Source organism: Dermacentor albipictus, chromosome 9 (genome assembly GCF_038994185.2).
Source record: "Dermacentor albipictus isolate Rhodes 1998 colony chromosome 9, USDA_Dalb.pri_finalv2, whole genome shotgun sequence".
Taxonomy (NCBI): Eukaryota; Metazoa; Arthropoda; class Arachnida; order Ixodida; family Ixodidae; genus Dermacentor; species Dermacentor albipictus.
In genome coordinates, this window is record NC_091829.1 from 110703956 (window position 1) to 110776044 (window position 72089).

The 72089-nt window shown below is 45.2% G+C and overlaps 1 protein-coding gene and 1 long non-coding RNA gene across 2 annotated transcripts; one reads left to right on the forward strand and one right to left on the reverse strand.

The window, feature by feature from the left end:
- The first annotated feature begins 20283 nt into the window (after positions 1-20283).
- LOC135897505 (uncharacterized) lies at positions 20284-36646 on the forward strand. The gene is made up of 2 exons (XR_010563046.2): positions 20284-20590; positions 35478-36646. It is a non-coding gene; the product is annotated as an uncharacterized lncRNA (long non-coding RNA).
- A 13400-nt stretch (positions 36647-50046) lies between these two features.
- Positions 50047-64596, reverse strand: LOC135897502 (putative nuclease HARBI1). Its single transcript, XM_065426144.1, has 4 exons — positions 63981-64596; positions 63203-63338; positions 62741-63137; positions 50047-60658 (listed from the first exon to the last, which is right to left on the reverse strand). The coding sequence occupies exons 1-3, from the start codon at positions 64569-64571 to the stop codon at positions 62755-62757; spliced, it is 1110 nt and encodes a 369-aa protein (XP_065282216.1). The 5' UTR covers positions 64572-64596; the 3' UTR covers positions 50047-60658; positions 62741-62754.
- Positions 64597-72089: the final 7493 nt, after the last annotated feature.

Genomic DNA, 72089 nt, shown 5'->3' on the forward strand with positions numbered 1-72089 from the left:
AGTAGATAAAATGGAGAAAAAGTGGCAGGAGCGTTACATAGGCCGAACGGCATCACCTTGAATTGATAAAGACCGTCGGGTGTTACAAAGGCAGTCTTCTCGCGGTCGAGATCGTCCACGGCAATCTGCCAATAGCCGGAGCGAAGGTCAATAGAGGAGAAATAGCGAGCACCGTGGAGGCAGTCAAGGGCGTCATCAATCCGAGGCAGGGGATACACGTCCTTTTTGGTAACCCTGTTAAGGTGCCGATAATCCACGCAAAAGCGCCATGAGCCATCCTTCTTTTTTACCAGCACAACCGGTGACGCGCATGGACTACATGACGGTTCAATAATGTTCTTGGCAAGCATTTTGCGAACTTCGGTGTGAATCACTTGACGCTCAGCCGGTGATACTCGATACGGGCGGCGATGAATAGGAGGGGCATCTCCGGTATTAATGCGATGTTTAACAGCTGTTGTTTGGGCCAAAGGACGATCGTTAAAGTCAAAAATATTTTGGTAGGAAATCAGAACGCGGTAGAGCGCACGAGCGTGCTCGGACGGCATGTCGGGTGCAACCATTTTCTGTAAGTTGGCGATGGTACAAGTTGCCGACTGCGATGGTAAAGGAGGATCGGTTGAAATGTCGTCGACTGAAATCGATGCTACAGAGTGATCCTCGAATGAGCAAAGTTGGGCCAGAGACATCCCGCGTGGCAGCACTTGTGTCGTCAAGGCAAAATTGACCACTGGCAGGCAGACGCAATTCGCCGTAATAGATAAAATAGTATGAGGTAGTGTGATCCCGTGTGTAAGGAGGACGTCTTGCATTGGAGCCGCGATGTAGTGACCGTCGGGTACTGGGGGGGATGACACGAAGTCAACGTAAGTCAGTGCCGAAGGTGGCAAGCGAACGAAGTCGACGGAACTGAGGCGAGGAAGGTGTTGTTCAGCGGGATCCAGAACAGGCAGGTCGAGGCGGAGAGTACTGGCGGAGCAATCGATGAGAGCATAATGTGCGGAGAGGAAGTCGAGGCCGAGGATGATGTCGTGGGGACAGTGAGCGATGACTGTGAATAGCACGGTAGTGGAGCGATCGGCGAAGGAGACGCGGGCGGCACACATACCAATTACGGGGGCTGTTCCGCCATAGGCGACACGGACAACAGGCGTCGTGGCGGGCGTGATTATTTTCCTCAGCCGGTTACGAAGATCCGCGCTCATTACCGACAAATGCGCCCCAGTGTCTTTGAGAGCTGATACAAGAACACCGTCGACTTGCACGTCAAGAAGGTTCAGATGAGTGGGCAACGTCAGGAGAGGATTTGGCGGCGTAGGGAGCAATGCAGCGTCACCTCGAGGCGCTGCATCGTCTAGTTTTCCGGCTGGGAGCGGCGTCCGAAGGGAGTCGGCGAATAGGAACGACGGGGCTGGGGAGAGCGAGATTGTCGTCGTTGGGGCGAAGGCGAACGAGAATAGGGGCGGTTCGGCGCAGGAGAATCGGTGGCGGCATTATCTTAGCGGGCAGCATAGGGACGAGAAAGGCCACCTGGGGGGCGAGAGTAGGCAGTATATGTAGACTGGTTCAGGGAACTCCAGCGACTGCGGCAGTGCCGAGAAATGTGCCCAATTCGATGGCAGTGAAAACAAATTGGCTTGTCGTCTGCAGTGCGCCATTCAGAGGGGTTGCGGAAACGTGGTGGGTAAGAAGGTGCGGGACGGGGTGGAATCGAAGATGCCGGGTAGGGATCAGGGCGATGGGCCGAGCAGATGGTTTGAATACCCATGTTGGCGAATTCCTGGCGGACAACTGCCAGGATCAGGGAAACAGTGACTGCAGGTGCATTGGAGGGGCTGGAGTCGAACGCAGCCGGATAGGCGGCCTCGATCTCACGCCGGACAATCCTAGTAACATCGCCAGTGCTGTTGGGACGACGAGCGTTGGCACAGGAAGATGTCGCTGGGGTGTTGGGCAGACGGGCAAACTGATGGTCGATACGTCGGCTTTTAGCGAATTCCAGGCGGTGGCACTCTTTTAACGCGATAGCGTTAAGGAGCTGGTGTCGCAGAAAAGCCGGTGTCGTCGGCGTCGGGTGTCGGCGTCGGCGTCCGCGGCGTTGACCGTGAGCGATAAATCGCGGCAGGCACTTCATAAATAAAAAGCAACTTCCAAGATGGGCTGGGTGGGAATCGAACCAGGGTCTCCGGAGTGTGAGACGGAGACGCTACCACTCAGCCACGAGTTTGATGCTTCCAAGCGGTACAAACGCGCCTCTAGTGAATGCGGTGTTGCCTTCGAAACGAGCCGTGGAAAGTTATACTGCGGTGTATATCGGTAATTATGAGCATGTAACTTACAGAAGTCGCAACTACACGAGTAGCGAAGTGCGTTTCCGCTGCATTTCTTCTGCGCTTTCCGCACACGCAGAGCCATCTTGCGGCAAACACAGAAGACCCCCTCCTCTCCATGTAGGGCGCTGCCCCGACAGATGGCGCGCCACGCGCGCATTAGAGCTGTGCAAGGACCGGTGCGATGGGGATCGCGGCCCGGACTCTCTCTCCCCTGACAACGCTTCGCCTCACTTCCTCTGCAGTATCAAGCGTCCTTCCTTTCTTTAGATCACTATCTGTCTATCTCTCTGCCCGTGCCGATCACGACGTTTGGCTGGTGTGCATCATTTCCCCCTCCGAGATACCGAGTTCTCTGGTTCGTTGCGCTTGCTCAGGCGCACGTTTCGTTGCTGCGCCGAACGCCGCGTTGCTCGACCTTATGGCTCGACGCTCACCGCGTCCGATGCGGGGCGCCTCGTAAGTGATGGCTGCCCTGTAGCCCATTGTCTTACACCCCTTGGCGGGTCGACGGGAACGCTGTCGCGTTCCACTCTTGAAGGCGAAGCTTAAGCGTCCTCCAATTTTTTTTATAACTGCATCCACCGTCGCGACGTTGTTAAATACGAGCAAGTTGAAGGCGTCATCGGCAATGCCTTTGAGGATGTGGGAGACCTTGTCGGACTCAGTCATGTGTGCGTCAACTTTGCGGCATAGAGCCAAGACGTCCTGAATGTACGTGACGTAGGGCTCCGTTGACGTCTGCACACGACCGGAAAGCGCCTTCTGCGCGGCAAGTTGGTGACCGTAGGGGTTGCCGAACAAGTCTCGAAGCTTTTGCTTAAGCGAATCCCAACTGGTCAGCTCATCTTCGTGCGTCCGATGCCAAACTCGAGGTGTGCCACCGAGGTGAAAGACGACGTTGGCGATCATGATAGTAGGGTCCCACCGGTTATTGCGGCTGACGTGTTCGTAAAGGCTGATCCAGTCCTCGACGTCTTCCCCATCTTTTGCCGAGAATACGCCAGGATCACGGGGAGCGGAGAGGGTGATGTAGGTCGTCGAAGTGGCAGCAGGTGTCGGAGCCGGTGGAGTCGGGTTGGCGTCGCCGGGAGCCATGAACATGCCCAGGAATTCTGGACATTCTCCTTCGGAACTTCACAGCAACGCACAAGTGTAACTCAATGGGAAAATTTTTTTTCTAAATTTTAATTCAGAATATAGGGCGAGGGTCAAAAAGTTTCAAATGACTACAACAAGAGGGTAGTCCCTTCTAGCAACGTATGTATTTTGGCACTTAGTCGGAACATTGGTGGTACGTTAAAGCAGTTAAAGAAAGTCAGACAGGGGAGGTGAAGTCCAACGACAGGAGAAAATCGTTTTGCACCCTCCCGCCAGAGGGCAAATTGGCTTGAAAAAGCGCCAAATTTAAACCATAAAGCGATTTATTACAGTTGGCATTGAGAAGGTATTGTTAGAGGGAGTGTTATGCAGCCTGTTGGCGCGTGCAGGTTTTTGAGAATCAGCCAAGATGGTACAGAGTGGTTATGCATGTGCATGTCTTGAGCGGGCCTGGGTATGGTTCTATGCGCATGTGCGCTGTGTGCGTAAGTGTGCGGGCGTGTGCCGCCGTATTTGCGTTTGCATGCGCGCGAGTGCGTGTATGCGCGCGAGTGCGTGTCAGCGTTCGCGACGTGTTGTGAGCGTTCGTGGCGTATGTGCGTGCCTGCGTGTGTGTGCGCTTGTGCGCGCCCTTGTGGTGCATGCGTGGTTGTGTGTGAACGTGTACGCGTGCCAACGTGTGCTTTTCGAGTTTCAGCATGCAGAATTGCGAACAAATGTGTGCGTGTTTGTGTGCACATGGATATCTGTGCGTGTGTGTGTGTGTGTGTGTGTGTGTGTGTGTGTGTGTGTGTGTGTGTGTGTGTGTGTGTGTGTGTGTGTGTGTGTGTGTGTGTGTGTGTGTGTGTGTGTGTGGGCGAGGGAACGATATAGTGTGCGTGTGTGTGCGTGCTAGGGAGAGTGTGTGCGCGTGCTAGTGCCTCCGTATGTGCATATGCTTGCACGCGAGTGCGTGTATGGGTGTGTGAGCGTTCGCGGTGTATGTTCATGCCTGCATCTGCGTGTTAGTGCATGTGTGCGTGCGCTTGCATGGCGGCGTGTGAATGTGCACGTGTGCGACCGTGTGTATTCGTCTTTCAGCGTGCATGCCTGCGGAAAAAAGTGCGTGTTTGTGTGCGCATGGATATATGTGCGTGTGATGGAGAGAGCATGTGAGTGCTTGTGAGAAAGAAAGTGTGTGCTCGTGCGAGGGAGAGAGAGTGCGTGTGTGTGCTTGCGAGGGTGTTTGTGTGTTTTCGGGTGTGAGCGAACATTTTCCTGCTTACACCTACCCTTGGAAACAAACGCGATGTGCAGACCATTAAAGCCCGTGTTTAAATCCACGAGACAAGAACGAATGACACTGCATTTGTACCATTATCTCTATCTGAAAGCGAAATCGACAAAAAGAAAGCGCCTCCGATGTCAGTAATGCCGCCCTTGGCTGGCACGCCGCGAAAGAGGCTGCCAAGCAGTTCAACTTCGTTATCTTGCTTCTGTCGATGGCAGCGCAACGTCTTGAAGGCAATGACGGGCAATATCTGCACTATCATTCAATCGTGTATCGTTTCGGTGACCAAGCGAGCTTCCGGTAGCGCACGTTTGTTGCTATATTGACATTTCAACTTTAAACGGCTTGCCTTCGGAAAAAACAATGTGAATAAAAATCGACAGTCGTCCGGCCGCAATGAACATGCTCACGGAGCCGTGTTATTCATGACAATATCTCAAAAGGCTGGAAGCGGTCAGGTCGACGTAACTCTCGACCTTTTTCCGCGTCAGTTAGGCTTTCAGAGAGCGCTTAATTAAAAAATGTTCTTACTCTTACAGGATCATGTTCAATAAGCATATATTCGCTCAACTACACAACATCGAAGACAGGCTCCAAACTACTCATTCGCTTTAGCCACCCAATATCAATTATTTAAAAGATAATCGACATACATTCGTGAATTACGCACACAACTGCTCAACTTTCTCCGTATCCGGAGGTTACCATCTGAACACTCGAATAATAATAATAATGTCAGGAAGATTTACATTGATCTATTTCTTAAAATTTGGTGCCGTTAAAAAAGACCACCTGTATATTGATAGTGCATTAGGCATCCAATAAAGCAGGTGCGAATGCTCGGACAGGTTTTCTTGGCGCAATTCAAGTTGATGAACTTAGAACACATGCATCCAAGCATGCACCTCTGTCTTCACAATGTATTCTCCTACATTGTTCAAGAAACGCCTCAGCGCCATGGTACATCACAAAAGGTGTGCGGTAGCATTATTTGCTCTCCCTAATAGATTTCTGAGCGTTCGCGGCATCAGGCTTGCTTTTCTGGCGTCATGAGGAATCAGAACAGTGAATTAGGGTCTGACTTATCTTGCATGAGTAATTTACAAATCGCGCAACAGAAGGGTCCCGGAATGATGTGTCATGACGGCATTCTGCCACTAGCGAGAATGAATGTGATTTATACACGAGCGAATCGTTGTGGCTACGCAGCGACAAACCTAGGTCTTAAGTTTAGCATAGAGAAATCGGGAATTATGATGTTTAATGAAAAGACGAATAATTACACGGTGTCAATTCAACAGAAAGTCATAGGCATAGTCAAACAATGTATATGCATATTCTGCCATTGCATATTTGCTTGCTTACGAGGGTATGGCCCATTCTTAATTATGTCGTTCTTCTTTCGGGTATGAGCCATTGCAACGAGCCACTTTAGACTTACGCCCTAATCAACCAATATTTCGTCTGCCAATGTAGCCGTGCGGTTTGGGGCTGCTTCCACCACAGGCACTAGGTCGGAGCTCATGTTTCCACTGACTGCATACCTATATCAGCAGTAATTCTAGAAAAAATAGCGGTATTCTTTTCTTTATGTGTTAACAGTAGGCAGTTAAAATACATTCCGCAAAGCACTCATCCCAATACTTCAGTACTTTTTGTTCTAACACGCACGTGCGCGCTACTGTATTTGATACATAGTCAAGAGTTCGACGAAAGTTCGTTTGGTCAGGTAACATGATGATGAAGAAATTACGGCCACTGACCAAGTCAAGGTGAAAAAACACACAGAGACGTTTCGGGACCCGTACGGGTTCCTTGATCACACTAAAAGCGGGCAAGAGCCGAAAGTCGTTTTTATGCCAAAATGTGACGTAGGGAACGGGTGTAGTTAGCAGGAAGTTTTCCATCAGTCCTGTTGATATTGTTGTCAGTAGTTTGAATAAATAAAGATTCTAACAAGAGTCGCGTCATCGAATTCTTTTCCTTAGCTAATATAGCAGCGTTTTCCCAATCGATGCGGTGACTGCGATTATCGGCGTGTTCGGCAAGGGCGTTCGATACTTTTTTCTTGTTGGAGACGTCCCTTTGGTGCTCTTTTAATCTTCTCGTGAATTTTCCCGTTTCACCGATGTAGCTGCAACTGCAGTCTGCGCATGGTATCTTGTATATGACACCGGGATAATTCTTGCTTTCAAGCCGATCTTTTACGTTAACAAGCTGATTTGTCAGCTTGTTGGATGGCATGTGGGCTATTCTGAGATCGTATCTTGAGAATACGCGGCTAAGAGCTTCGCTGACGCCAGGAACATATGAGACGCCAGCGCGTTTCATGAGCGACTTGCCTTGAGACGGCTTTGGATGGAGGACGCGGGCTTCCATTTTGTCAATAAACTTCTTGGGGTACCCGTTCCTGGATAATTCGTGACGAATTTTCTTCAGTTCGTTCTGCATTTCGTGGTCACTTGAGCAGATGCGTGTGGCCCGCGTCACGAGAGATGAGACAACGGATTGCTTATGGCAAGCCGGGTGGCATGAATTGAAGTTTAAGTACTGGCCGGTATGAGTCGCCTTCCTGTGCACGGCAAATGAGAGCCTCGTTCCACTTCGCCGCACGAGGACGTCAAGGAAGGGAAGGCTGCTGTCGCACTCGTATTCTGTGGTAAATTGTATGGGTGCGTCTGCTGAGTTGAGAAGACGTAGGAGGCGTGAAGCGTCCGGCTTTCGCACAATGCAAAAACAGTCGTCTACGTAGCGGACGAAAACCTTCGACGCGGGAGCGAAGTCAATGAGGGCCTTCTGTTCAATGGCTTCCATGACCAAGTTAGCGGTAGTAACGGAAATGGAAGCACCCATAGCAGTTCCGTTGATCTGCCTGTAAAACTGTTTGTTGTAAGTGAAGTAGGTGTTGCTCAAACAGAAGTCTAAAAGCTCGCAAATGTCCTCTACTTCCAAAGGGGTGCGCTCAGCGAGCGTGTCGTCCGCCAGCAGGACATCGCTGCACGTAGGTACGGCCAGGTCAACAGGCACTGAAGTGAAGAGCGACTTCACGTCAAATGACACCATAATGTCGTCTTCATCCAGGGAGACGTCGCGCACTTTCTCCACGAAGGCTGAATAATTTGAAATGTGCGTCGCTGTCTTGCCGGTGAGCGGGCCCAGCACTTGGTGTAGGTAACCTGATAACCGGTGCAGCCGTGACCTTGTAAAGTCTACAATAGGCCGTAGTGGAACGCCTGGCTTGTGAACTTTCGGTAGTCCGTATATTGCAGGTGCGGACCCGTTAGTACACAAGAGGCGATGGTAGAGATGCTTTTGCTGCGGTGGAACAAATTTAAAAACCTTGGAGAGGAGCTCCCGTTTGTATTTGATACAATGTACCATAATAACTTTGCATTGATTTCTGCCAGGCGGCTGTTTTTATTCTTAATGACGCCATGAAACCGAGCCTGATGTCACCAACGCTCATATATGTAATCGGGAGCGCGCACAATGTTCTCGCACACCTTGTGTGATATACCGTAGCGCTGATGTGTTTCTTGTATGACGTAGGAGAGTCCGTAGTAAAAGCAGAAGTGTACTGTTGGGCGCATGTGCTTAAGTTGATGAACTTGAATTGCGCCAAGAAAACCCGTCGAAACATTTGCACCTGCTTTAACAGAAGCGTACTGCACCATGAATATCCAGGCAGTTAGTTTTTTAACGGCGCCAAACTTTAATAGAGCAATGCAAAGCTTGCTGACATTATTGCTATCATTCGAGTTTTGAAATTGGTAGCCTCTAGATACGGAGTAAGCTGAGCAGTTGTTTGCGTAATAAACGAAGGTACGATAATTAAATTGTCAATAATTGATCTTAGGCGGGTAACAGACATGAGTAGCTTGGAGCCAGTCCTCGCGACTACCTAGCTGAGCGGATAAATAATAAACATGCTTCTATTTTACAAATCTTTTACAGATAAACTCTGAAAACGTAACTGACGCTGAAAAAGACCGTCTTTAATGGGATCAATAGCATCGCTCCGTGAGTACGTTCCTTGCGGCCAGTCCGCTTTTGATGTAGTACATTAATTTTTTTCGAAATCAAGCAGTTTAAGCCTTTAATGTCAATACAACAGCGAAAGTGTGCCGCCGAAAGCTGGCTTGGTCGAAGAAGGGATGCACGACGGAATGATGGTGCAGACTTAGCGCGTCATCGCCGTCAAGAGGCAAGGAAGATAACGAACGCGAACCGCTAGTAGCTCCTCGCGGGACCGTGCCGATGGTGATGGTGCCATCGAGACAAAATACAGGGCGGCAATACTGACTGTACAGGCGCTTTCACAGCAAAGCTGTGTACCTCTGCCCCGAGATGCATTTGTCGTGTCAGGGAGCAAGAATTTTGGCCGATCCTGGAGGCTGCGAAGTATCGGGCTGTCATGCGGTGGAGGTGAAGCAGGCTTGAAGTGCTCCAACAACAACAACAACAACAACAACAACAACAACAACAACAACAATAATAATAATAATAATAATAATAATAATAATAATAATAATAATAATAATAATAATAATAATAATAATAAACAATAATAATAATAAAGATGCATTGTTTCACGTCGATGGGCATGCTGGAATCATTTGTGAACCGCACATGGTCTCACACGCAGAAGGCATTGCCGTATATGCATAGGAGGAACTGTATGTACAACCATACAACATGACTCGTAAGAGGAGAGAGGCACCGACTGTGGAGTTGTCTGTGCTGTACAAACGAAAAACGAAATTATGATGTCCACTGTCTATATATGTATATTCAGGCAAACCCAAGTGTGGTATTGAGAAGTTCATTACCACGCACTTTGCATTGGTTAGCCGCGATGACACTACCTTTGTGATCATCATTGAAGACTTCAATGTGGGCATGTGTTAGGCTGCTGAGCACAAGGTCGCGGGATCAAATCCCGGCCACGGCGGCCGCATTTCGATGGGGGCGAAATGCGAAAACACCCGTGTACTTAGATTTAGGTGCACGTTAAAGAACCCCAGGTGGTCGAAATTTCCGGAGTCCCCCACTACGGCGTGCCTCATAATCAGAAAGTGGTTTTGGCACGTAAAACCCCATAATTTAATTTTTTTTTCAATGTGGGCATTTAAAAACCAGAAAATAAATGGTTCACTGAGTTTGTGCATGAAGAATTTGGTTTAGAGTGCTACACCACTCGAAGTAACTTAATTAAGCAACAACGGTCTTGCATAAATTCTACTTTGGCCAAGATTCTGTCTAAGGTTGTAACCTTACCAACCCGTATATATCACAGTAATCGCAAGGCTATCGTCACTACCATTAGCAAGTGGTGAAAATAAATACAAGACCCCTTGTCTAATCCTGTGTGATGTGTTACAGCTTAGCTGGTCATCCATCTTCACAGAGTGGAATGGCTCCTAATATTTTTTTTCTTTTTGCGTCGCTTTCGCTTTGAGAAAGTGATAATATTATAAAGGCAGTGCCATTCGTTCTTGTCTTTGTGGATATAAATAAGATTCAAGTACACTCTATTTCCGCGCCATGTTTGCTTAGTGTCTGTGGTGTTGGGCTACTAAGCACGAGGTCGCGGGATCAAATCCCGGCCACGGCGGCCGCATTTCGGTGGGGGTGGGATGCGCAAACACCCGTGTAGTTAGATTCACGTGCATGTTAAAGAGCCCCAGGTGGTCGAAATTATCAGGAGTCTCCCACTACGGTGTGCCTCATAATCAGATTGTGATTTTGACAAGTAAAAACCCCATATTTGAATGTCATATTTCAATTGCATCCGAGAATAGGTGCAAGTAAGGAAATGCTAGCTTCTCACGCAAACCTATACACACAGATATTCACCCCCCCCCCTCTCTCCCTCAAGCATACAGGCGCACAGAAAACAAACACGTTAGCCTCCATGCAGGTTACCATGCGCCCACGCATGTACACACGAAGAAAAATGTGCGCACGCACGCACGCACGCATAAGGAAATGCACTCATACACAAATGCGCGTATGCTCGCAGATGCATAAACGCGCTCGTGCGCACGCGGACCAAAATACGGAGACACAAGCACGGGCGAACACACGCACTCAAGTACACGCGCATGCACACTCAAGAGGTGCACACGCATATAGACTCCTCCATCCCTGGTGCCGCTCAAGAAGCTACTGCGTGCAGAGTGAATCACACTTGTTCTGCAATTACAGTTCCAACGGCAGCTCTAATTAATCGCCTTACGGTTTAAATTTGGTGCTTCTTGAAGTCAACAGGGCTGACTGCGGAATACTGTACACTGACTGTGCGAATGCTGTGCAATACTGTGCGAATACTGTACACTGACTTCGGGAGTGTAGTTAGTGTAGGAAGTCGCCATTGTTTACTTGCCGTAGAATAGTTTAGCTCCGCCTACCTACACGAAGACATTTTTTATAGTGTAGCATGAAAACTACGCTTTCTACACTGCGCTTTCGATGAATGCAAGCAGCGGACGCCAAACAATATTAGTGATATAGCGACGATAGTAGGAGGAGGAATAAACTTTATTAGTTGAAATGAGCCGACGGTAAAATCGTCCGAGGTGGGCGGCGTCCCTAGTCCAGGATGCCGTGGGCCTGAGCCGATAGCTTGGCCCTGCTCACCAGGCGATGCTGGTCTTCAGGGGTCGAGCTTGTCAGCTGTGCCTCCCACTGCTCGACGGTTGGTCCGGTGATGGGCGGTGTCGATGGGTTTTTTTGGCATGCCATAAATACTAAATACTCGCTGCAAAGACGATAGCGAAGTGCTTGCGTGACCATGTGTCACTGAGGGAGGTGAGCTAATCTTCCAAGAAGGTAAAATTATCTTACTCATGGATGGTGCATGCTGTTTCAGACTGCGCACTGACTTCGTGCACTGCGCATTCGCAATGTATTTAGCTGCAGTTTGTCTATATTTGTTGACGAAAGAAAAATGGTACACTGGAGTTTAGTTTCAGGGTAGCCTGATGCGGGTAATGAATGCCACGGTCATCCGCGTCATCGTGAGTCCCCTATACCAACGTGTGTGACGGCGATCCCTGCTCTTGCAATGGGCGATGGCAACCGGCTACGAGTAAAGCTCGATGCGAAGCTCGCTTGGGTGCTGCCGCCGGTAAGTGCGAAGTCAGGTGCTTTTCGTCTGCTGATGAAGAAGACGACGCGCAGTCTGCTGTGAATGGCTGCAGCCCAGCGAGTCAAGTGCAGCACACGACGTCATAACTCTGCCCAGCACTACACTCCTCTACAGGAGCCTGCACGAAGTGAAGGTTAAAAAAGACAACCATAATTTTCCCTCTGCCGGGAAGGTGGAAAACAATTTGCTCCTGAAGTGAAATGTGACTGCACCACCAATCCCTGGCCAAAACATTGTTCAATGCACCACCGATGATCCTACTAAGTGCCATAAGCGCTTATATTGTTAGAAGGGGTTGCAACGTAGACAGTCATCTCGTTGCAGTCCCGCGACCCAGGAACGTTTTCCGGGACATACAATTTTGATGTTGATGAGCGGCTGCAAATGCACAAGAGCATGGGCGCCCACAACAGGTGGTACAAAAGTGTTATGCTGGCTCACATAATTTTCTACCTGAAAGGAATGCCATGGCTCTGGTTTCGAAACCACAAGGAATAACTGACAAGCTGGGAGCAATTTAAGCAAAAGCTCCACGAGTTCTTCGGGAAACCTGTTGGCCGTCAGCGAGCTGAGAAAAGGGGACTTGGGTCCCGGGTAGAGGCGTCGACCGATTCATGTGACATACATCCAGGAAGTTATCGTCCTTTGCCGCAAGGTTGAAGAGAACATGTCAGAAGAAGACAAAGTAAACCACGTACTGAAGGGCATAGCAGACGACGCTTCTCATATTTTCGGGCATTTTTGCACCATAGGCGACCTTATTAATGAATGTCGACGCATCGAAGAAGCAAAAAGTATTTGCATCGCACACCAGTTGATCCGTCTTCAAGATACGGCTGCTACGCCTTCGTGCGAGGACTTTCGCTCTGTGAATAAGGCGTCACCGCCTGAAAGCCTTGTCCGTATCGTTCGACGAAAGATCGGAGCCGCGGCACCGGTTGGCTTCAAGACCTCTTCGAACTATTGCCGACTGACGAGTTACCTTGTGCAGTCTGTTGTGTGCGACCAGTTGGAGAACCATGGAATTCAGTCTCTCTATTCCGTCAACTGAGCGGACACCTACATTTTCCTACGATATCTTCTTCGCGAGGCCAGTACCCCTGTCGGCCTTTTCGGAAGCGAGCAGAATGGCGAACATCCGATGACCGGCCGATATGTATCAAGTGCCGGCACGTTGGCCACATTTCCCGCCACTGCCGCAATTCCTGGACGTCGTGCCAATATCAGACTGCACTCCAACCTTCCCGCCACTCACCAGGTACTTGTCTATCACCGCAAGATTCCACAGAGCCATACAACTCTACGCAGGCGTTCTCATCTGTACGGCAGAGTCGTCCACCCTTACCACGACGACAGCTGTCTCACTCATCCACTATTTGCCGTTCTGCGTCCCCCATGTACCTGCACTGTACATGAAACTGACGGGTGCAGCTTGGAGAGGTGACGCTGCTAGAACGACCGGGTTTGCGATTGCTCTACTTACCTTACCGACGGAAAGCAATTTACTTGATGTGACCTAGGTGGTGTCCTTGTCGCTGCTCTGCTTGTGATCGGCGCGCACATCTAAGTGATGAGCGACCAGCTTTGTAGACAGCTCCCTTACTTACGTCCTGACACCTGCGGCGCCCTGTCTTGTGCGAGTCGCTAGCGGAAGAGCACTGGCCACAATAGGAATGTGTGCCGCTCTCATTGGTGTCTGTGGCCGCCAAACATCTGTTTCGTTTACTGTTCCTTAAGAGTGTCCCCATGACGTTGTTCTAGGCCTTCATTTTCTATCCCCTCACTCCGCCCTTATCTACTGCTCGCTGGAGCTCCCCTTGATTTACTTTGTCCTGACCCTCCCGAGGAAGTTCCCAGCAGGCCCTGCTTCGCTGAGCACATTCGAGTCGCCCCACAAGCCATGACCAGCGCCCTGCTTTATACAGATCCATCTGTGCTTGATGGAGACTGTGTTGTCTCCTCTCGCGGAAGTCCTCCTTTCTCAGCACGTTGCTCTTCTGCAAACCGTCGTCAGTAACAGGAACAACTCTACCAGCCTTCATCTCGTCAATTTCACAATCAGTGACCACGTTCTACCACAAGGCATAGCCTTAGGTACGCCGTCTTCCTCACAAGTTTGCCTGTTTTCAGCCTCAGCTGCTTATATTACATCGTCTCCCGTTGGCTCTTCTTCTTTGCCGGCTGTCCTTCCTCAGCTCACAAACGTTATTGCTCCCGAATTCCGCCTCACCACGCCAACTACTTATGCCAGCTGCTCTCCGCGTTCAGCGACATTTTTGACCTGGGTCGCCCTTTAGGCCAGACCTCTCTCACGACACACCATACTGACATGGGTGACGCGCACCCTATTCGCAGGCGACCATACCGTCGGTCCTTGCATCAACAACAAGTCATTGAAACATAGGTCTTGAAGATTCTCTCTCGATGAATCGTTGAACCATCATCCAGTCTTTAGGCGTCCCCTGTCGTTCTAGTTGAAAAGAACACCAGCTAGTGCTTCTGCGTGGATTACCAGCACCTTAACAAGATCACCAATAAGGACATTTATCCTCTACCACACGTTGATGACGCCCTCGACTACCCCCATGGTGCGAAGTACTTTTCTTCCATCGACCTTGGTTCCGGTTACTGGCGGACTGCGTCGACGACATGGACCGAGAGAAAACCGCCTTTGTAACACCTGATGGCCTATACAAGTTCAAATTTGTACCACTCGGCTTATGTAATGCTCCATCTACTTGTGAATGCATGATGGACAAACTCCTTGATAACCTCAAGCGGTTCATCTGTATTTCTTAAACAAATGATGCCGTAATTTTTGCTCCTACATTTGCCACGCACCCGGAGTGCCGCTCGCTCGTTCTTTCTGCTTTTCCCAATGTTGGCCTTCAACTTAATTCGTCTAAATGTCACTTCGGGTGCCACTAAATTACTATCCTCGGTCATCCTGTTCATTCTTCTGGTGTGCGCCCAGACCCGGGAAAAGCTATTGCCGCACAGAAGCTTCCCGTGCCAACATGTGCTAAGGATGTCCGGAGCTTCGTGGCCCTGTTCTCGTACCTCCGCCGCCTCATGCACAATTTTGCTAAGGTCACCTACCCTCTCCTCTTCTGAAGGCAGACGCAAAAGGGGACCTGAACAAGCAAGTGCCTTCTCGAAGCTTGTCTCTCTCCTTACATCTCCATTCCTTCTTGCGCACTTCGACCAGACTCCTCCAAGAGAACTTCGCAGGGATGCCAGTGGTCATGGAATTGTTGCCATTTTTAGCCAACGTCAACCACCCGACGACCATGTCATTTCCTATGCCCGCTTTTGCTTTATCCAGCTGAGCGGAATTACCTGAGCGAACGTGAGTTATGCCAACGCCAGAAGAAGCCATCTGTATTCACTGCTGGTTTACTCCTACCTCTTGGCGTTCCTACCGAACCCTCATATCGCGCAGGTGTAGACCTGTTGGTGCCTTTCCCCACATCTGACTGATGCAACAAGTGGATTGCCGTCGAAACAGATTATACAACTTTGTTCGCGTTCACCAGAGCCCTTCCAACAGACGTAGCCTACTTCCTGTTGCACATAATTGTTCACCACGGCGCTCCTCGTCAACTTCTTACCGACAGGGGTCGCTCCTTCCTCTCTACAGTTGTGGTCTACTTGCTCCGCTCCTGTTCTACCAAACACAAACTTCGTACAGCATCCCACCCTCAGACGAACGATCTTAGGGGGCGGCTTATTCGAACAATAACGGACAAGCTCTCCATGTGTGTTTCTGAAAACCATCGTGATTCAGATACTGCTCTCACTTTTTTCACATTCACGTACAATTAATCATGCTACGACACTATAGGTTACTCGCCATTTTATTCCTTGTACGGCCGAGATCCAGTATTGCCTTTTATACGATACTGCCTACCACTCAAGAGCCCGTGTTTCAGTATACCCACCATGTAATTGCTCGACCCCAAGAAACATGCCAAGTTGCTCACCGTCGCCTTTGTGCTTCTTAGAAGAAGCAGAAAAGAATTTGTGACATTAGTCACCGGGACGCCGATTATGTTCCCAGGGATCTTGTCCTTCTGCGATCTCCCACCCGCCGCTTCGGCCGCTCGGAAAACTAATGTCCCGCTATTCCGGCCTTACGAGGTCCTTTGTCAGGTAAGCGACGTAACCTATGAGATCTCTCCGCTCGCACCTACTACTCGCTCCATCCAGACATCCCATGACGTCGTACTTGTCAGCTGCCTAAAACGCTACTAGTCCGTTTTAGCATAAAAATCAGCGGAATGGCGCTTCCACGCCAGGTGGAAATACGTTACACAGCTCTGCATAACGCTGAGGAAGATGAGCACGAGCTTGGGACTGAAGAAGACAATGCTACAGAAACTAGACTGCAGTAGAAGTGTCTTTGACAATTACTGTAAATTACTGCAGATTCTGTAACTTACAAAAAATTAAATTATGGAGTTTTACCTGCCAAAACCACCATGTGATTATGAGGCACGCCGTAGTGGAGGACTCAGGAAAATTTCGACCACCTGAGATTCTTCAACGTACACCTAAATCCAAGTACAAGGGTGTTTTCGCATTTTCGCCCCCATCGAATTGCGGCCCCCATACTGTAAATGCGCTACCCGTCTTGCTTCTTGTTTCAGCAATAATATTCTAAATCGAACCTAACCAGAAGCTTTAGCTCCTACATGGGAAATGAGCAATGGTTTCTTCTGACAATCACTGCACCGAAATTAATTAGTTATGTTGAACTCAAAAGAAACCGTTAAAATGAGATTTTAGAAACCACGAATTTTTATTTACCTTCCACTATTTTTAAAATTCTGAAAATATGCCAAATTTAAAGAAACACTACCTGAAGTATACAACCCCGCACCTCACCAACTAAAAATAATGTCGCAATTCTCTAAGCTGCGCCTAATATTTCATTTATTGCGGACGAAACTGATATAACATATGCCACCCTGAAATACATCACTAACTCCTGAATGTGGCATTCGCAAAACCTTTACAAGCATTGTAACAACCTCACATACGTCATAAATTCATACGTCAAACTTGCCCGATTGAGATGCTCCAATATAGAGATGTGATATTTGTTTTTGATGCTAACAAGCGGATTTGTAAACTTCGTACTTCTATTCTTTTTTCAGGTTTACTGATTTCTCACGTCTTGTCAGTACTTCTATGGCCTAAATCAAAATTACTTTTGCTGTAATCACTGTGATTGAACGTTCTTTCTTAAATGCTACACGTTCTCTCTTAAATGCAACAATTCTCATTCAGATCGTTGAGCTATTTTCTCACAAAATCATGCCTTTTACATGTATTTGAGCGGCCGGCATCGAAGATAGGCCCTAGCTAAAGCTTCCTCTTATTCAATCACTCCGGTTCTATCGGAAACCCATGAAACACAAAGCTGACTATATGGAAGCCCACGGCTGCAGTGCATCACAAATAATAGGAAAATACAATAGAAACCAAAGGGAAGCTTTGCGGGAGCCGTTATCTCGGCCAGACATCTCACCCGGAATGCCGACGAGCTGTCTGGCAAGGTGTCTAGCAAAATCGTCGATTCATTGCCAGTCGGGCAAGTAGCAGGTTGTCTTCAAGATAAGGCCGATACATGAGCGCGCTCGTTTTCAAGTACCGAGGTGAAGCAACCGTCTCAGGGTGCGTTTCTTTTTATTATCTTTTCGTTTGTTGTGCGTCATGGCATACGTCACGGCGCGAACTTCAAATCTTTAAGGTGGATACACCACGTGGTGGCGAAAAAGGAAACCAAACGCTTGTTCAGAATTCCTGGGTATGGGTAGGCTCGACGTACCGTCCACTGCGAAGCTCCGTGACGAGGTACAGGGAACGTCCACCTCCACCAAATATGTTACGTAGGAAGACACCGACGAAAAGCTATTTACAAGTATATTTACAAGGCAATACGCCGCAGTTGACCAAGAGGCAGCAGCCCGCGCTAGCTTCCAATCGTCGTCTTCGTCTTCTTCCTGCTCGGCTATTCGTCATTGGGAATACTACCCCGTAGCAATATCATAAGCTAATCGCAAGTTACTAAGGTATTCACTATTAACTCTTACCCCAATTCTTCCCAATCGAGGACTCTGAATACCTCCCGTAAACACGCTCTGAATAACATTGGAGAGATCATGTCTCCCTACCTGACGCCTTTCTTTATTGGGATTTTGTTGCTTTCTTTATGGAGGACTACGTTGGCTGTGGAGTCCCTGTAGATATCTTTCGGTAGTTTTACATATGGCTCGTCTAAGCCCTGATTCCGCAATGCTTCCATGACTGCTGAGGTTTCGACAGAATCAAACGCTTTCTCGTAATCAATGAAAGTTATATATAGGGATTGGTTATATTCCGCATATTTCTCTTTCACCTGAATGATATTGTGAATATCGTCTATTGTTGAGTAGCCTTTACGAAATCCTGTCTGGTCCTTTGGTTGACAGAAGTCTAAGGTGTTCCTGTTTCTATTTGCGATTACCTTAATAAATACTCTGTAGGCAACGGACAGTAAGCTGATCTGTTTATAATTCTTCCCGTCTTTGGCGCCCCCTTTCTTATGGATTAAGATTATGTTGGCGTTTTTTCTAAGATTCCGGTACACTCGAGGTTATCAGGCAATGCGCATACAGGGTGGTCAGTTTTTCTAGAACAATCTGCCCACCATCCTAAAACAAGTCTGCTGTTACCTGATCTTCCCCAGCTGCCTTCCCCCTTTGCATAGCTCCTAAGGCTTTCTTTACTTCTTCCGGCGTTACTTGTGGGATGTCGAATTCATCTAGACTATTCCCTCTTCCATTATCGTCGGGGGTGTCACTGGTACTGTATAAATCTCAATAGAACTCCTCAGACACTTGAACTATCTCATCCATATTAGTAATGATATTACCGGCTTTGTCTCTTAACGCATACACCTGATTCTTGCCTATTCCTAGTTTCTTTTTCACTGCTTTCAGGCTTCCTTCATTCCTGAGAGCATGCTCAATTCTATCCATATTATACTTCCTTATGTCAGCTATTTTACGCTTGTTGATTAACTTGGAAAGTTCTGCCAGTTCTATTCTAGCTGTAGGGTAGAAGAGAACTGGCTAGATTATAAAGGGTGAAGACTAGACTATACGGGTAAAGACTGGATTATAAAGGGTAAAAACAAATATCAAGCTGCTATGTATCGTCGCCTTCAGCCGGTAAGCTAGCACAAAAGAAAATAAAATTATATTGCAGACGGAAATTATAGTGCAAACGGACAAATGAAAAGTGTACTTCGCTGCCTCTGTATCTATAGTTTTCTTTCGTCTACCCAATCACTGCGTACTGTTTAGTGGCCGAAATAGCGGCTGTCTGAGCCGTGTTTGCGGCCGCCGTGGCCATGATAAACAAATTAACGAAGTAATGTAGATCAGGAGGCACTCAATGGCAGGCGCTGACAGGTAACCAAATATGACTGCGCCCTTGGTTATGGCGGTGTAAAATGTCTTACGTCGTTGCTTGGTAAAGGCTGTGCGCTGCGAGGTAGAAGACATCGGCTCACTTTCCATTGCGGCACCTCAAACAGCGGCCTGTAGATTTATCTGGTGCGCATTAACGACAACTCTTCCCTTTGATAAACAGTGCCAACCTCCCAGGTATAGCCGTGTCTTTCCGTGCTCCTGCCAAATAGCATCCGGAGGCGTAGTTCACAAAGCGTTTCGTTCGTAAGTGCTCTTTGACATCGACTGACCACCTTCCATAATAACATGTACACGATTGGCTGGAATTCTCTCTTACGAACGATTCTAGCGTAAGAACTTTCTATGAATGCGGACTGGCCCAGGACCCGTATGAATTCACATATGGCCATATGAACGAAGAAAGCCAACAAGGCTCTCCCGGGACGTTTAGTTAATGCCGGTTAATCTAGTTAAGGCGGTGAATGAGCCATTTAGTCGTACAAGCGCGCGTATAGTCGCATCCTACTGCATCCATGAGTAAGATAGTTTTATCTTCTTGGAAGATTAGCTCACTTTCCTCTGAAACACATGGTCACGCCAGCACTTCATTGCCGTCCTTGGAGCGAATATTCACTAACGTCGCCATATATCAGCGCTGACAGTCGCAGACAAAATGACGCCGTGCGTTTACCATATCCGCTCGCTTGTTTGTCGACTGTTGCCTACACTCATCCGTAACTGCAGTGTAGGAAGTGTAGTTTTCATGTTACACTACAGCTACAAAAAATGCTCTCGTGTAGGTGGGTGAAGCTACACTTTTCTACACCAAGTAAACAAAAGTTACGACTTCCTGCAATAGCTACACTCGTGTAGTCAGTGCAAGTTAATAAAAAAATTTGCCCCATTAAAAAGTTTCGGCTCGACACTCAGCTTCTGGACCTTCCGCTGTGTAGGCCGCGTAAATTCGTGCGCCTTTCATGCTTGCGAATGATGAACTCGAGTTCCGCCATGAATCGCGGTGGGAGGTAAGCTAGCGCCCTTGCGCGGTTGTTTAGAAATGTGTTAAAGTAGAGCATGGCCTCCGAGATCGCACCAGCGTACGAATGCTCCACTTCGATGCACCAGGCTGCGAGTGGGGCATCCAGTGGAGAGTTCGTAGTGGCGCGAGAATGAGGACTGCCCCAAAGCGACTACAGGCAAAAGCCAAGGTCGCGTATCGCTTTATGCCACCGTGACAAAGACCATCCTTTTGAGCAACGATGTTGAGCCAGCAGCTGCGGTACGTCGCCGTCACGGCACTCAGCTTGATGCCTAGTTCATCGCGAAAGAAGCCGTTGTGCGGTGAAAGGGTGGTTCGCGAGTCGTTGCGCGATGCGCACCTCGTATGTGGAAAGGCTGGTGTTCTAATCGCCGTAGTTAACAAAATACACGCTAAAGCGCGCAAAAAAAAAAAGAAGAATGTTTTCCTGTGGTGCCACACGGCAGTCGGTGCAGGCGGCGTTGCCGTGATCGGCTACACAGTAGAGCTGCGCGCCGACGTGATTTTATTGAAACAGAAGCATTTTCCGTTGTGCTTGTTTACAAACGTGTTTGACGCAAAGCGCGTTCTTTGCAGCTTTTTTAGAAAGCGCGCGTTGTGGCGGTACAACCGCTTGCTGATGGCCCCGTCGCCTCAAAAGCAACTTCAGTTGACGTATTGCCCCAGGCGCGCGAAGCCCGTTCGGCACGCTCCGACTGAATTTTGACGACACCTCAATTCACATCATATGCGATCTGTGAAAATGCTATGGAATTCTCCGTGTATCCCGTGGGCACACCAATCGAGCCCGTGAGTCCAGCCACAAGGTCATCCACGAATCCAGAAGGCGTGAATCCATTGTCTCCAGAGCTTGCCATCACTCCAACAATGGGTCTTCCTGCTGCTGCAACACCATAATAGGAGAAGGAGTCACTCCTCGCTACGCCCACACTAATAACCAGACTACTTCAATTCCCACTGTGCGAGCTCAAATGCCGATCGCGATCATTTTCTGCCCTTGGCAACCAGTCAACCTCAAAAGCGGCAACCTCTCCATCCACACCGAGGCTTGGCATGGCATTGAATGCCATGTCAAGATGCTCCCAACAGTACAGACTTCCCAGGTGCATCTCTTCGAACACTTGAGTTTGCTCGCCTCCGTTCGCTGCTGAATTTGTCAGCCTTGCACAGCTCAACATACCTGTTCGTGGCACGGTGAGTAGGGCACCCGGCTTGGCTGTGGGAAGTGGGTCATTTAATCCCCACCAGCAATTTATGGTGCGAGCATCCCCCAGCGAGGCGTTTGGTGCTGAAAGGGCACATTGCATAGGAGAGATCTGCACAGACCGTTATGCTTGCTGCACAAGAACTGAAACAAAGTTACACATCTGACAACTCAGTACCATCTTATGTTAAGACATACAAACTGGCAACATTAGCTTAACACACGGGAGACAGGACATCCTCGAACGGATCTCCCTGAAAATAGCTTTTTTTTTTTAGTTTCAAATGTCGTATGCACTCAACCAATGGGAAAACAAGCACTTCACTCATCACCTTTAATGTACCCTCGCTTCTAAGCACACCTTTCATCCAAAATTACATGACGCAGGTCTATCTTTATAAACCATGGCAGATCATCTGTGCTACATGTCACCGTTTCAGCCTAAGGTCAACATCTGCAAAAATTTCATAATGCTAAAGTGCAGCTCAGTACAAAAAGTTACAGCCACCAATGCATTACTATGTTTCCAAACACACATTGTAGCACTGCACAGGTAGCGGATGCATGCCCAACCTGCACTCTGATAGCACTTGGTAAAACTACTTTAAAAACATGCTCATTGTTTGTAAATTTTATTTTATTTTATCACATCAGGACAATGTGATGATAATTTCTTCTTGTAGATGAATATCTTTAGCTGAAGTGTACCATTAACCCCTTAATTGCCAATGACAAGGCAACTTGCCATCACGAGTTCCCTCTGGTGCTTATCATGATCGAGTTAATGCTTTGTAAACATTAAGCAATTTTTGCACATGTGTATGGGTTGAATTTATTGTAATCTTAACAACAAAATAATACACAATGACACCCGCCGTGGTTGCTCAGTGGCTATGGTGTTGGGCTGCTGAGCACGAGGTCGCGGGATCGAATCCCGGCCACAGCGGCCGCATTTCGATGGGGGCGAAATGCGAAAACACCCGTGTATTTAGATCTAGGTGCACGTTAAAAAATCCCAGGTGGTCAAAACTTCCGCAGTCCCCCACTACGGCGTGCCTCATAATCAGAAAGTGGTTTTGGCACGTAAAACCCCATAATTTAATTTTAATTTTTTAATACACAATGACCTCTGGCAAATTCCTCTTGCACTTTTAAAAATGTTTTTTGGAATTTGTCATGGCAGTTCAGGGGTTAATGTCTGTTCACAAATTAGCTCCATTATCTTGACAGAATGATGTTTTTTTTTATGCACGTTGAATGTGGCTGAACAATAGCTGGATGTAAATAAGCTTCATCTTCATAACATGATGATCCCTTTTTGTTGTAGATGGGACATGGCTGTATGCTGGCTGGATGCAAATTATCTCCATTGTCATCACAACAACATGATGGTCCTTTGACGTGACACCTGTGATGTGAAGCTCAGCATTACCATCTGTTTCCTGTAAAAGTTGCAGTTGGCATTTTACTACTGTCCTTAGTGGTGTAGATATGACTAGCGTTCCCATGCAATAAGAAAGGGCTCAACATTGTAGCAAAGTCCTCTTTAACTCAAAAGGACACCTAAGAGAAAAATAATTTCAGCTGTATTTGTAAATTACCCGTCATGACAGCAAAAACATCAGAATTACTACAAGATGAGGCATGGTAAGCCAGAAAAGGTGCAGAAGGGAAAAATGGGTGGCGATGGCTGCCTTGAAATTCCTGCCTCAACTCGCCTTGCTGTCATGGATTTTGATAGTTACTGCTCATGCTTCATTATGTTTTGTCAATGGGTATGGATTACATTGTTTTCTAAAGGAGCCAAAGATAGAACTCAGAAAGTTTCAAGAACATTTACTGAGCCACAATAGCCCCTATATGAATAGATACATTGAAATTTGTGACCTCACACTGATGTACTAGTGTTGGTGATTTGGAGAAAAAAGTCCAAGCAATGAAACTCTGACCTTCCCTTTGTTTTCTAATACTCGTCATATAACAGCAAAATTAACTAAGACAGTTTCCAAAAAATACATTATCAGCCTAGCCTGATTTAGTATTCACAGATCATCGGAATCCCTGCAAGTCTCTGCTGGTGCACTTGTCTGAAATTGGCCCAAATGCCTTCTGAATGTCAGCAGTTATGTCAATATTGTGCTTGTGAAAGGGTGACAGCATTTTCAACAGGTTGGGTTCCTTGTCTTGATCATTCATGTACATTGGCACATGAAAAACGACTTGTAGCTTTATAGTAATGGAAGACTTCTTGATGAATTTGTGATGAAGCACGTAATACATCTTGTCAGTGTCTGTCCTGTGGAGGTACCAGTTCTACATGGCTATTTAACTACTGCTCCTTTATCTTAATCTTTAACCTCCCTTGATTAAGGGGTAAAGGTCAGGGCACAAACTCGTACACTCAAGTGTTGTGATCTGGTTATGAGCTGCGTGGTATTAGTAAAATGGTGCCACTTATTTTTATTGTGATTAGCATTCTTCTTTAACTTTACCCTGATTGTGCTATGTCTGTCTGTTTCTCAAAATGATAAAAAGGTGTTTTGTCTTCTATGAAAAAAAAAAATATTTCCAAATTTTTTCGGTGCTGGGCAGAATCCAACCGATGTTGTATGGTATATATAGACATGTGCCACACACAAACTTTGCCCCAGTGTTGCTCAATGGCACAGCGTGTTCACAGGGAAGCTCAAGAGAGGAGCTTGGCTGCAGTATATGCCTCATACATGACGTGTTTTGGTAGTGGCAATACAGTGTTTCACCACATTGCTTGAGTGCTAATTGCATTAATGTCAGCAGCCCTTCTGAGATAGCTTTTGACCATTCCTGCCCGAAATTTTGTTTCCTTTTTTTGTTTCGAACTGTTCGTTTCACCATTCTTGTTCCTTTAAAGGGTCCCTCACCAGGCCCCATAGCAAATTTTGGTCATATGGTGCAAGTTGTTACATGTCCTATAGAGAGCGCTCTCCCGCAAGAATTTTTCAGATCTGCTCCATAATAGCCGAGATAGAAATATTTCAGTACTGCGAACCTATGATTTCAGTAGGCGGGCTCCACTGCATAGCGAGACACTCTCTCCTTTCGCCCCGTCCAGCCTCCGCAAGCAAAATTCCTCTCCTGCGTTCTCCCATAATGGACCTCGAGGATTGCGGGATGCATACGCCACATGCACCGTCTTCTTTTTTTTTGTTGTTGTTGTTCCAGCGCCACGCATTTTTGTTGACGGCGTTGTGCACAAGCTGTTGTGATTGTCTGGTGTCACGCAGCGCATGATTTTGCATGCTGTGCACAAGGACACATGTCTAGCAGTATAATTCAGTGCTACATGAATACTGAGGCTGAACATGCAGATCGCAGAGCATGATAGAAAATGGCATAGTTTCGGTACTTGCACAGGTGACTTCATGTCCGTGGGAATAAGCAGACGAAGCGGAAGTACATCTCTCTCGCTTCCGTGAGAAGTAAAACAAAAAATACGCAGACATTCCGTTTGTGTGTTTTGTTATTTCTCTAAACTTCAGTTCGTCAATTCAAGCAACAGATCACACAAATAACAGATGGTACTTTGAATAATTCTCGAAGTCGCGTGTCACCATGAGCGATGTCATACTTCGGACCCGAGTACATAGGCGCAGGGACACGAGTACGCCACTGTCCGGCTTGGAGCACAGCGGCCACGAGGAGGAGGGAAAACCGCGTTCGGATTGAAATTTCAGACCTTTCTGTGGTGCGTAGCACTGTAATTCTTTGCAAACATGATCGTTGGCGCGCATTGTATGCTCTGCGCTTGTCAGCTCAAAATGGCCAGACCAGGTGAGGGGTCCTTTAAGCTTGGTAGAGTTGGCTATATTCTGTACAAATTGTCTGCACCTGCAGAAGAAAAAACACTGGATGGGTTGAACCAAAGGAAAGAAAAAGATGTACACCTTGCTTAATACTCAACTTCAAGCCTACATTGTAATCCCTTTGTGTTTGTGGTGCAACAGTTTGCTGGAGGTGGGGTGCAGCTGCCACCACTTGGACTACTTTGGAGTCATCGCCTCACCCTGACGATTCAATCAACAAAGATGCACGGTGTTTTTTGGCGACACTACAGCGAGCTTGTGTTTTCGCTGAGAAAGCAGGTAACGATGCAGATGAGTGACTTACCCAATATGAGCAAGTAAGCAGGTATCTTAGTATGCATGGTATCAGTTGCAACAAGGTGTGTGCCCACGACTTTTCTTTGCAAATACAATGACAGATGAAAGTTTTCTTTTAAACATAGTGCTACCAGCAGTGGTGGCGACATTATTGGGTTGCCCTCATTTAAAACTTATCAAGAAACATTAAACAATATGGGAAGGCATCATGTGTGAACTCGAAGAAATGCTTCAATGCCTTGAACGCGGAAATGGAACGGGCAGATTAGATTGTGCAATAGACCCAGCAGAGTAAATAATGTGAAATAGACCCGGTTGCCAAGCCAGGCTCATACCTATATTGTGTTTACCTGCAGCATGAACAATTCGGCCTGATTTATTCTAGGTGCACACGGCAGTTGTGCCAACTCACCAAACTTGCTACAGTTCTTTGGTACCTGTGGCGACAGCAATGCTATGCAAAATGTTAATGAAGGCTATTCATCAAGATGGAGGGGTAAATTACCTTGGAGGCTTGCACTTTGTGTCACTAATGCTCTTGCTTTTACAGGGCCAATGAGAAGATGTAGTTAGTCCGTCACCAGTTGCCAGCATTGTTTATTTCAAAAGCTTTCACAAGCTTTCTGTTGCAACAGTAACGAGGCCTACGCTAGTTGCTACACAGTTATAATCATGCAATGACTCAAAAAAGACCACACGAAGACATTCGAGGGCATGAGGCTTGTGTTGTGCATTTGTGTGTCTTCATGCCATCAATTTTTTTTTGTGTGTGTGTCATTGAATCTTATATAAGGAACCTTCCTTCTTTCAATGAGAGGTGTGTGCTGCTGTGATGCTTGGCAAGATTAAAGGTAGGAGTAATGGCAATACAGAAGGAGAAGTTGAATGAGCAAAACTAGTTTGACTATGCACCTAATGCTGCAGAAATAAGAGATGCTGTTCAATCTAAGTCAGGCAGTTTGTTTGCACTGAACTTTCTCGCAGAAATGGCATTTCATCGTGTACTTTGCCTGATAACCTGGAGCTAATCTGTGCAGCTAACTATGGCCTTAGGCATATGCCACATAACTTACAATTCATCTCCCTTAGCATAAGGTTGTCACATTCCAAGCATCCATGTGTCCCAAGCTGGAGTACGCATGCGCAGTTTGGTAGCTGTATCAGACTACATCATCCCATACACCTGAATCCATCGAAAGCTAGACTGGTACATTACGTAGTTTTCTTGAACTGTTCTTACTGTGATGTCCCTGATCAAGACATAAAGATTAACTTGCTAGTCTTCAGCTATGTAGAAAAATAGTGCATTTGTGCCTCTACCACAGGTCCTATTGCTTGTACTACTTTGCACGCTAGATAATCATATTGCTTATTTGCCTCTCGCTTCATAGCAGTCATTCTAAGCGCAGCTGTCTAACCGCCACCTGCACACACTGTTGCATATTTAACTCTTTTTATTCGAACGGCAAGCAGTTGGAGTCACCTGCCCCTTGACACTGCTCACTACCCCGATTCTAGCCATTTCAAGACATTCTTTGAAGACCTCATGCAGATTATGCACCAAACCCCTCCTGTGATATCCTATGCCAGAAGCATTGAACATATCAAAAAATGATAAATTGTAACTATTGCTGCACTGGAACGTGAGTGAGGTTGCGGCCTGTTCTATCGCTGCGTCCGTACAACAGATGCAAAGGCACAGAGCACCGATCCCTGGTCTGGAGCAAGAATGACCATTCACCACTGCACAGCATGGTACTAGACCATTAAAAAGGCGTTTCGTTTGTTTGTCTCGGAATAAATCAAAATCGTAATGTGCTTGAGACGTGGCATTAAGGTGAAGGCCATCAAATGGTGACTAGCAGCAATTTAAGGCAACTCTTGTCCAGCGTATTCTTTGAAGCAAATGGCAAAGAAAATATGACCGTTTGTAGTTTTTCGCCATTTAAGTAGAGGTTTGCCAAAAATGAATCTTACAATTGATTTTTGTTGTCAGGTACAACCCAGTACAATTGTTTCGTTTTATGAAATTGACTAGTGCAACTCAAGCTACCCTTTCTGGAATCACATTCGCAGTGCAATTTTTGTGTCTACTTGATGCATACGCTCGAAAATTAAAAGGAAGCTTAAGCTTGAGAGCTCCTAAGTACATGGGAACAGAAAAATGTTTTCGCTCGGCATCTGCTGTGCCAAATTTAAAGGTTTCTTGCTTTAAAAATGGAGAAGCTAAAGTTGAGTGACTTTAGGAAACAGGCCACCTTTGACGAAGATAGGTCCTCCTATCGAAACATTGGCCAGCCTTTCTGAGGCACCTTATTTTATACCACAGTGTGCTATTCCATCTGTCAGCACCTTTCTTCAGTTTGGATTTAGGAAACAGATGTTTCATTTTCGGCTGTCCATTTCTTCTTCATAGAAATCTAATAAGTTGCCAAATTAAAGAGAGAAAAAAAGCTCATGTAGCATGTTTTAAACTCTGTAACTTAGTAATAAATAGCATATCAATAATAACAACAACCCTTATTAGGGTATCTAAAGAGAGGGAAAAATGGAAATTTGTCAATCTGTCTTTTGCAGACCTCTCATAGGCATTGTAACAGTTTCACCAAACTGTTAACTGAAATATCAAGTTTGTGTGTTTTAGATGTAAGGACTGTAATATCTGATTTTGGTGTATAGTTACAGCTTTGTAAGTCTCATGCTTAAACTAGTTCAAAAATAATTTAGGAAAAGTTTTCTTTAATTTACGAGTTGCTAAATAAAAAAAATATGCAGATTCAACATGCGTGTTGGAATCTGCAAAGTGAAGCTTTTGTGATGGGGGTAGATAAATGCTTTATAGCTGAGTGATGGGTTCAGTTTCACTTACTTTCATGCTATATAACATGTATTCTCATGAAACGTTTGTTTGTTCACCACATAAGTCGCAACATTATTGGCATGCGCTGTTTACCATAAAACCCCAAGAGATATCCCACCTAAAATTAACAAAATATCGAATGGAAATATGAGGTGGGCTAACTTTCAGTGTACCTACAGGAACTAGCGCATGTTATTTTATAGAACTAGAAAATCATGCCACAACAAGGATGAGTTTGCTTTTGGAGGTGGGGCATCTCAGCATGCTTACGCACTGCATCGTTCATATGCTATGCCTAGCCTACGCCTAGCGCGCTATTTCAGATGATACATGTATTGGTGATGCATGAAATGACCCACTCACATACAGACACGAGATGCGTGTGTGTGTGTATTAGTAGCACTAGTAGTATTACCTATCCATTTTGGGTTTTGCATTAGAGCTTTGGGCAGTTACCCGTTGTTTGTTTTCTTCAATGCGGCACTTTACAACCAAAATCAGTGATCATTGCTGGGTTCGTTCTTTTTTTTTTTTTTTTCAGGGAAAAGCCACTAATGAACGCTTATGGTAAAGCTCACAGCTTCTCTCAGCTGAGAGATGCTCATGCTTATTATCTGTAAGGACACGAAGCGACGAGCAGTTACTGTGGATGTTGGTTTTCATCAGTTTCAGGCTGAACATTCTTTTACCTCAAGTGCATTCTACTTGTATGTTGCTTATATCCTTGTCTGTTGTGCTGCATCTGATTAAATCACGTAAAAGCCTTTCTCTTGCTCTTTTCAGGGCTACTAACAGGGCTGTAGAGAACACCACCTGTCAGGTTACATACCGTACCATATTCACTCAGTCTTAATGTGCACCCTTGGTTTTAGCATGCCTAAAATCTTGCAATTAAGAAGGTGAGGACTTTCACACTCTTCTTTGCAAAGCTCACCTGTCAAATGTCTAATTGCCTCATAGCAGTACACCTACTGAAGTCTCGGGACCACCAGAGGCAGGAATGTATTTCATTTCCTTCATATTTGTTTATAGTGAAATGATTTCGATGTAATAAAGGTGATGGTGAACGTGGCCCACCTTAATGCGCCGCTAGAGAGAAACACTAACAGTGTAACTACTCTATTTTTGTTACTTTCACAATAATAGGATGTAGATTAGAAGAAAGCATCAATGTAAAAGTTCCGTTCTTTCAATTTTGCACTGAAACCTAAGCACCGGCACGTCAATGGTACTTCATGGATTTCATTGTGGTTTTTTATCAGTAATTGGGCCATATTGGCTCAGTAAATGTTTCCAAAACTCACCAATGTTCGGCTCTCCTAGAGCACAATATAGTCAGTTTTTAATGACAAACACTTACCTATGCTCTAGCAGATGCCATCAAAATCTATAACGTCACAGTCGGCAGGTGTGGGAACTTCAGCACAGTGACTCCACCTATCTTTTGTTTCTTGCGCCTTTTCTGGCTTAGCAATCCTCTTCTTGCGGTCAGAGTGCCATTTCTGGTATTCTAGAAGGGTAATTTACTAATATAGGTGAAATCATTTTTATTTTTATTGTCACTCTAAATGCTGTTTCAATGTTCGTTCAGAGTGCTCAAGCAATGGCTCCTTTTCTCAAATGTTGAAGCAGTGAGCAGAATACAACAACACAGAATTAAAAAAAAGGAAGACTGACTCTGCTGCAACCTAAGCATTTCAATATACAAGCTTTTCATGATGCCACATTAGAGTTTATTCAATACAAGCGGAAGCATAGCAAAAGAAAAAAATAAAGTGACTCGCCATACTGTGAAGCCTGGGTGACGGTGTACTATTGCATAGCATTGGTTTCGTACTCAATAGTAATGCAGGTGTCACCTTGAGTTGACATCTTCCCAAAAAGGTGTGCCTTAAAATTAAGGGAACATGGTGAAGCTTAGAAATTCTACATTCACAGAGCTGGCTGTTCAAGGTTTCCAGTCTGGCTAAAGTGTTTGTAAATGATTGTAAAAGTGTGTATGTTTGCAGGGTATAAACGAACTGTGTAAACCTAATCAATAACTTTGTGATGCATTCTAGAAATTTTGTTCTGGTGCATCATCTTTAGCATAGTTCACCATCTTGTTGCAAGGCTGCAAAGGTGTACATCTTCACAAGCATTTGGGGAAATTATAAGCCTATCATTTAAGTGGAAGTTGGTTTCATAGCATTAATACTAACAGTTGCTGTTTGTTTTCAGAATCTGTCATTTTTAGTGTTTGCCATTGTTGAAATGCTGCAAAGTGTAGACCTCCGCAGGCTATCCATTAATGAAGGGAGCCTTTCATTTAAGGGAGAGAGAGAGTTGGTCTCATAGAACTGATAACATATTGTAGCACTCTTCAATGAAGGACAGTACACAGACTAGTTCATAGTGGACGAACTTGTGCCCAGAAACTATACAATTAAGTTATACGCTTTTGCACAATTTGCGAGAAGGAGTTCACGGAATCTTTCCAACAGACAGTCGCATGTCTTCATGGAACGGGCTTCTCAAGTGCCCCTGTGATCAGGAGACATGCTGCGACTTCTTATTATGCAAGGTACTCGGGAGCCATCTCGTACACTCACATAAGGCACTCGCTGTCACAAGATGCACAATGTGTTGCCAATGCTTCTCTAATGGCAACGCAATGAGGCATTTGGGAGGTTACCACGGTGGAATCCTTGCAGCTTGAGATTGTGGAGAGCTCTTTGTGGCAATATTAATATACATTCTAAAGAGAGCTGTTTGTTTTAAAGATGTATAATTTTTAGTAGTGTATTTCACCATCTTATGTAAGACTGCAAAGGCATAAAGTTTCACAGGCTATAGATAAATTGAGCAAGCCTTAAGTGAAAAAGTTGTCTTCGTGAAATTGCTGATACATTGTGAACACTCTTTCTTTGTTCTTGAAATGTATCTTTCTTTTGTATATTTCGTAATCTTGCTGCCCATTTAACTTGCAATGCTAGTACTTTACTGCCTGTTTACACTCTATTGCAATACTTGCTTGCTGCCATTGTTTTATCACTTTGTTGTGCGCATGCATTCTTTTCAACTATGCACATTTCTTTCCAGCCTATTGTTTTAGCAAAGTGTACATCTGCATTTTATAATTTGTTCCCCGCCTGCACCCTATTATTGTTTTCCAGGCATGAAGTGAACAGTAACCATGTAGACTCGTGTCAAGGCCGCACTCGCAACTTGGCAGCCCAAAATGTGGAGGGAAAATTTTTCAGTGGGAAAGCAATCACCTTTAGTGCCCCAAGGCCACACAATCAGCAAATTTTATCTCGCTGCACAGTTCCGCATGCCTCTATAAGATGTTGTGAGCCATCTAGTAGCGGCCGTTTACTGGGATCGAACCAAATGGTTCGGTTCTATGTAAGGGCCTCTCTTTGTGAAAATTGTGAAAAAAATTTGAGGCCTTTTCATGAGTCTACACAATATGAAAGTTGAAGGTGAAGGTTTCATTTGTGTTAAATAGCATTAATTTTTCTTTTCCTTGCGTTGCGAGCCATGAAACTGCAACAAAGTACTTCCTGTCCAATGTTTAAAGGCACAAACACACCAAGGACAAGACAAATAGACTACACAAATGGTGCTGACTTTCAATTTCAACTCTCGAAGATCAAAGTCGGTTCCCTTCGTGACGACTGCTTGCCTTGCCCCTTATCTGTTCCAGGTGGTTAAATGTTCAACATGATCCAGAATAAACTAGCCCATCGACAATCTATGACAAAGTATTTCCTGCATGAAAAGACTTGCTGTACAGGTGGTGGTAGACAGTGCAGTAACTCAAATGATTTTGTTGTTGGTTGTGTTGCACAAATTTTGATTAGTTGTTCCCTTCCATCCTGCGCACAGCCGTTGACCAATTCACAGTAACATTCATTCTCTAGGGACATTTATTGAACTCTGAAAAACTCTAACTTCAAATTGCTGTTTCATAGATAAGAGAATGTTGTCGTTTGAACTCCTAAAATATTTTTTTTTCTTTCTTTCTTTTCAGGCTATTGAGCTCGACAATACAGCATGACAAGTGCGAGAGAAATTTCACGATGGTGCTTTTTTGCGTGGAAAGTCTTGCCTACTGTTCTGTGCCAGTGTCGAGTTGTTTTATGTACAAAAGAGAGGTCATTTGTCACGACAGGCTGGCTTTAGTGGGACATGCCATTAAGCTCTAAGGATGTGGCAACCGCCCCTCCGCACTTTCACACCTTTCTGAGCTGCACGTTAAATAGGGCCCCTTATCAGGCCCCATTGCAGATTTTGGCTATACAGTGGAGGTTTTAGAGTGCAGTTTAGGGAGCATTTTACCACAAGAATTTTTCTAATTTCTTCCTTGTTAGAGCAGATGCATAAGAAACTGGAATGTCCCATCTTCACATTGCGAGGAGGCAAACTTTAGTGCCAGTGTAAACCTTCTCTCCTGCTTTGACCAGCATCCATAAGCAACACTTCATACTTGGGAACAGTGCGAAAAGACTGGACAAGAATAGACAACACTGGGTGCGACATATGACAACACCATGCCCTTGTTTGCTATTCTTGTCTTTTCGTGCTGTTCCCAAGTATTCTCATATTGTACCACCTAGCATATTTTTTAGCTCTTCTGCTCCATTTCCCTGCCTTTTCTCATATGGGAGCTGAGGGACCGTGTGACGTTTACATGACTGGTCCTCTCTTTCTTTTTCTTTTCTTCTCATTCTCTGTTTCCTGCATAGCACACTTGCAAAGGCAGTATTGCACTTTCTGCATTAGACAATTTATGAAGGTCACGTGCCAGTATCAGTGACTTCGCATAAAACCTGCTTCTTACGTGGAGGCATTTGTGTGTGTGACCCTGACTCTCTCGCTGGAAGCTGGGCTCCCGTGAGAGGAAGGGTGCGCAGTCTTTTGTTCTAAATTTCAGCTGTTTTTGTGCCATGCACCTATTTGTAGACACCGCTGCCGGCACATGATTTACGCACCACGCTTACCTGTTTTCAAAGCCCAAACCTAGTCAGAGGCCTTTAACTTAAGAACCTGCCAACTTTACAACTTGGGAAATACTACAGTTGTACCCAAAAAATACTGAAAATTGTTTGAGTAACTCAAAATGTTGACTGCAATTAAAAATTTGCGGGCTTGGTTCTGAAGGGATCGTGTGAACACGCTCTCTGCTCAATTGTCGCAGCGAGAATGATCTACACCACAAATGTTTATTAAAAGCACTCGTGAAATATTTGCATACTGATGGCCGAAATTTCAGTTGCCATTATATATTGGTTGTACAGTTTGCTGTCAATGCATGTGGGTAGGACCGTGTAACTGACGAGTCTAAAAAATCTGGCTATGACGAAATTGGTCAGCAGCTATAGCATTTATATTCTTTCGAAACAAGTTTTTTCTGTAAGCTAAGCCCAAATAAAGGTACTAAAATACTGGTGTCAATACAACAGCAGTGAATGAGCTCTAAAAATTTGACATTTTGCGATGAAATCTTGCAACTTGGCAGGTGTGAGCAACACATTTCAAGACACTTTTCCAGTCCACATTTTTTTTTTAAACTGTTGCCAGGCGCAAGGTTTGTAGCAACAGGTTTTGCTTTGAGTGCTAGTTGACTTCAATTCTGCAGTTATGTGCCCCCTATTGATGTTAATTAAAATGTCAATTAGTGGAATTTGTTAATACGAAGAGGTTGCCGTTGAACGTGACGGCGAACGCATTTATTAGGGAAGCACCGGCAGTCAAACGGCCTGAAGTTCCACTCGTCCTTTGCCACCGACTGGCTCACATTCTGCATTAGAGAGTGTCATCGTCTCTTTTCCGCTGGCATGCTCTTGGTTGCGGCTGAAAGAAGTGGCTACAATACTCACATTGCTGATTATTGCTTGTTTTGATGTCTGTAGCTGCTATAAAATCGTCACAGAGACATTCGGTATATGATGCAGCATTAAATTTATGATGCTCGTTATTGTTGGGGATGCCAGTAAAAGTGGCTATGCAATGCTGTAATTAAGATTTTGGGAAATGCCCCTGAGCCACGAAAAATTGGACCTGTAAATGATTTGTGTTACTACATAAATAAACTTTAGGTATTTTCTCTAATGGGAAATTTGTTGCTCATGAATTTTTCGCAACGTTCTGAACGAAATGAAATTGCCAAAATTCTATCTTGCAAAATTTTATCCTTGAATTATGATCAGGTTTCAGCATGGAATGAACGCACGAAGATAGGTATATCATCCTTCTGTAACCTAATTTTTTTTTCTTTCAAATATTGGTATAATTTGCATTCGTGCGGGGTTGCCAATTCTCGAGTGAAACGAAGTCGATACTGTGGGGTGGGAGAGGGTGGAGAGGCAGCTAGCGACAATTGACCCTGTAAGTCGGTGCCAAGAGCCAGCAGTCTGTAAGTGCGACAAAGATTCACAGTTTTCACCAACAAGGCATTGAACACAGGCAGAGGTAATGTGAACAGTTGGGGCATACAATAGTACTCGAATCACGACAAAAACGAAACTGTCTTAAAGTTTATTGTAATGCAACCGAAGAATGTGCATCTGAGCTGTCAGCTGTTAATGAAAATTTGGTTTATTCATTCTTATTCAGCGAGAGAAATAATGCAAAAATCAAGACATTTAACTGTCCCACCTGGGTAAAGTCTGAACTGTTCTAAAGTAAGGACGGTTGGCAGTACTAGCTTGAATATGTGTATGCACGAGTTTGTCTTGATGCATTGTGTCCTGACATTTCTGCTTCTGTATTTTGCTTACGTTCAATTATTTTTCGTTTATTGTTTCCCTGAAGTCTGTAGTATTGTTATTGTTTTCTGTATAGTGTGTCAGTGCCAGAATTGAAAGGTGTGCGTTGTTTAGTATTGTTTTTCACTGTGTTGGAAGGGCTGCATCTATTCATATGCATTGCTCTCTGCAGTTATGTTGCAGAATGCTGATGACTGCAGGACATCTGCATATCCGAGGCCAACGCCAGATGAACGGGAGCAGTTCATGGACGAGCTGCAAGTCGTGGGGCAAGCAGAATACCTTTGCGCAGCCGAGAAGAACACACTCGAAGCATTTGTTCAGGAAGGCGAGCCTGGAGAAATGGGAGTACCTCAGGAAGTGTCAATTGAGAACTTCTTGTGCCTGGAAATTAAGGAAGGACCCCTTGTGCCTGCTAGGAAAACTAAGCCTCGAGGAAAAAAAGTCAACAGAAAAGGCACTTGTTGGTTACGCTGTGATGTGTGTCAGTATACCACAAGATGGCCTAGTAATCACAGGAAACACATGAAAACCCACCAACAGAAGCGCTTCAAGTGTGACGTTTGTCCGGGGACATTTTCGACAGAGAATGAGGATCATTTCAAGGCTCACATGTGGGTTCATACTGGCGTGAAGCCATTCAAGTGCAACAAGTGCTCGTATGCAACCACGAGGAAGCATCTCTTAGAAAAACATAATTCAGAACAGCACATTGAACTGAGCATTATCTATGTTGAGTGAACATTGCATTCAACTAATAAAGGGATGGGGAGGAGGGCAGGACACTCGGCTTCCCCAAGAGCCATTGACCTGGGGAATCGTCTTCTTGATATACAGCTTCCAAGGCCAGTCATGCAAATTTGTAACGTCCTTTAATAATTCATGCTTTTTACATCATTTAATTGAGTTCTCCCAGCGTGCCATTACCTGCATTTGTCATTTGTTTTCTTGTTTCCACTGTTGCTTTCGGTGCCCTATGTCCTTTTGTAAAATATTTTGTAATATGTTTTTTAGGAGAGGGAAGGGGAATTGAGGGCTGTTAAAGCTATCTGTAAAGCATGCATGCATTCTGTCTTTTCTTTTATATTAATTTTTTCCTGAAAATAATTTTTCTTTTTTTCTTATAAAGATGAAATATTCTTTTATGCCTTCTGCTAGCCTCTTGCATATGTAGTATGCTACTTCCTTCTTTTTTCCTAACATAGTGTGTCATTGTTAGTGCCATTACTTTTATTTTTTTCATGTTAGTAAACTGCATTGCTGTGTATCCCTCCATTATGCAATTCCTTTTGGTGCCCATAAGGTATTTAAATGAATAAACTTGTCCTTTTCGATTATGCATTTCAGTTTTTCATGAACATAATGTCTACCTCTGTGAGTAATCAAATTGCACTACTATCTACCTCTGCGAGATGCAAAATTGTGCTATCTGCTACGGAGGCATTTTTAAAAAAAGTTTGTCAGTCTTCCCAAAATCGCCCTGGGTTCACAGCCCTCCCTCATAACTATTTGTAAATTAAAACATTATTTCGTACGTATATGTAATTATGTCTTGCCAAATTTTGCCCCATGTCAAAACAATAATCCTGGGTCTGCTAATGTATCAGATCCAAGCAAGAATTTATGTCGGGCCATGCAAGGTAATACATTGGCCAGTAGCTGGCACAACAAAAGGCTGATGTCAATGCCCACGCACTTAGCCCAAGCTATCATGTCGTGCTTGGCCCAGCCTATCCTTGATTGGCCACTGTATGTCTCACTAAAGTTGGGGCATCACAGAAATGTTCTTGTCCAGTTCCTGCATGAAAGAGACCTTTAAAATTTTATATACATGCACCTTGCGCAAGAAAAAACAAGAACCTTCAGCAATCAAATGCTGCTTCTGCACAATCTATATTATGTACTAGAACTTGTTTGCCATGCCCTCGTGACTTCCGTTTTCATTATTCCGACAGAGCTCAAAGTCGTGCTAGCGATCTTAGCTGTGCCGCCAGGCCCACGCAGAAGAATGCTTGCCATGCTCCGCCCATCATTGCTATCAGCTTTGGAATTGGCATGGACTTAAAACATGGAGGAAAATAACTTGGGAGCGAGCATGATGTCAGCTAACCTGCCTTTGCAACGCAACCTCCTCTGGCCCCGTCGCTGCTTTCACTCACCAAATGCACACATCATACGTTGAATTCTGGCAACAGCACGCTCTCCACGGCTCAGTTTGTAGCTCTGAGTGCTGGTACAAACATAAAGGTGGTTGCAAACTAGCAGTTGTGAATACAGCAACAAGCTTGCCTCACTCTGTCTTCAAAAAATATGTGTGCCCCTCGCATCCAGGTAAACTTATGTGGCTTGTCTTGTCAAACTCTGAAAGTGTTCTGTGTTGAAAACACTGTATGCTGTAGCATGATAGGAAACTTCTAGAAGACGTTCAGCTGTGGAAACTCGTGACAAAGCCTTTAAAAAAATAGTGAGGCTACTGGGTTAAGATGGACCACAAAAAAGCAGCAGTTAAAACTGAAGAGAACATTCTTGCTTGTGCAAGTGCATGTAAAAAGAGATATTTCAATCAAATCTTTACTTGGCGACTTGACAATGACAACTGAAGCCACCTGGAGCCTGACATAAAATTTATAATTTTTCCAGGATGCCAAGGCATACTGGTTCGCTGATAGAGAATTGAATGCGTCTTGATTGCATAAAAGGAGCCTTATTGACCGCTTATCGGGGCAATTCTTTGGGAACCCTTGGGCATTCAGGACTCCAGTGTAGCTACGGAACCTCAGAAAAATCTTGCTGCCACATCAGTTAAAACAAAATATACCCTAGAAAAACAATTAACCTATAGCACAATCAATTGACAAGATGCTGTGGGGACAGAGTTCATGGTAGGCTCGTACAACACGTTCAAGACTCTGGCATTTACAGTGTTACAATAAAACTTGGGGCTAGTTGGCTCGTAATGCTTAGGAAATAGATACTGCACAAAAACCAGACAAGGGCAAGAGACGGTAGCACGAGGGGGTCATGCATGCTTGTTTGTTTTGCGTTTATTAGTGTTGCGCTTGTCAGTGTCGCTACCCTCTCGTGCCCTTATGTGCTATCCGTGTAGTGTCTTTTTTTTTAAGCATTACAATGTTATATTCAGTAAAATGAAGTTCACTAATGCAGCTCGCACATCGCAGCTAAGACTGGGTTTGCAATATGTCCACAGTAATGTAATGTGGTAAAAGAAGGCTGCACAGTTCATGGACCATAGTAGTGGTAATGCCTGGCCTCATTATAAGTGTCGTTGAGATCATCTTGACAGCGGCTGTACTCGAAGAACGAGTTGCACGTAACACTGAAGGCTTCAGGTCTTATCGGCATAACTAGTGATGGCTGTAATGTAACATTAAGGTATCCGATCTGTTTGGTGCAGCATCTGAAATCAAGTGCTACGTGGCGAAGTGGGGTACAGTGCCTCTGCTTCACCCACACACTCAACTTGTCTTTGGCGAAGCCCCCAAGACTTCAAGCTGTCACAAATGCTGCTAGCATTATGAAGGAGGTGATTTCTTTCTTCACTGCCTCAGCAAAATGAAGTACTAGTGCCAAAGATGCACTAGTAGAGGTTCTTGTTGGTTAACTTGGGAGCCTTTGCGGGACTAGGTGGGTTGAGTGGCATGACAGCAAGGTTTCTATGTTACCTTGCAGCGTGTGAAAAGCTCTTTGTGTTATTGCCTACCAAAGAGAGATACAGAGCTCTGCGAAAGCAAAGACACCTGACGCCTTGTGCTACATTCAGTGATGGCAAGTTCCTGGTAGCAGTTGTTTGCTTGGCAGACTTGGTGGTGCTTACTCACCCTTTGAGGCACCTCTTTCAGAAGTAGTGCACTGAGGTCTACAAGGGCTAGAAGGGTGTTGCCATACACTGCACCTTTCCTGCTGACAAAAGAGTGAACACCTAAGAACTATTTTCGCAGTTCTACAAGCAAGCCACCTATCTGGTAGATGAACAGGAAACTGAAGTGCAGCTCCAAGTATAAATAGGAGGCAAACACACAGATTCAACTTCCCAGTGTTAGATGCAGGAAGTTACTACGGGTTATCAGTGTATGCTCAATTGTGCAGTTAGGTGCTAAGCAGATAAAAACAAAATATACACTAAAAGCACAAGTTCGTGCAAACTATTCCTTTCTGTGCTCTCTCGCTTTGCCACAAATGAGGACAACGCAAAGCCTGTGGCAACTACTGCTGAGCAATATGCAAGCTCATGGGAACCAGCATCACAATAATAAAAGTGTCGCAATAATAAAATGAACTCGGGCTCAACTGCAAACGAGAAAGATCACGGAAAGATGGAAGCTTGAAGTGATGAACAGTGGTAAGAACGAACAATGTTGCTGAAGCCACTGTTTTCACAAGGGGTCTTGCCTTTACAGGGCAAGTTGCTCCACCAATACAAGCCAAAGACAAGTCCCCTAGTTGAAACGTTGACTCCAGTGGCATTGATTGTTCTACCACCGTTTATCACTGCAAGCTGAACCATGGTCATCACAAGAGAAATGAAACTGGGTAGACTGGGAAGTTTCTACTTCTGCCATTGAAGCACTCAAGTCTGACATGCGCGGTCTCCCTTTCTATCAATTCATTTCTGCAAATACTAGCCTCTCCTCCTGCAAGTATCGGCAGTGCCAAGTGATTGTTCCCTACTGTCTGGGTCGGCCATGTGAAACACCTGTAGGGGACATTTGTGCTGACACTCGAAAAGGTAGCTATCATTTTGCAAAACAAAGCTCATCACTGAAATTTTGAAATTAAAGCCTTGTGCCCCATTGTGTGCGAGCAGAGCAAATTGACTATCTTCAAAGCCTTTACTGTACCACCCAGAAATTCAGCAAAGCAAAAACATGTTTGGACGTACCCTGAGATTTGTGCAAGAAAGCCAGAAACTTGCATCATCAAAATATGGGCTCTCTTCCAGAAGGCCTAAGTCACATGTGAGGAGGAAGACGTGTTTTTCCTCCGATACCACGCATTAATGTGGCTGGTCAGTAGGCATGCTAAGCAGTGCTTCATGGTGGTATAGTGTCATTGCACATTGAATAGACTAGATTAAATTCCAAACTTCCTAAGAGGACTCTCTTGACATGCAGCATTTAAATTGCTCAATGAAACTAAAGCCATTGACTTCAGGGCCATGACTTTCACTCAGCCAAGTGCATAACCATCCTGTTTCTGTTAAGTTCTTGCCTGGCTACACTTGGAAAAAGTGATGAACAGAGGCACAAATGAAGCTACGCAACATGATAGGCAGGTGTGGCAGCTTGTTTATCTGACACCCTCAGCACATCCATGTAGCATCTCGGTGAGAGCATGCACGGAGCCTTCTACTGCACATTTCTCCTCCACTTGCCTCCCCTCTCCTGCATGCCTGTGTAATGCTTCTTCTTTGCTGGCGCTAAATTATGACACTGCAGTTGTAGACAAGGTAAGAAGTGAAAATGAGGTACACGTAAGAAAAGAATGGCGCCCATTTGACCACAAAATGTGCCGTCATCATAACGCATGTCACATGTCAGTTTGTAGAATGCTGTATTATTGTATTGAATTCTTTGCTAGTTATGTGCAGCTGAGAGAAAGCCTAATTGCCTTTACCTTTTTTGTGGACGAGCGTGCACAACATTGCCAGAGAGTATCATTGTGTGCCGGTGCCAAATTTCAATGCCACTCATATATGATGTCAGGAAGTTGGAGTTGCCACGACATTAGATGGGCAGCATTGTCGGGCAAGTCAGAACTCCTGTGCACCTTTCTCCGCTGATGCGACTACATATTTTGTGCATTCACAGGCAGTATGAAACGAAACAACTGTGAAAGTGACAGTTTCAGAGACATTTCACACTTCATGCAAAGTGTTTGTTGAAGGTCAGTTCAAATAATGTTTGTTTGTTGTAGGTCAGTTCAAAGAAATTATGGTACCACAGAAAGTGACGGAGTGATGCGTTGCCTTCACACTCGTGGAGGCACTCGTCCATAACATTTGAGGAGACTGAGATATCTGGTGATTGCATCTGGGTTTGCAAAGAAAGGCTCAGAAAATGTCTGGCCTGAACAGCAATCTAAATATCCACTAAGAAACGTCAACTCAAGCCTTGTTGTATGTGACAGATTTATTTGTTCATATACCTTGCATACCTCAAAAGGCATTGCATAACGAAGGGATGAAGAGTAATGCAGATGACCAACATATAAAAATTAAGCATGATCATACTAAATATGAGACGCTACATAGAAAAAAGAAGGATGCTTTAACATACAGCATATGTGAGGCCAGCAACAGGTGTAAATAAAATTTGTTTAAACATAGGACAAGTGCATTCAGTGCAACAGAAACTATATTAAGAACAACATGAAATAAAAGATGAAAGTATGCAGGCTTCTTGCATAGTTGAATTATTAACATGTTATGCAAGAAGCACAAGAAAACGAAAAGAGGACAGGACAGCTCAACTATCGAAAGAATGAAAGAGAAAAAGTGTGACTAATATAAAGTGCAGAGGCACGACACCCTTCCTCCCCTGCCTGTTGGGCCGGCCTTTTTCTGTTGTCACAGATCACCACGCTTCATGTTGGCTATCCTAGCTGGGCTTTGCACTGTCCTGTGCTCTTTTCTTTTCCTTGTGCATCCTGCGCAGCACGTTAATAATCCAAGTATGAACCAGCTAGTCCACAAGAAAGTACTATTTAATGCATAGCATTACACCCAACATTCACCCCCCTGCTGACTCCCAAAGAAAAGAAAAAGAAAATTTACTTGTCATAAACCAACACAAAGCAGTAAAAACAAGGGAATAATACTGCGAATCATAGTAGTAAACAAAGGAAAAATTCTGGTAAATGCAAAACTAGAAAAACTGAATTGCAGTGCGTTATAAAAAGAAAGGCGCCTGATTAAAAGACGTCTGAGCTTTTTGTGGTAAGCCTCGTATGCTATGGTCTCAAGAATGCATAGGTCGGCAAAATAAGCTGACACTCCCTCGCACTGACTCATCTATTTTTGCAGGCTATATACTCGCTCACTCATGTACACTCGCATGTTTACTCACACCCCCTCATACTTACTAACACACTTGCATTCATGCTCACTTCCACTCACATTTACTGGCAGCCACTCTCACCTACCACCAATCACTGGCACTGACACATACGTGCCCAAGTCCAGGGCATAATTTTTGCAGCACGAAGCACTCACAAGTTTGACCAACTGGTCAACTTAGACCAACTCACCACAATGCTATTCTTATACTACATCCACTCACACTCGCCAACAGTCACTCATGTTCATACTCACTCAGTGACCGTTGCCAACACTTGTTCATACAGACATCAAGGCACTCATTCCTGTCCACATTCATGTCCACTCAAACTTGCCAACGCACACTACCGTTCAGACTCGCACCCACTGACACCTGTCGTCACTCACTAACGCTCTATGTCACAACAGTGAAATTAGTGTGAAGTGAGCATGACTCACTGTACTGGTGAAAGACTATGCTGACCTATTCGGCAATGTTATTCTGCTAGCAAATGGCTTATGAGGAAGCTAAAAAGTTCTGTATGAGTGTCCTGGCATAGGTGATCATGAATAGGCACAACCTGATCCCTATGTACTCTGAGCAGTGGCGTAGCTAGGTCGTCTGGCACCCGGGGCCCTTAGCTCTTCTGTCACCCCCCGAGTGTAGTCGAGAAAGGCAAGGATATCGACAATTTTCGAGTGTCTTCAGACGTATATGACTCCCCCCTACTGGCGTGGTGCACCTGGGGCCCACGGCCCCCCCTTTTGTTACGCCACTCACTCTGAGCAATCTTTTTCTGTTCATAACTTGGGGAGTTTGACTGTTTGCACATGTGGCAGTTGATCATGTTGCTCATTGTTACTGATCACTTAAGGGTGTGTGGGGGGGAGGGGTGTGTATTGAACATTGGTTTAGACACAAAGCAGGGCTCGAATGGCAAGGCTGAAGGGGGACACGTCTGCTTAGCATAGGCCATTTCATCCCTACAAGGCTCAACACCAAGGTGCAGTGTAGATACGAGAACATAGCACACTTTATAAATAAGGAACACTGTGGATGCAATACAGTAACATATGCACGATATATGTACACAGTTAGACAGGCAAGAAAAGAAACTTGCACAGGGTTCGTACAGGACATCCCAATGAAAATTCAAGGGGTAAATCAACAACTTCAGGGACGCCCAAGGCCAAAATTCAAGGAAGGGGAAAACAAACCTTATTCATGCATACACTGGAAAATAGTGAAACCTTCTTATCTCAGCTGCAATTTCTTGCAGCCAAGCAGCTGCTGAGTTGGACACATAGGTCAGTTGATGGATAGTAGTCTAAGGCTTCAACCAAAGATACTTGTCGGGTTAAAGCTAAATTGCTAAAACTTATTTTCCACCATGCATTTACAAAGTCTGGGGCTTTAAAACTGGAGCGATGATGGCTGCACTGTGAACCAACTAAACCAATTAACAAAACAAAAAAAACAGTGATAATGCTTGGTCGCTTGATCTGGTTTTGTCTGGCTCCATAGTGGCAATGGTAAATTTAAGGATTTTGGCCAGACTCCTCTCCCTGTTAATGTCGATGTTAATGCAATGCGCATTGAAGCAGTGTAGGGACACATCGTATTGCCAACACCAAAAATGTCATGTACGAGTCATAGATGCAGCGAGGATCCTCTCTGGCACTTCCCACAAAAAGTGCTGTGCCATCTACCAGCATTGCCGTGAAGTCCACACGTGGTGTGTATGTGAATACATTGCCTTTTGAATAATACGTATATGATGCAGGCTCCATTCCGCTCAGTACCACAGAAATGCTTAAAAAAATTTTTTGGCTTTAAGGAATGGTGCCTTCCCCGTGCCGCATACTCACATGCCCAGTGCCACATGCATAATGAGCCCAAGTGGCAACGTAGAGGGTTATTGAACCCAAGTTGGTACGATGGTAAGTTTCGAAATTGGTTCTTTCAGAACAGCAGCCGGATGCTCTACCGATTAGACCGTGAGCTACCCAGTGACATAAGTTGGTGCGAAAACAGAGGGAAAGAGAGAGAGATAGACCTGAATTTGAATTTTTATCAGACAAAGTAAGGTCAAACAAGAAAAATGTTGAAAAGCATCTCGATCCTTAGCATCATGCTAGTAAGGGTCCATGTAGAAATATAAGCACTACATGTGTAAGCATACAGGCAGGAGGCGCCTTTATACATCGGATTAGCATATACAAAAGAAGAGTTTCAACAACTAATAAGTTCTTTGCAATAATGTTTAAGCATCGCAAGAAAATATTTATGTTGCTTTAGTACAACAGAGAGATTGTTCCAGAGGGAACAACTAACAGTGGAAAGCCATCTTTTTCCGTGCACATTTTTTACTAGTGGCTTCAAGGAGTTACTACATTCATAGCCTCTTGTTTTGAAATGACAGGGCATAAAAACTGAACAGTGAAAGGGGACATTGCTAGTTAACAAGTTATATACAGCATCATCATCATAGTTTTGTATTTTATTAGCAGGTGTAGGGGCATGATTTGGTATTGAGAAAAGAGGGGTTTAAGTTGAGGTTGCATAATTGGAGTTTGACATAAAAGGGTTGCACATTCTTGCAGGACTACAAGTGCTTTTATGTAAGAATCATGTGTATGGCCCCAAGATTCTATACCGTAAGATGGTTGACAATAAAATAGGGCAAAATAGATTCATCAAAGAAATGGCAACATTTGAAAACCGTAAAGCAGACAGTGAAAGCTTCTTGCACAGACAGTCAATATGTATTTTCCAGGTGAAGTGATGATCTAATACAACTCCTAAATATATTAAGTTACTGACTCTTTCTATAGGTTCTCCTTCAGCCTGAGGCACACAAAAGTTCAATGATATAGCTATCTTTATGGGAACAATGAATCGCCATATATTTTGCCTTCTTAATGTCCAGGAGCAGTTTACTGGCGTGAAACCAATCACAATTTAGCTTCATTTTTTTGTTAGCTGCACGGAAAGTGTTGTCCGTGGACCGATGTGCAGGAATGAGAGCAGTAGCATCTGCATACGTGACAGTAGTGAAAATGTGTAGCATTAATGGAAGGTCATTCACGTACAATGCAAATAATATAGATCCCAACACTGATGCTTGGGGGACATCTAAGGTAAGTGGGAAAAAAATCTGAATTAGTATTGAAAAACCAAACTGTTTGTTGTCTGTCCGTAAGGTAGCTTCGAAAAAATTTAAGGCATCCTCCACCGAAGCTACAACGTTCTAACTTCTTAAGTGGTATACCGTGATAAACAATATTGAAAGCTTTTTTAACACCAGTTGGGGGAAAATGCACATTGTCTTGAAATTGCACAGAACTATATGGTCGATTGATATTGATGAAGAAGCAATGGCCCTGGTGGGACTCGTAATGGGACTCGTAATGAAAACCATAAGAGCTCATAAGGAGAAAGTATTCATTGCTGTCATTTTTAGTATGTCAACGTGAATAGACCAACACCACTGCCTCAAGCACAAGACTGCTGAGGCATATGAAAGAATGAGCAGCCTGGGATATATTGAACTTCGCCTGGTTTGAGCCAAGTCTCAGAAACAGCTATGAAATCATATAGAGAATTAGCAGCTAGGAAGGAGCAAAGAGAGGAAGGAGCAAAAGAGAGCAAAGAAGGAGCGAACTGTCCACGTTGGACTGTATCAGCGTACAACAAAAGTTACTGTTGTTGCTACCTAGTAGTAATTGATGCATAGCCATCACTGTGAAAGTCAGCAGATCTTCAGCAGATCTTCTTCAGTTTGAATGTATAGAACACTAAAATTGTCTGCTTATCTACCAACAATTTTTCCATTTGCAACCCATAGTTAGGCACCAGAAGGTGTGTGAAGTATCCTATAAGAATGCTAATCGCATTAACAAGCCTCTTGCTGGTGGCTGTGGACACGGCACGTATCATCGCTTTGCGGCACTCTGAAAAGAAAATATCTGTGATAATTTCCCAATAGACAGTGCATGTCCATGGCATAGCACCGATGCAGAGTTCGTTACTTGAATGTTTGAAAATCGCCCATGACCACAGTTTTCAAGGAATTCAAGAAACGCATTTGATTTGAAGGAGATCTAAGGGCCCTTAAATCGATTTTTCAATTTCAAAGATTTTCAAGGAGGTGTACAAACCCTGCTTAATTGGAAAAGAAAAATAGGCGCTAGCACTTCTAACGTCTTTGATTGCGCTGCCTCCAGAATCAGCTCACTGTATTTTGCATCAACATCAAGAATAAATGCCATTGAGTATGTTGTATAATGCCATCACCTTACAACCCGCACTGGCTCAAGGCGAAAGTGGTTAGCGACAAAGCACAATCAGGCAAGCAAAATAGCCAGCAACTATAAAGCAAGGCTTTAAAGAAACACAAAAGACAAAAAGGATTTCACCTGTATTAGCAAAATAATAATCTAAAATACCAAAACAAAGCCACTCCCACCATGAGGTGAGGCTTGGTAAGACAGGAATAGCGAAAAACGGGTTGCAATGCTGCCTGGAAGTTCCAACACCATCTCACCATGATGTCATAGGTTTTGATGGCCTCTGCTGGGGCTTAATTTATTGTTTACAGGTAAAAGTGGTTTGCACGTAGGATTACAGGAAATAAAGTAAATTCAGGAAATTGAACTTTTGCCATTCGTTTTCTCCTTCTCTAATCAAACTATCATTGCAAAGTTAATAAAAATAGAGTTTTCAGATGATTTAAAGTTTCACTTTTGTGTCTCTTTAAATGAATAATTATACTTTCACATCTGTACCAGCCCATTTAGGCTTTTCAAGAGAAGTTGTCTGTGGCACATGGAGTAGCTCCAATTGTTCAGGTGTGAGAACTTGAAAGAGTCACAAATAAGTTTTGGCACTAATGAGAATGCTGAGCTCATCTCCCAGAATTGTCTGCTGAATTTCCTGCAGCCATGGCTGTAAGGGTAGCCTTAACAAAATATTTTGCCTGGACCATATTAGCATGGATTACAGCACAGTCTGTAAAAACTGGGGTCACAAGGAGACCCTTGTCAGTGTCGAAAGAAATCGTTTTTAATATGCTGACCTGATATGTGGTCATGGCCACGAAAGCATTGTTGCAACTCTTAAGGACAATGTGTGCTGTGATAATATGTAATGATTGTGACTGACTGTGATCATACGCACGTGCCTCTCGGTCTAGCTTTCTTTCCTTTGTACGTTTTCGCTTCCCCATCCCCTATGTGTGGTAGCAAACTGGATTTTTTGTTCTGGTTAACGTCCCTGTATTTCTTCTTTTACTTTTACCTTTCTCTCCCTCTCTCTTGCTAAAGCTGCTTCTCATTGTGCTTGAGTGACAAGTGCACTGCTGTCTGTGCTCTGTGTGCCCCATTAGTATGATGGATATTATGCGAGACCCCTTATCGAGGCTCCCTTGCCTTCTGCCTCAGATTGTGATGACTGGTGTAGACCAGCCAGAGTCATTGGTTTCTTCAAGAGTTATGGGACAGGTTTGCTGGAGGTCCATAAAAAATTTACTCGCCATCCTGGCATTGCGAAAGTGAATGTTCGAGCTAAGCTATCAAAACCACCACTACGTACAACTGCTGAGAGGCGTATGCAATGCTTAATTTATGGTTCGGATGCTTGTTTTGAGTTTGTTCTTCATTGAAATGTATATATATACTGCTCTGTGCGTTGTATGGGTGATTCCAATGAATGTATGCACTATTCGCTTCACTTTTCTGAGCAGTTGTAGCCTCTGCCTAGTAGTGGTATGAGCCATTGCTGATGACGATAGATGCTTGTCTTGAGCTCGTTATTTATTGAAACATATGCTGTTCTGTAGTTTGTATGTATGAGTTCAATGAAGCTATGCACTGTTCGCTTTACTTTGTGGAGTGCTTGTAGCCTTTGGATTACAAGGGAGACGAGCCATTGCATTTTCGCTTGCTTAGGGAGTATGATCAAGCCATTGCTGATTATGGTTTCTCTGCTCACAGACGGACACAAACAATGCCGACCACCGAGAGGCTGACAGTTTCGCTGTAAATGTTCTGGTTCAGGGGAGCACAACTCGTGACAGTTTCACTGAAGAATCAAAGTCATGTTTTAAGGTAGCAAGTTCATCATGATTGCCATTTAGTAGGTAGAGGAGTAAGCTGACTGGGAGTTTGAAGGGTAGCACTAAGGATGCTAGGCAGCACCATTATCATTGTAGACACAGTGACATGTACCCCCTGTGAGATGTCTAAGATGTGGAAGTATTTGCTGATTTATCACTTGCCCAATCTGTTGTGTATTTGTTTTGCAAGTTGCTCCTGCAGTATGAGAATTAACTCTTCCAATTAACTCTTCTCAGTGAGCGATGCTTTCAACTTTGGCAGTATCCCCACAGTTTGGGCTGGTTGCAAGCTCTGGATTTGGTCTCTGTTAGCTTGAGATGAGCAAAAATTTAGATGAATGCATTTGCTGACTTTGAATTCCAAGGAAGTATTTGTGGGAAAAAAGGGCACCAAGGCAGTCCTCGAAGGCTGAACCTATTTCTATCCAGTTTGAGCACGTCCCTTAATTTAAAAGTTCTATTTTGGCCTGTTTGTGGCCTCTACATGTGAAATTTGTTGCCATGTGCACACCTCTATAATTCACACATGAAGGCATAGTTATGGAATAGTAATGTTCATTCTTTACAGAACCACACATCATATTTTGTTGTGGCAAAGTTTGGACCCATGCCTTCACTGTGGCCGATACAGTGACACGTAGTGATGATGACAGATTGTGGTTTATATAGATGGAGCCCCATTGTGACACTTTGGACGGGAACGGTGCGTAAAAGTGCTGGTACTTTGAAAGTGATGAGTGCTGTGTTTGTTTTTTCATTTGGTTGACAGCAAATAATTTCTGAAGTTCAGCAATATTATCTTCGAAAGTTCAGCTGAAGGGGTTTTATGATGATGTGGTTTTATGTGACAAAACCCCGATCCGATTATGAGGCACGTTGTAGTGGGGGACTCCAGAAATTTGGACCACGTGGGGTTGTTTAACATGCACCTAAATCTAAGTACATGGGTGTTTTCGCATTTCGCCCCCATTGAAATGTGGCTGCCGTGGCCAGAATTCAATCCCCCAACCTCGTGCTTAGCAGCCCAACACTGTAGCCACTAAGCAACCACGGCGGGTAGCTGGAGGGTTGTCCTGTATCATATGTACTACAACTCTGATGTTCCCAGCTTGTATAATTTCATACATTTGAGTTGGTATGATTCAATCCTTTGTCGAGTTGCGTAGTTGAGCAGCCAGTTGGAGTGACAATGTTGGCTGCAAGCAAATTTGAGTGTTCCAAAAGACACATCTGATATGTCTGGGCTGTAGGGAGCACTTTCATGTGACGTACAATGGCTCGGTGTGCATGGAGGAAGCCAATGCTTTTGAAGCTGACTGGCTGCATAAAAAAAAAAATGGTTGTGATAGGCATTCGAGCTTGCTCAGTGCAAATTGAAAGAGGTCAGGTGTTGCAAAGAGCACCTTCTCTCATTCGAATGTCGCTAACAGTAGGGAGACACCTTTTCGGGTTGGAGGCAGGCTTCGAGAACTTTGGCTGCTTTGCCTTCTGTGTTCTAAATCGTTGGTTATCCTGAACACTTGGGGTTCTTCTGAGCACCCACACGTGGAGAAAAAAAACAAAACAAAATATGAGAGGCTGTGACATCGCATTTTTATTTATTATTTATTTATTTAAACATATTGCCAATCCCAAGAGGGGATTATTGCAGGGCGGGAAAGAAATGTACAATACAAAAAATACAAATCGAAGAGTGAGTACACAGGCGGACTAATTTCTTGTGGTGTGGTGAAAGTATTACAATGTTGTTGTTCATGGAGAACATGCAATATTAGTCATCAAGAGTACATCATAAATATGCAGAAATACAAGGGGTGGTACAAAGTGCATTAGGTTACATATTTTTTTGTGCATTATACAATTTTTACAGAGAAGAGAATTATTTCAGGAAACTATAAACAACAATAACAAGCTTTTTATTGGTATTTGCAACACAATGGAATAAGGTGGACAAGTCATGTCTGTGAGGCATGCAGGTGAATCTCATAAGATTGTAAAAAGGCTTCTAGTGATGGACTGAGGATAATATGTGAAAGTAAGTGGTTCCCTTTCTAGCTTGTGAGTGGAAAGAATGAAAATCTAAAACAGTCGGTGCTAAAACAGTATTCTTCTAATGATCGGAGGTGGTTATGACGTGTTTGCCTAGTTTCAGATTTAGTCAAGTAGCGGGAGCTATCTATAAATAATTTATTGTGTAGTAGTTGGTAGATTACTTTCACACAAGCATGTTTGGCACGATTTTGTAAAGTGAATAATCCGGCTCTGTTAATTAGTTGGGATGGAGAGGCAGTTAGGTTGTACTCATTGTAAATAAATCTGATTGCCTTTCTCTGCACTCTCTCTAGCATTGTTATTACTTTATTAGTATGTGGAAACCTGGACAAATTTGCATATTCTAGGATAGATCTAACGAATGTGGTATAGGCAAGTAGTTTAATTTCTGGTGTACTTTGATGGAGGCGCCTTCGGAGGAAGAAAAGTCTTTTTAAAGCTTTACATGTTACAGGTTTAACATGAGAGTCCCACCTGAGATTGTCTGATATTATTAGGCCAAGATATTTATACTCTTTAACTGTTGTCATTGGAGTGCTGCCAACTGTGTAAGGGTATATTGAGACGTTCTGATTTCTAGTAATATGCGTGACGGCTGATTTGCTTACATTAAGACTCATTTGCCAGTTGCAACACCAGCCTGTTATTAATTTTAGCGCATGATTCAGTATATTGTGATCCTCGGGTGAGTTGATTTCTTTATGAATTATGCAATCGTCAGCAAATAGCCTTATGTTAGTACTCGCAATACCAGGCAGATCATTAATGAATATTAGAAATAAGATTGGGGCAAGGACACTACCTTGCGGAACACCAGAGGTAACCGTGGTAATTCCCGAATACTTGTGATTCGCTTCGACAAACTGAGTCCCGTTAGAAAGATAGTTTTTAACCCATCTTGTAATTGGTCCATTGCCTATTGCCAACTTAAGCTTCATAATCATTTTTGGATGGGACATTCTATCGAATGCTTCGTAGAAGTCAAGTAGGATTAGATCCATTTGCTTTTGGTGATCAATACTTGAAGGTAGGTCATGGATAAATTCTATTAGTTGGGTGACTGTAGATAGCCCTCGGCACAATCCGTGTTGAAAAGGTGACTAAACATGTTTTTGTTCAAGGTACAGAGTAATGTGTTTGGGGATGATATGTTCAAGAATTTTACATACCATGCTAGCTAATGGGATGGGTCGATAGTTACAGGCATCAGCTTTGTTACCCAATTTATACACAGGAATTATCTTAAGCTTTCTTCCAGCCAGTAGAAAGGGAGCAGGTTAATAAAGATTTATTGAACATGAGACACAAGAATTTAGCTACCCATTCTGCATATCGTGTTAAGAAATTATTTGAAATATTGTCAGGTCCAGTTCCTTTTATTTGGATCCAAGTTTAGTAGTAGGGTAAGTATTCCTGCCTCATCTACTGTGATTGGCTCAATTATACTGCTGCAGATTGTCGAAATATCTGCTGTGCTTTGGTTACTGGTAGTGCAAACTGATTTAAAACAGGAGTTTTAATGAGTTTGCTCTGTCTGTACTTTCTTTTGGTGTTAGTGTGCTGGTGCAATTATTTTTTGGGTTTAGGTAGCTCCAAAACTTATGAGGGAAATTTCTCAGAAAGTTGGTAAGGGATTACTTAAAGTAAGTATCCTTGGCCTTCTTCATTTTAGATTTGAAGATTTTGATGGTTTCGTTGAGAGTGGTACTGGTAGCCTGGTTTGGATGTTTCTTATGCAATTTTCTGAGGCGCTTTACTTTTCGTTTCGTGTGAATTATATCCCGACTAATCCACAGGTTCTGTTTGTTTGTTTTCCTTGTTTTTATCGGCACGAAGTTACGGATGCAAAAAGATGTAATTACTTTGAATTGCTGCCACAGTGTTTCAATGTCCGTGTTTATGTCGTCTGCTAGGTCCTTGATGGAAGAAATTTCAAAACTTAGGTGATCCAATATGCTGGTGTCATCAGCAGAGTTGAAATTGAAATAGGAAGACATGGTTTTATGGGTACTAGTAGTTTTGTAATCGAATGGGATACTGCAGAGTGATATATTGTGGTCTGTCAATCCGTCAAGAAGGGTTTTTGTTAAATTTACATCGAAGTGGTCACATACAAATACTAAATCTAGTAAAGTAGAGCTAGAACCTTGTATGCCAGTACGTTGATCTATTATTTGAGTGAGGTTAAAAGACAATATTATATCGAAAATTATGTCAGGCAATTTTGAGCGTTAAGTCATAGTGCACCAGTCTATATCAAGTAGATTGAAGTCACCTAGTAATATTAAGCTTGTCCCTTGTAGATGGCGAAGCACATGCATGTGTAAGCATGTTAAGGGATATTTGATGATAGGCTACGATAGACACATCCAACAACGATGGGGTGGAAGGGTAAAGTAATCCGCAAAAAATCGCTTCAACACCCTCGACATTAGCAAGCATGGTGAAAGGGATTCTTTTTTTTATCAGTATAGCCGCCCCACCACCACGTGTTGGCCTATCTTTGCGTATGACAGAGTAGTTGGTATAGCTATTTCAAAATCTTTCACATCATTGTTTAGCCACATCTCAATGAAAGCTAGGAAATGTGGATTGGTCGCGAGCAGAAAAGATTCAAGTGAGGTTAGCAGAAATGCGACCTTGTTGGTGTGCCATCTCTCTTTGCACCTCCAGTCAGCTCCTCAGAGCAGATAGGCATGAGGTTTGAACTTGCATTGCTACAAGCCACCGAAAGTGTGCGCTGCCAACGCACATCAGAACAAAGCCTACGAACCTTCTGTAACAGTTTTAGTGAAGCAGACGCGCTCCTGTGCTTTTCCATGGCACTTTGGAGAAGACAACAAAGACCCGTGCCATATAATTGAGCGTCTCTGTTGCTGGCTGACAATCACACTCATCACATCAATCACATGATGACAATCACACTCACCGTTTGCTTTTGTGAAAACTAAGTCTGCTGAATATTGACTCGAATTTATTGCAGTAGATTACATGCTTCTTATCAAAGGAAACCCGGCATGCAACTGCTAACAGCCATAACTCGCGCAATTGTTCTGTCACATCTGGTGTACCACAAGGCTCCATCCTCGGACTTGTATTGTTTCTAATTTACATTAACAACCTTCCCACCTGCATTACATCAACAATCAGGCTATTTGCCGATGATCGTGTCCTCCACTGCGTAATATCTAACCCTTATGTTTCTTCTCAACTTCAATCTGATCTTGGCAGCATTACTTCTTGGGGTTCACTCGGGTCCATGAAATCGAATGTTAACAAATGCAGAATAATGAGGATTTCCCAAAGAACTACTGACTGTACCATTCCTGTTTATTCCATTACTAATTTTCAGTTGTTACTAGTCAATACTTATAAATACCTAGGCGTCCGCATAGATAACAATTTATCATGGATACTGACATTAACTACATCATTAACAATGCGAATCTCACTCTTCGTATTTTGCAACGTAACTTTGTCTCGGCTCCTGTTTCCTTAAAACTTCTTTTTTTATAAAACTTTAGTCGGGTCAAAACTCAAGTACGCTTCTTCAATCTGGAATCCTCACTACTCTACACTTGTAAACGCACTGGAAGCCATCCAACATTGTTCAGCTCGGTTCATTGTTGCTAATTATTCTTGGACCACCAGTATTACTTTAATAAAGATTTCTCTAGACCTTCCTAACTTCTCTTATCAAAAGGAAGCAGGCCCACCTATGTCTTTCATAACATCTTCTTTACGAATCCTGAACTGAAACACACGTTCTCGCCACCTTGTTATTTTTCATCCTGCATTGACATACACATACATACACCCGAAAGATCAAGTGCCGTTCTGTAAGACCAACATGTACTCCCATTCCTACATGCCAAAGACATCAGAATGGGATCACCTCCCTGCCTCCATCGCCAGCAACCCTGAGCATGTGTCATTCAAGACTGCCATTCTAAACATGTAACGCCACTCCTCTCTGTAATGCCACAATGGCATTGAGAGCATTTAAATAAATAAATAAATAAATAAATAGGTGCTAAACACAACTTTCAAGCTTACACGCCAAAGTCAGATTGTCTCGCAGACAGAATGTGTAACGAGAAAGACATGTAGGCGATTCCACAAGAGATCAAACACGCATGTCCACTTGATATTTTTGCCTTGTCTTGACTGCATGGAACCGCAAATTTTATTCTCAATAAGTGTTCTCAGCTAGCCAAAAAAGTATTTGAAGGTGGCGGTGTGAGCATCCTCCTATTGCTTACCAAAATATTGTTACGCGAAGGACAAGTCAGTAAGACAAGCAACTATTTACAGGTTATATTTACAACAGCGGTTGCAGTGCTGACCAGTTAGATTCACAGCGTGAGCCCAGTTCGTTCTTCCTCCTCTTTTCTCGAGTGATGGCGCCCACTCGCCTCGTTCAAACAATCCAATACCAATACCACACGCATGTAGTAGCATAATCCCCCAGCGGCAGAAGCGACATCCCGCAGCGTCTAAATGTCATCACTGGGAGGGTGATACTGCTTCAGTCGTGTAACATGTACGATATCACTGGACTGGGAAGCAGATGGGGTGTCAGGGGCGATCTCATAGGTGACGGGAGTCACGGCATAAAGCACTCAGTAAGGGCCTGTGTAATGAGACAGCAGTTTTTCTGACAGGCCGACCTGACGTGACCATAGAAGCACCAAAAAACCAGGCGGGAAGTGCACGTCTCGGTGTCGCCGGTCGTACAAATGCCTTCGACTCTTTTGTGATTTCAGATGGTGGTCACAGGCAATTTCTATTGCGTGGGCACAGTGGGCGATGGCTTCAAGTGCATATTTACTGGTCGGTTCCGCGTGAACAGGGAGGGTTGTGTCGAGGCGGAACAGAAGGAAAAATGAGGAATAACCGGCGGTGTCTTGGCGCAAGGAATTATAAGCAAATGTGACAAACGGTAGAGTGAGGTCCCAGTCAGTGTGGTCTGAAGAGACATACTTCGCGAGTATGTCTGTGAGTGCAATTGAGACACTCCGTGAGGCCATTTGTTTGTAGATAGTATGACGTGGATAGCTTGTGCCTCGTGGCACAGGACTGCAGGATGTCCGGGATAACTTTTGATAGGAATGTCGAGCCAAAGTCTGTGAGAAGTTTTCGCGGAGCTCCATGTTATAAAATCACAACGCGTAGAAGAAAATCGGCGAAATCTGTGGCGCAGCTTGTAGGAGGCGCTCGGATGATGGCGCAGCGCATGGCGTAATCACAGCGATCCACCTGTTCCCAGAGGTAGAAAGAGGAAAAGGCCAAGTAAGTCCACACCAACCCGAAAGAATGGTTCCGCGGGAAGTCGAGTGGTTGAAGGTAGCCAGCAGGGAGTGTCGATGGTGTCTTGCGTCGCTGACATTTCTCACACGCAACTACGTATCTTCGAACGGAGCGAGCAAGCCCTGGCCAAAAGAAGCGTTAGCGGATCCGATCGTAGGTACATGACACACCCAGGTGACCGGCAGTGGGGAGGTCGTGAAGTTTGTGGAGAACAGCCGAGCGAAGGTGCTTAGCGATCACAAGGAGTAATGCAGGGCCGTCGGGGTGAACGTTGTGGCGGTAGAGTACGCAATCTTGAAGTGTGAATAAGCGAAGGTAACAGTCGGCATGTGACGATTCCAGGCGGTCAATGATGATACGCAAAGACGGGTCACGGCGCTGCTCATCGGCGACATGGAGCAGTGTAAAAAGGGCGAGAACACAGGCGTTGGTGTCAGTATCAGACATTGAGGTCGTGTCTTTGACTAGGTAGCGAGAGAGGCAATCTGCGTCCTGCTGTGGGCGTTCCGACTTGTAAGTAACTGTGTAGGGATATTCTTGTAGTCTGAGGGCCCAACGACTGAGCCGGCCAGTAGGATCCTTGAGCGACGAAAGCCAACAGAGTGCATGATGGTCTGTGATTACTGAGAAGGGCTTGCCATATAAGTATGGGCGGAACTTTGAAACAGCCCAGATGAAAGCAAGCCATTCGCGCTCAGTATTCGAATAGTTGCACTCTGCAGGGGTCAGGAGCCGGCTAGCGTAGGCTATAACACAGTCGTGTCCGTGTTGGCGTTGCGATAAAACGGCGCTGATCCCCTAACCACTGGCATCGGTTCGGACCTCTGTAGGTGCGGACGGGGTCAATGTGGGCCAAGACTAGTGGATTGGTGAGAATCGTGATAAGGCATGAAAATGCAGCAGCCTGAGGGGAACCCCACGTAAAAGGCACGTCTTTCTTCATAAGTTCAGTGAGTGGTCGAGCGATTGCCACGAAATCCTTTACGAACCGCTGGAAATAAGAACATAGCCCCACGAAACTCTGGACGTCTTTGACAGACTGAGGTACAGGAAAAGCATTGCTGCTTGAACCTTCCCCAGGTCGAGTTGTACTCCGGAAGCATCGACTAGATGGCCTAGCACTGTAATCTGTCGGCGCCCAAAGTGGCACTTCGATGAGTTTAATTGGAGCCCAGCTTTGCGGAAAATGTCAAGGATAGCTTCGACGCGCTCAAGGTTCATCTCAAATGTAGGAGAAAACACAAGGATGTCGCCGAGGTAACAAAGGCAAGTTGACCATTTGAAACCTTGATGCAGAGTCGATCATCCATTCGAACGTGACGGGGGCATTGCATAAACCAAACGGCATAACCCTGAATTGGTAGAGGCCATCTGGAATGACGAAAGCGGTCTTTTCTTGCTCTTGCTCATCAACGGAAATCTGCCAATAACAAGATCAAACGTTGATGGACGAAAAGTATTTGGCACCGTGAAGACAATCAAGAGCATCGTCGATTTGTGGTAAAGGGTAAACATTCTTTTTAGTAATTCGGTTGAGGTGGCAGTAATCAATGCATAAATCCCACGTGCCATCTTTCTTTTTGACGAACACGACCGGTGACGCCCAAGGACTCGACTAGGGCTCAACAATGCCTCCCGTGAGCATCTTGTTTACTTCCTGCTAAATAACTTGCAGCTACGCCGTGGACACGCAATATGATCGGCGGTGAATGGGAACAGCATCACCAGTGTTTATCCGATGCTTAACAACGGACGTCTGACCAAGTGGTCGATTGTCAGTGTCAAATATGTCGCGGTAGAAAAGCGAAAGTGACATAGGGCGGCTGCTTGGTCAAGTGCGAGGTCTGTAGCGACCATGGGACGTAATGGGTTGTCGAGGTTCAAGGCATCCTGCGGGTAATTAAGGGGATCTTGAGATGCGTCGGCTGCAAAAGCAGTGATGTAGTCATCTGTCACTGGCCACCGGTATGCCTTCAGGTAACACTTGCTTCGTCAAGCCAAAATTGTTAACGGGGAGACTCATCTGATTGGGTTATGACGGAGTGTGGCACAGAGATGTCGTGCACCAGGAGGACGTCACGAATAGGTGCTATGACATAGTACAGTTGCCATTCAGGCCGATTCGACAAAGGTTAGGGCTTTTGGAGGTAAGCGAAGAAACGCTGTAGTGCAGAGACTGTTCGGTTTGGGGCGAACGTCTGAAAGAACAGGAAACTCAAAGCACAGCATACCGGTGGCACAGTCGATGAGGGCAGAATGCGTCGTCAGAAAGTCGAGCGCAAAGATTAGGTCATGAGGGCAACTGGTCATCATGGTGAACAGGACTGGAACTTGGCGGCCAGCAATTCCTATGCGAGCAGTTAACATACCCCTGACGGCAACAGTGGCGCCATTGGCGACATGTATGGCTCGAGTGATGGCAGACGCAAGAGCTTTTTTGAGGAGACGACATAGGTTAGCGCTTATTATGGACACTTTTGGCGCGATCTTGTACGCGTTCCAAAATCGAACGGAGGGGATCTATTCTTTACATCACGAAATAGGCAGTCTGCAATGTTTGCGAGAACGGGAGGAAGCAAACAGCCAATGAGCAATGTGGAAGCTTGCGTCACACTTTTGACGTCTGCTTGGGGACCGTATAATATACTGAGAAGCGTTTCTAACATTTTGAGAAATATTTGACTATTATAACTGAGTAGAAAAATGTGTTGGTGTTGCTTTTCAAAGATTCAAGTTGGAATGTGTAATGACTGAAACAAATTATTGGGGTTAATGTCTTAAAATGGTGCTAGGTGGTGTCGCAGTTTTGTGAAACATTTGGTGGTGGCGCTAGCCACTACCCCGTTTCAAGCAAACGGCGCAACTTTTGAAGCAGTTGGTTCAGTCAAGCAGTTGTGTGCGGAGAGCCAAAGTTCTTCATTTTATAGGAGAGTCATGGCGCAAAACGTGACACCTTGTGTACCCACCAAGGAACCGCGTGTTTCCGGCGGCCAGCGGGAGATGGTGCTTGCTTTTATGGAGCAGCATCCCCAGCTGGCTTTAAGATCCAGCAAGCTGGGGCCGGGCTTCACTGTTGGCAACCGGCGACGGCCGTGGCGGCAGCTGGCTGACGCGCTGAACGAGGAAGGGCCTGTCATAAGAACGGTGGAACAGTGGCAGGAGTGGTGGCGAAAACAGGTGTTCAAGGCCCGCCGCGACGCTACCGCAATTGCCCAAGAGCAAAGGTGAGTGACCGTCGATTGGTCTGGGCGACTTGTCCTTCGACATTGGTGTGTATATTCAGAAGTACTGGAGGGGGCCGCTTACCCGGCTTCCGCGACCAAGTACTGCAGCTGACGGGGACGATCCGCTTGCGTGGCGTCACTGCCCTCGCCTACCAAGAGGTAAGCACACTGCCGCCGTAATATCGTGGGTTCCTGAATGGTGCCGACTTACGAGTTTGGCATTACCTGTAAGTGGTACCATTAACGGAACGCAACACTGTTGGTGAACAGGAAAATGGCATAGGAGGGAATGGAAAAGCAGGTAGGTCAATCAACTAGAATCTCAGCTGGCTGCGCTTTTGGGAAAAGGGGGATTAAGTGATCATCACAGAAATAAAATGCCTTCAGGGAAGTGCACAAGGATCGTAATAGATGGGATCATTAAGCACTCAATAACTGCAGAATATTTCCGCAATTGTGTAGTACAAAAACTTGTAACATAGGCATTGTAACAAATAGCCACATAGTGAAGGGACACGCTTATGACACTTCCCAGCAGGTTGACGTTCAACACTGCAGCGATGGAAGTGGTCATTGTGGAAGGAACAGACGAGGCTGCGGGCGTGCAGAGCACAGCAATACTTAAGCATCAGAGGAATGAGTGTTTTAATTATTGCCAAATGCGTTTGCAGTTCGTAAACTTTTGATGTGTTTACTCTACAGTGGCAGAGGTTCCACCGCGCAGCGCCTCAGTCACAGAAAGGGTGGCCGCTGCACCTGGTAAGTTATTGATCCTCAAGCTGTTAGAGAAAATGAGCTCTCGTATTTCATTGAACTAGCGCAGTAAGCCATAACATGGCCATAGCCACTTTTATGCATACCATAAAATGCAGTGCAACTGTAGAAAATGCTGCATGCCTTCAGTGTTGCAGCATCCTGCATGGCCACCATGTGGACAGCGACCGCGACGGGTGGACACCCTCACGACCATGTCTTTGCAGTGCGCCCGCAGCCTCGAACAGGGCGACGAGATGCTCCAGGTTGATAGATCCTTTGGTGTCATTTTACATGAAGGACATAAGTATTCTTTATGCTCTGTTATCATAAGTGAATTGTGAATGTGAAAAACAAACCAACTTGGGATGTAAACAAAGAAATATGTGTCGTATTGAGGGCTCGGTATCGTATCTTGCTAACGATCAACCGCCGGGCAAAAGGTTGGTTAGCCCTGAAAAGGGCTGTTTGGTGGTGAGAGATGCATTTGAGTAGACGACGGAAGAGTAGTTCCAGCAGGTCTTTGTCTGTCCAAAAGAAGAGGGCATAGCTTGTACACGACGCTTGACACTGCCAAAGGATGCCATCAGGCCAGTGGCTCTTCAACAAAGAGGGAATTGTGCACGTTGCAATTCTTGACAACAGCAGCTTCCAACCACGAGCTGGTTGTGAGTCATCAGCAACTCATGCGAACAGTTCCACCACGATTATTCATTCCAGGTGCTGCGCAGAATCGAGGCCTCCACAACCCGCCTCGCTGTCGCGGCAGAGCGGACGGCAGCGGCTCAGGAGGGCATCCTAGAGCAAGTGCGCTCCATGGCACGAGACATAGGCAGCTGCGCACCTGCAGCAAGAAAGAAGAAATTAATTTATTGTTTATTTTCAACTTTTCAATTTCACTTTACTTATTGATTGTTGTTTGAGTTCTAGAAGTTAACTTTCATTTGAGGCATGAATTATTGCTTCATTTTGAGTTTTAGTGTTTAGATTTCCATGTTGCCTTGTATGAGTAATACAGGATAATTTTTTGGATGAAAGGCATAACGCGTGCACCCATTTTTGTTCTGTAGTATTTGCCTCTTTCTATTTATGCTTATCCAGCTGCGACGCCAGCATGCTTTCTTTATTTACACATTTCGAAGGCGCATAATCATTCACGCTGGAATCATCACAAATAGTTGTCGATTTCTGTGTATGGGTTTTGTACTGTGATATTTATGTTGCTTCACTATGTGTTGTAGCTTACTGCACTCATTATGACGAGTTACCGCATAGTGTTTGCACTGTGATATTTTCATTTCGGGACAATGAGGCTAAGGTGCGACAACTACAATGTGGTCTTTTTTCAGAGCACCAAATTAGTCACTCTTTAAGTTGCATAGTTTCACAAATGAAAATGGCCATCATCATTGCACCACGTTGGGGAATGGTTTTGTCTAGTCTTTGTTCCAATTGAGTCATTGCAAGAATAAGTTTCATGTGTGACACGTTCTGGATGCTGCGAGATTGTAGAGCCAATTCTTCATGCTGTATATAATTTCTGTTTCATCACAGCTGGCAAGTGCACTCACCTTGTTACAATTATGATTCACCCGTTGTTTAGCATCGCACTATAATTGCTGTCGAGAAATGAATGCTTCTAGTCAGTGACTCATAACACTGAGAAGGGAACGGACATACCAGTCTAGGTCATACTTTCTTGCAAGGTCACGTAAATGTAACTGCAAGTTTTATGTGCCGTGGTGAAAACGAATTGTGCGATGCTGATGTTGCAATGTTCTCACATGCTTTACTATGTGTAGCACGTTGTATCACAAGGTTCGTGATGTACTTGTCATCACAGCGTGTGATAAAGTTGACCTTTCTATTTTCTTGCGCTTTTAAGTTAATTTACGTCTACCCATTTGGACATGATGTGACGAGTGTAATGTTGTCACAACAGTAAGCGTTAGATTTTTGTGTGTCTTTGAATCCGCATTCATTATGCTTTACTTGCTTGCCTCGTCTGCGTATTCATGCTTGTACGGAAGTTTTGATACACCTAGCACAAGAGGTGGCTAGCAAGCATATTGCCTCGTTCCTACCAATGTACACCGAGCGTCCGAATGCACAGGATGTGGCAGTTGCGATCATTCTGGTGCGTTTTATGAAAATTGTGCGAACCTTTTCCTGATGGTGACCGTGAGTACAGAGTGCCGATCATATGTACTGCTTCTATCAAGTCTGTCATGACTATGATGGGTCAAGGGATGTTTCCATTTCATATTTCATGTGATATTTAAAAGGGCTGCACTTTCACGTTGCGACCATGTTTCATGTTGCACTAGGAAAGAAGTACCTTGTGCCAATTTCCCATTACTGCAACCACAAACTATGGCAAAACAAACACATGTTCGGACATGAGTAGAAAGTAACAACTGCTGCACCCTACATGTACAGAAAGTGGCATATCATAGGATGCACACAACACATACAAGCTGCTGTAGCATCGTATTTCTAATGTATCACGAGGAAAGAAGCATTTTGTGATGTGCATATTGCACAAAACAATGCTAGCTAGGGAGCAGCAGCAAATGCAGTTCTTCACAGATAAAGGGACATGAAGCATTGCTGTACGAATGCTTCACAAGTACTACTGTTAATAAGTGGCAGCCTTGGAGACTCTTGCACAGTGAAGAGGGTACAGTTGTTTTTGAGTCCGTGGCTGTGGCATCCTTTTTAAGAATTCTTTGTATAACATTACTTTGTTTGTGTTTAAATTATATTCTGTCGGATGTGTGGATTTGGTACACTGACCATCCATGTAGAGGTGCACTTGATGAGTATACAAATTTTTTAATGTATTTTCCGCTATACAAACACAGCCCTGTGATAGCCTAGGGGCACTGCAATTTGTATAAATAAATTACGTATTATGAAAACTCACCATTCCTGTGTCCTTCAAAAAAGGTTGACAACGGCGCTGCGCTGCTGCCTTCCTCTGAGGAACACGTCGTGTGGTGCCAGCTCCTGGCTGTCTCCGGGCTCCTCAGCTGGTGGCACTTCCCCACCATAATCGTCCAATGTCCAGTCGCCCGCGTCCAAGGCAATGTTATGGAGAGCAACGCATGCATAAATGATTCGCGCTGCTCTGTCGGGGCTGTATAGCAGTGTCCGAAAGTGCCGCAAGCAGCGGAACTTGCTTTTCAACACCCCGATACATCTCTCCACAACACTGCGCATGGATGCGTGCTCCCGGTTGTAGTGGCTTTCGGAGGAAGTGCCGGCATGACTGCCTGGTACTGGAACAAGCAGCCATGGCTCGAGGGGATATCCTGAGTCTCCTGTTACAGAAAAATGACAGCTGAGTGCTCTGCCCTAGTTAAGGGTACATGCTACAAATACTTACCAAGCAGATACTCGCCAGGCTGCAGTTGTGCGGCTAGGCGTGCACGCAGTGGATTGAGCTGCCATACCCAAGAGTCGTGGCACGAACCAGGGAACCGGGGGTCCACAACAAGAATGCGAAGTTCCGCGTTGCACACCTGCAAAGGGGAGCAATACAATATAGTGCAGCAGATATGCTCGAAATCCCTTTTTGCCATTCATATGCAGAAAACAATACATACAGGTACGCTGGTACAAGTGGCCACACTGTTTCAGCCATAGAAGTGCACAGGGTTTTGCAATAAGGGGGTGGGGGCAATGCCCCCCCCCCCCCTGTGCGCACGCCCATGCTTTGCACTAATTGAGAGCTAAATGAAAACTTGAGGCACGATATTGCGCAAGAACACCCATACACGCCAGAGCCAGCCCATGCAATGGATGTAAGTATTTCCGTGTTTAAAATGCTTTCATCGTATCTTCCCTATAGTGCATCCATTTCTGCTACGACTGCTGCCCATTTTCCTTAATACCTCCAAAATGCACAACTCCATTGTGTATGCACGCCATAACGAAAACAATTTTTGAACAGCAGACGGCTTATGCACACAAACACATGGCACTCATCATTACCACTGACATGTCAGACATCGACGAGCTCGTACACACGGTTCCCCGCATGTCCTCTTTTAATCGTTACATTACTAGTTGTGCAAGCTTGGGCATTAAACTGAACAATTGCTACTATGGGCGAGTAGAAATGGCGACTACAGTTTGAAATAAAACATTCTAACGGTACTTACGACCATGACGTTTAGGGCGTAATAACCCTCTCTCGACATGAAGCTCGCCGTGTCGGCCAGGCTGAGTCCCTCTGGCTTCATGATGGCGATCAACGTGCCGTCGACGCACGCTAGCACGCCTGGAATGGCGCCGCGTCGCGCAAACGCCGCCTTTGCCTCATCCTTGGCAGCCGGTGTCAATGGAAAGTCCACCAACTTTCGCCGGGCAGACACGGAAATGATGGCCTCCGTCACCTCGTGAATGGTGTTGCTCACGGCTGACTGTGCCATGGATATGTGCCCCTCGCGACCAAGGATCCTTTGAAAGCTTCCCGTGGCGAAGAATCGCAGCGCGCACAACACCTTCCTTTCTGTGGAAAGACCACTGGCTCGCTGGCATCCAATGATAGGGTCAAGCTCGTCGCACAAGCTACGCACTGTTCGTTTGGACAGACGAAAATACTGCCGGAACTCTTCTTCCGTCAACTCTTCAAATGCATCACCTACCTCGAGTCGTCGTCTCTGCGCGACTGCAGCAGCCGCAGAGGCGACACGAAAAGGCATGACAGAAAACGCAAACGCCATTTTCTCCAACTGTTGGGAGTGCCGCATTGGATTAAACCGGACACGAAAGATTCTAACTATAGTGCCTAGAATATACTGGCTAGTGTGCCGTCCACCAGCTCTTTTCAATGGGCGAGCGTGGCGCCGCCTGCAATGAATGCCCACGATGGCCGGCAGAGGTCGCTGCCACACGGGTGGGTGCAGACTGCGTGTGTCGTCTGCTTCGCATATCAGTTTCGCAGCTGTTACGTCGGTTTCTGTGTTTCTGTTTTCAGTGTTGTAGCAGCGTTGCGTGTTTGTCCTTGGTGTTGTCAAAGAGTGAGTGCGTGGTTGTTATGTTTGTGTGCCTGTCATTGCGAGATCTATGCGGCGGTGGTGAAAAAATGCCGAAGCTATAGAAACAGTGCAAGGAGAGGACCTGCTTTGTGCCGTTGTGTAGAAGCGGTTACCGCTCGAACAAAGGGCGTGTATCCTTGTTCACTCTACCATCTGATACGAAGCGGCAGCAGAATGGGCAAGAATGATCAGGAGAACGGACAGAAGGCCGGCACCAACTGCTGCGGTTTGTGAAAAACATTTCGAAAACAGCTTAGCCGAGCGCGCGATCACCGTGAATGACGTTGTCCACGAGATTCCCCGCGATAACACACGCCCACGGTGGAAGTATTCTTCCATCGTATGCTAAGCATTATGCTAAGCATTCAGCTTACTTTTCCTGAGTACCAGGGATAAAAAACAAGAAAAAATGAGCAGTAGTGCTTTGATCTACTATACTGCAGGCTATATGTTGCACGAAAGATCCCTGCCCAAAATTCTTGACCACATCGTGCAAGCTTCCTTTGCGTAAGTAAAGCTGAAGCTAGTAACGACGCTGCTTCATTATTGTACTTCCCATTTTGACAATGGAGGCCTTGCTTGTCTATCTTAGCCAGACGTTGTCAACCGCTGTGAAGGCCGTGGAAGATGCTTTTACTGTGTTCTTCAGCAGAAACAAGTTACCAGTAGCGAGTCTAGCTGATTTTTCAGGTCAGCTGCAGACAGCTGGCCTTTTCCCAACTAGGGTGACCAGAGCGTGAAAAACCAGCTTTGACAGCACTTGCAAAGTTCTTTATTTTCTTGAGGTTTTGGTTTTTTTGTAAAAGGCATCAACAAAGAGAGGGAAGCGCAAAGGCAACGGCAGAAGCTCCTTAAACTACGTCACTGCGCGATCTATTATCTTCATGTATGTGTGCATTATCTCATCTAGGGCTGTCGTACATGCCTCCGTTTGACTGTTCTTACGTATGAATAAAATCTTTGTTACGTTTAAATGAAAGATCTGTTTCCTATTTTTGTTCACGTATATCGGACATAAAAATAAATCTGCACGTATTTACCAGGTAATAAAAAAATGTATAGTACACGGAACACCACGTGCAGTCCATTTTACAGGCAATTTTTTTTTGCTTATTATCCTATCCTCATGGTCCAATGGGAATTATGAGCAGATGGGTACATGGTTTACAAACAATAAAAAACAAACATTCAAACCTATGAGGACAACAATAACAGGCAGAAATACCAGCAAATAAAATAAAAAGAAAGAACAGACAAATTCAAGTCATTTCAAAAGATGATCGGTTACAGCGGTTTTGAATGGTTATGCATTATTATAACATCAATAAACAGTAACGTAACCTTAGAATTCCTTTACTTTATTAGAATGAAAAATGTAACCTAAAACTTACCCTTAAAAATTACGCTGCCGTCATCGCTAGAATAAAAAAAAACAAGTGTCTATCGCCGAAGAGACACGTACGAAGGTGATCGCTTTGTAAAGCCTACTCTCACCCTAATCCTCCTTCATCCACCCTAATCCTCCTTAATTAATACAGCTTAATCCCTATAATTCAGCCTAATCCCTCTTAATCCAATCACTATAATGAATAATTAAATTTGCTAATCATTTAGCATCTCTTGTGCACGGCTGGACATGCTTTGGTTCGTTTCTGGCCTTTCTTGGATCGTGTGATATGTTCTGTACCTCGCAACATGGCCTTGGAAAATGGAGATCAAGGCAGTTGCCTTGAAAATTACGTTTTCCAGCATAGAAACACATCAGGTTCCCACCTCGAAGCCCAGCTGAGCACACGCTTTTCATGCAAGCGACAAGCGCTAGAGAAGCCTGTTGTAATCGAAACAAACCCTGATTTATAAATCAGCTGCCCACATTTGAACTGTGCTGCTGCTACAGCTTAATAAAAACAAAAAGCGCAGCAGCCCGCTTGCCGATGCTGTGGAAACACGGCGGGCTACGAAGACCGGATGGTGCCGCGGCACCCACCTGCACTGCAGCGCCCCTAGCGGCAGCCACCGGCATTCATTGCATTTGGTGCCACCCGGGAGGCCGTGGACGGCACACTAGCCAGTATATTCTAGGCACTATATCCTAACTGTCTCAAGCGCGTACGTTTTAATCTAATCCAAACCGTCTGGTAGCCGTTCTAATCCGTTCTATTGACTGCTTGCTTGCTTTTGCTTGTGTGGCTTTTTTTACTTTTCCAAACCGCCGCCGCGAACAGTGGCGCTAGTGCTCACCCCACCTAAAACCCCTCAATCTCCCAAAGTAGCGGCATTCGCTTCCCTCCTCCTCCGCTCGGCGCGGCCTCGACGGTGGCGCCGCCGGTGGTGGGCCTGCCGTAGCAGACGACGGCTAACACGCTACGGGAGGAAATCCGCAGAAAAGTTCGTTCGAGCCCTGCGGGGCAGTTTTTTCAATCGAGATCTTTCTTCGTCAGTCGGTAACTGGCCTTTAGAATTTCGTGTTGGAATTGCGGAAGAAATAGAAAAAAATGACCATTATTCAAGGCGCATTTAAGGCGTAAAGCGCGCGACGTTGAGAGTTCGTGTTGCTGAAACACGGCGCAAGCACGCGGTGTACTCACACACGCGCGTAATTACCAAAGTTTCAGGTGTTGACAGCGTGAAAGTATGTGTACGTGGTTTCGTAGGGTTCATTCACGTACCTGCAGGACACTTTTGTTCGGTCGGCGCGTGAGTGATTCCGGCTGTGTGCGGTCAGCAATGCCTGGCAACAGGGCCGCTGCTTTGGTAATTGTGAGGATATATTTTTTTTTACAAGTACTGCTCCAGGAGGGCACATGTAATGGCTAACGGAGGCCTCTGAAGAGCATGTAACATTACACTAATGGAGGCGTCACAGGGAGTGTTCGCATACAAAATTGGCTGTCCGCGATCCTATACCCCATTGGCATGCACAGGCTTCGGCGAGCCCCATCCAGCCCTGGTTCTAGCTTGGGTGTTCCCGTTGCCGCTTTGGTGCCCTGGAGGCGCCGTCAATAATACGACATAATGACAAGTTGTTACAACTTGTAAATAAAATTTATTGAAGAAATACAATCGCGCCGAGGCGCCAATTTCTAAAGCAGCGCTAGCACGCGAGTATTATGAAACGCCAGCGAGGAATTTACCGGCCCACGTACGACTCTACGATCAAAGGGCTCGTTAAGCATCCCCAGGCGAGCTAGATAAAGTTATCCGGAGCCATCCACTACGACCTCCATCCTAGCTTTAGTCGCTTCGGAATGTTAAAAACGTTAATCACCACAAACCAAATCAGTACATGCGGGCGTACATTCGAAGCTAAAAGAGTGCATCGTAAGCCATAGTGAGCCTTGCAAAGCGTCGAGAATGTGCTAACTTCTGGTAGGGCTCAAAACACACCCTGAATAAAGTCGCTTTTATGACACAGGCCAGCTGCAAATGCGTGCCTTTCACCGCAAGACGAAACTACATGAAACAAAGAGAGCACATTCGAAAAAAAAATAGTCAATCAACGCGCTAAAATCACGCAGAGCATGAACACACACTTTTTCGAAGCGGAAGGCGTGAACTAGGCTCAAAATAAGAGGTTGTGAGTAGCCGTGACCCTTACTTCACCAAGGCGTGCGTTCTTTGCCACTTCCTCGAAGTCAGCCCGCCCGATCCTGCGAATCCACACTTCTTTTCGCGTTGCGCCCGGCGAACGGCAAAGCAAAAAGCTTTTTGCCCTCGCTGTGTCTGTTGCGGCAACCGAAGGCTCAGCAGCATGGCATCGCAATTAAGTTCTTGGCCCTGCACATTCTATTACGCTAACGCACTCCGTCAGTCCGCCTGCCGTACTTTCGTCGCGCAGGCCCAGCAATGGAGGTCGGCCCGCGCTGGAAAGAAAAAAATATACAAAATCGTGGCGCCTGCTTCCACGTGACACAGGTTGGCCAATGGGGGAGCGGAGGAGGCTGGGGCGACAGGAGGCGTGGAGGAGGACGCGTCAGGGTGAGCGGGGTGGCGGAAAGATCTAAGAATGGCGCTACTTTTGAAAAATTGAGGGGCTTTACCCCCACCTAGAGTTACTGTATATGCTACCACAGGTAGCTACGGTAGCGTATACAGTAACTCTACCCCCACCTACCCCAATCCCGTGGCCGGCCGCACGCACGGGCAGCAAGCATTTTCAGCGAGAGCACGGAAGGACGCAAACGCACGCGCGCGAAACAATCGATTAGCTGAGTGCTTGGTGATCTGTTGGTGTAGCTAGATCTTGATTACCAGATTCGATTTCAGTGACACTGTGATTATCAGCCCCGTGGGCGCCGCCTTTCGCGTTTGCGGCTTCTTCATGCACGATGGTTTACTTCTGCATACCGTTGTGAAAGTCAAGCGGCCGAGCATCAAGAGGAATTTCATTTCATGAGTTCCCCGTGACCGATATTAGAAACCAATGGTTGAAACCTGAACAAAAAAAAATATTGGCTGGGGCTTAGCTATAGGGTTAAGCCTGGATATCTCGAAGCGAAAAGGTTCGGTGATGCATATGGTTTAGCTTATAGTTATGCTTTATTATGATTTAGCCTATGATTATTCTTACTGTTTAGCTTATGGTTATGCTTTATGGTTTAGCCTATGGATATGCTTACGATTTAACTTATGGATATATGCTTATGGTTAAAGTTATGGATATGCTTACGGTTTAGCTTATGCTTTATGATTTAGCCAACGGTTATATATGCTTATGGTTTCACTTATGGATATATGCTTTGGTAAGCTTATGGTTATGCTGTAGTGTGCCTTGTGTAGTGATGCAACTTGCTTATGAATGATATATACAATAAGTTATGCAGGATTATTAATCTTCTTTATTCATCGTTGTCGGGCACATTGTCGTGCGATTTCTGTACAGCCATAAACACAGCTCTCTGTGTCGGTAGTATCACTCTCTTCTCCTTCCATGTTGAATGCGCACGCCTGTTCTCTGGCAAGCGGTTATATAGCCGGCCTCCGCGATAAACACGCGCTTGCTTCGAACGTCAAACGACGACGCATAGCGCGCGGCAGTGGCCACCTGCGCCGACTCCGAACACGCTTTTACGGAGCCAATTCCGACATACGCCGGCTCGCGCGAAGCGCGGTGTTGACTAACGTAGTGACGCTTTTCGTTTCAAAAGCCCAACTCCAGAAAAGTGCTTAAAGTGTAGTGACTATCTGTGTGATGGCACAATAAAGCGCCCTTGGAATTTTTCAAGCTAGACTCTTGTTATCATTTGGTAAAGCGGCGTAAATAAATGCGTCAATAACAGCACATTTTTACGATTGTGGCATGCACTGCAATTAAAGCTACTCACGTTCTGCCGCGCTCTCAACGGCACGTCACTTCAGTGAACGTTCCGAATGCAGCAAGGGAACGCGTGGGCCCTGCAAAGCGGTACGTAGCGCGTTCATTGCGTCCGGCTCGAGACTAGCGAAACCTACGGGAGAATGAAGTGCGGGCGCGCTCAGGCCTCGGCTAGCGCGGAAAGTGCACACCCGACCATATTGCCACCACAGCATTAATTAACCAACATTTTAGCAGACAATGAGCGGAAAAAAAAAGCTCTAAGGGATTGCACTGTTTCAATCCTAGCAGCCGCGCCTTCAAAGTAGTTTAAAATTTCATTGCACTGCACAGCGAAGATGCCAAATATCTGGGGCATGTATCGCATGTGTCGACGCGCATTTTTCTAGCCGCACCCTGTCAATAATGTGAAATGCCGAGTTTACTGCAGCTCCTCTGCGAATTTTCACCGTCATCGCCGTACTCCTGAAGGCAGGGCCGGAGCGTTTTGGGCGTTGCTGTGGATGGATGGATGGATGGATGGATGGATGGAAGGTAGGAGCGTCCCCTTTGAAACGGGGTGATGGCAGTTGCCACCATGCTCAGATTTTTATTTTTTTCTGTGTTGTGTGTTATTGAATTTCTAGATTTTCTTCAAATACATCTTCCTACTCTTTTAACCTTATGTCACCTCTCTGCTTTTGAGCCACCAATCCTCCAATCGCCTTTTGCTAATTTCCACCGCATATTTATTTAGATGACTATTATTATCTCTGAACCCTAGGGCCTCAGGAAGGGTGACTGTGGCCGCATTGACATCGGGCTTGATGCCATCACATTTTAGTATGAGGTGTTCCATTGTTTCTACATATTTACCACACACAGTACATGTGTCTTCTTCATTAAATTTCTTTTTATAACTCCGCGTTCTAAGACATCCTGATATAGCTTCAAAGAGTAGGGCACTGCCTCATGAGTTATCATAAAACGCTTCCTTCCCGATCTGCTGTTTCCAGTATCGATATAGTTCCACACTATGCTTCTTTTCCATTGAATTTATCCAATTTTTACCTTCCACGTTTTTAACCTGTCGTTTAATGCTCTTTCTTTCTTCGTCCTCGTCTCTGGCATACTTACTGGTTAGCTTCCTAGTTCTTTTCCGCCATTGTGAGTCAACGCTCTTTCTGTATAGGCATTTAAATACCTTAGCTGCCCACCTGTTAGCGTCCAATTTCCTCAGACGTTTTTCGTATAGGATTTTACTCTGAGCTTCCCGTGCTTCGAACGATGCCCAGCCCATATCTCCCTGTACTACTTCGTTTGTGGTTTTCCCGTGGGCGGCACCTAGTGCTAACCTTCCCACAGCTCTCTGATCTACTTCTAGTCTCGACTGAACCTCTGCCCTTAAAGGGCCCCTGAAACGGTTCGGACAAATTTTGTAGGCGCGTAGGGTACAGCTTAAGTAAAACATTCGCACCACAATTTAAGTGAAGCGTTACGTATTAATGGAGCTGCAAGCGATTAGAAGTTACCCTCCTCCCTAGCTATGCTTTTCCTCCTCAACTCGCTCGCCGAGCGAGCGGCGCTAAGCTCCGCCTTCACTGGTTCGGCGTCGTGATGCGACGTCACATCGTTCACTTCCGGTTGTTTAGGAGCACGCCCCCTCCCGCGCGAGACCTCTCCGCTAGCCGCTTGGCCGTCGACCGAGAGCTATCGAAGCAGCGTGCGTTGCGAGCATTCTGTCGTAGCGCCGAACGTGTCCGGTACTCCGCTAAAAACAGGCAAGCTGGTCATTTCGGCAAATGACTGGAGGCATAAACTCAAGCTGATGAAGGAACTTTAGCGTAGACGTACGTGAGCAGCCTGATCGGTCTGCACGGTCCAGACACTTGCTGGCGCAGCGCTTAAACAGTCAAACAAAGCGCTAATATTGCTCT

Bases quoted from the DNA above. Each gene is read 5' to 3' on its own strand.
- LOC135897502 (XM_065426144.1), bottom strand. From the start codon at position 64,571: ATGCGGCACTCCCAACAGTTGGAGAAAATGGCGTTTGCGTTTTCTGTC. The intron at 63,339-63,980 runs GTAAGTACCGTT...TCCCCTTTGCAG, and splicing joins ACGCCCTAAACGTCATGGTC to GTGTGCAACGCGGAACTTCG. The intron at 63,138-63,202 runs GTAAGTATTTGT...TTTCTGTAACAG, and splicing joins GCCTGGCGAGTATCTGCTTG to GAGACTCAGGATATCCCCTC.